This window comes from Sesamum indicum, linkage group LG5 (genome assembly GCF_000512975.1).
Source record: "Sesamum indicum cultivar Zhongzhi No. 13 linkage group LG5, S_indicum_v1.0, whole genome shotgun sequence".
In the NCBI taxonomy this organism is placed as follows: Eukaryota; Viridiplantae; Streptophyta; class Magnoliopsida; order Lamiales; family Pedaliaceae; genus Sesamum; species Sesamum indicum.
In genome coordinates, this window is record NC_026149.1 from 14,405,882 (window position 1) to 14,477,970 (window position 72,089).

Genomic DNA, 72,089 nt, shown 5'->3' on the forward strand with positions numbered 1-72,089 from the left:
GGATTAGAACCAATAAAACATCTATAGGTTACTAACAACACAAGACCAATATGGGATTCACAAGTCAAGGATCTTTGAAATTTTCAAGTTAACTAGAATTAAAGTGAACAACCAAACTGGTGGGAAAATTATAACCGTTCGATTGGATCGACATGATGTATTTTTTAAGTGGGAGTTCTTGAGTATCTAAATGAGAATTTAATTCTCATTTAGTGGAATTCTTTCTAGAAGGACCATGGTTGAACGGTCTCTGATAATGGAAAAATTTAACTTAATTGGACTTTGTTCGATTATTTTTTCACTAAACCAACTTTGCCTGAATTTCATTACAGACCTTTGCCCTCCAAAGTACTTAAATTCGTAAGATAATCCTGCATACGTCAAGGGACTAGTGGGAGCCTAATTTGTGCAAGATTAGTATAGGTTATTGCAAACATTGTCTGAAATTGTTAGCTTGTAGTCGTATGTGATTCGACATGGAGTGCAAGCTAGGTCTGGAACTTCATGAAATTAGAATATACATTATGATGAGCTCGTGCGGAGTATGACTAGGTCAGTAACGAGTTCAGGAATCAGTCGGAGTGAGGTTGTGTTCCACGTGTATAGTGTGCAACATCTTATTCATTTTGAATGAATTAAAGATGTTACAAAACACTAAAATACGAAATTTTAACAAAATTCTCCATGAAGGGAATTAGATTCCTATGTAGAAGGTTATGCTATTCAAACCCAGTCATGGTAGATTGATGAGAAAGCTTAGATATTTGGCATCCCCTACGTCATTATCGTAAGTTGCATGGGCGTGTTGCTCAGTGGATGGGACTCAATGTTGTGTATGGTTTAGGCTTAACAACGAAAATCGGTTATGTATTGAGAAAGCGGTACACAACTATTGAGAACAGTCTTTAATAATTTATTCAGGATTAAAGAACACTGCTTGATGCATGAGTTGTGGAGATTTAATTCCAGGAGGAGAAAGTAACACCAACTTCCAGATTCATGTGAATAATGTTTAGTTTCAATATATATGTATGTTTGGACTTAATGGTTAATTTGGTGGCTCAGAAATGTTCCTAGCGCAATACCACAGTGTTTCATCACGATAGTCGAATGTGTGATAACTTTGAAAGTTGTCTTTGAAAAATGATTTGAATTGAAAATCATCACTGATTGCTGAAATATGTAAGTATCACTAGCAAGTGCACTAGCTATCAAGTAGTATAATTAATATCATTGCCATCGTGATGTAAATGAAATAATTTCCAAAACTATGACTGATTTACATTTATTTGAACGACCGTGAATTAAGTGAAAGATTAACCCTACAAAAAAAAATTACTAAATAAAAAAAATTAAATGAACGTGTTGGAGAAGATTCAAAGATGAGGAAGATCCTAAGGCAATTGGTCCATCTAACTGATCCAATGAATGTAGAAATCACAAATTAATCTAGCAAGCAATGTTTTCATGCATTGAGTTTTTTCCCAAGTTAATTTTAATATACTCTCTTAAGCTATATCAAACCTATTATTATGAAGGAAATAGTGGGTTCTTCCAATCTAAAACTCATGATCATAATGCATTAAGATCTATGAAAAACATGTGTAACCAAATGAATCATGTCTATGTATGTCTACATATCGTTCAATTCACATCATGAATTATCTTTTCTACTATGTCAAATTCCCTTTCGGTTCATCAATATAATTAATTAAATTTAAGAGTTGATTAGACTCTCAAATTATAGAAACAAATACAATAACACATGGATATATAAAAAGCAAAGTTGTAGATTAATTTGATAAAGTGTTAAAACATTGTCTCAATTAGGTTTTCTGAAAGACCTAGCAAAAATTAAAGTAGTTCATACTAACTAGATAAAATACAAAGAAGAAAGATGATACAAAAACTCATGGAGTCGGAAATCGGGCATGAACAATTTGTCGCTCCTGTGCCGGATCTACTCATCCACTCATCTCCTTCTCTTCTCTTCGTGCTTTGATGTGAATCTTTGATTTTTACAGCCAAAAGAACTCCTCACTTTCTTCTCTTTCTCCAATTTATAATAATTCCCAAGAGTCCTAAGTTTAGTCTAATTCTCCTTTATTATCAATTCCTTATAAACTTCTCAACATAATTACAAAGAAATAAGTTGCTCAATATAATATTTTGACTTAGAAATTATGTTGGGGACTCCCTCAGCAATTAGTGTGATGTCTGTAGAATTTTACACATAATTGAGAGACTAATTAGTAACTATTGAGAAAATTTAGATTTTATTATAACAAATTATAATTCAAACTCGAATATATTAAAACTTGAATGGAGCAAATTAGAGTCCATTATAATATTTGAGAGAAAATTATATTAATTAAGAAATTGAGTATAAGGTAATGGGTATTCTGATAAGAGTTTAAATTAAATAAATGAAAATAAAAATAGGAAAATAAATAACTAAATAATAATATAATATAGGCAAAATTGCATTTTTAGTCCCATTAGATAAGGCCGTTATCACTTCTAGTCCCATGCTTTTCCTAGTCGACACTTATGGTCCCCTAGTTTTCAGATTTTAACAGTAATAGTCCTTTAATCAAATCCTTTTGCTATTATTAGATAATCTACCCCTTATGCTTAGAAATAGGTTCAACATGCTTTCGAAATAAATTAAGACCCCATAAATGCATACCTTTCTTTGACCGCTTCACTTCCAGGTATTTCAAGTTCTCGATTTTACCGACTTCCTCCAACAACACTACCGCAGCAGATGGTTCGCAGGCACTTAGCTCCTTCATCAACAACTAGCACAACCCCTATTTCATTTTCTATCTTAGGGCGAAAAAGGGACTCCAATATAGAGACTTAATAGAATTTTGGACAAACAAGTTGAACAGAAGCCTTACTTTTATTGAAGAAATATAGGAAATATTATATAGATATTATTCCTCTATTGGAGGAAACAACTGTTTAGCCTCTCATATTATAGACGGCTTGACTTGTTGGGGAAACCCCCATAAACTGAAAGATTAAAACACTACAAAAGATTGAAAAGACTCAAAATTCTAATACTTTGAAGAGTTGGAGAAGGTTTTCTGATAATCCCCATCTGCTTCATTGCATTCTTATTTATAGGCGTCCGCAGACTTCAAATTCGAACCCCAAATTTATTTTTTCATGATGTCATTGCATTTGTCATCCTCGTGTCTCTTTTGAATGACATCACTGCGTTCGTCATTCCCACGTCCTTTCCAACTGTTGCTCATAATGGCTTGCTGGCCATGTGATTTCCATGTGTCTACCTTACTTTGCTGACTGATGGCTTTTGTCGTCTTCTGCCGACAGTCTTATCCTTGATCATTTACATCCTTTAATTTTTACTTCTTTTTGTAAAAAAAAAAAATTCTCTTATCCTGGTCTGGTTCGGGTTTATTTTGTGTGACCTGAATTTTTGTCCCGAACAAGGGCTTTTCTTATTTTTCACAGCAAGGGCATAAATGGTTATACCATTACCCAACATGCAACATGTTGCACATTTTCATTCTTGTTGCTTCGGTCGCCGGCAGCTTATTCTCCCAAATTAGCATTCTCTTCTTTTCAAATAAGCTTTCTACGAACTCAATGCTTTTTCCCATCATGGAATTTAACAGGATTGATCCATTCACTTGGTTGGAGAAAATTTTGAACGAATACTTAACTTTGTCCATCTCCGTGAGACAGACCCATAATCCCCAAGCTCTTCTGGTAGAGATACTGTCTTCATTAATGGCTGATACAAGGGGAGCTTCTCATAAGGCAGCTTTGATTTTTTTGAAATCCACCATATCTGGCCTCTGCAGTTTCATAAAATGGAATGCTAAATGAGACCCCTTTCCTATAGTTTCTAGAGCAACTGATATGAATTTTATCTCCAGAACATCGCCTCTCTTTAGATGGGGGTTATTTTACCACGAATCAAAGACCGCCCCACTAATCCACTCCAGAAGTTTTGAGATTTTTGAAAAACTTGGTGACATAGTATGAATTGAAACAAGAGCTCCAAAATTATACCATTCTCGAACATCTTCTAGGTTTGACCCTTCTAACATCCAAACTCTATGATATTTTCTGGATTTTTTGGTAATGGTCTTGCCTTGATTCACTCTTTTGCGAGAAATTAATTTTTCCCACATGCACTGATAGTCCTGCCAAGCCGAAGAAGATATCAACTCGTTAATAGTAACCTTAGAAGTGTCCATCATTGGCCTAAGGCTAATCTCCCCCTCCTTTACCCCAGAGGTGCTGTGTTGACTTGAATCTACAGGAATTGACATTTCTTGTGACTCAATTGTTGCCATTTGACCAGAGTCTGGTGATGGCCTTGTGCAATCGGTACTCAAATCCGACACTACAAGTCTAGAGTCCTATACTCTAAAGGCATGTTTAGGGCCACGCTCCCTCAAGTTGTGAGTCATACCTGATGGTGATGCCTTCCGAATTAGTTCTCATAAGTCGTTCCATAGCGATATGGATGCTAATAAGGAACTCCTTATTGCAACCTAGACTGCATCTAGATCAACTCTTTGGATTTTTCAGTAACTTGGGCATTCGCCGCTAGTTGCCCGAACTTCCTGTCAATCTCCTCGAGGTTTTTCCGGAGGTGCTTGAGTCTCTGCATGATGGAGTTTGCTTTAGATGCCTCCATCTCTCGTCAGAAAATCTGCAAGAATATTTTCATGAGATTTTATAACGATAATATTATAATAATAATATTGGCATTCAGCTTGCCATCTGATAATACAAGCTTTCTCTATCTTTGATTCTAATTTATTTTTTTGGGAAAGCCCTAACATTAGTATTATCAACCTTTAAAGTAAATTCTTTAACAACTAAAAATAAAGCCATTTCTTAAAAGCCTTCCAAACCGCAAAGAATTCTTTCTCGTTAATGTGTCAAACTTTAGCTTGTTGTTATGAGAACAACCCTCGTGTATATTTATAAGGTTTTTCCCCTGTAGTTGTTTTCTTCATGAGGACTGCTGCCCATTTATAGTCATTGGTGTTTGTGTAGACTACCAATTCATCCCCGTCTTGTCGTATAGTAAGCTTTGGCATGTTACTGCAAACTTGCTTCAGCTCACGAATCCTTTCTGTGTGAATTTCTTTCCATTTTCACTTTGAACTTTCCGTTTCTTTCAAAAGTGGTCGAAATCCTTTCCGTATTTTGTAAGATCCTTAATGAAGATACCTACAAAATTAATAACTCCCAATAAGCTCTGCAAATGCTTATTGTCCTTGAGTACGTCTGGAAGATTGCAGATTTTCTACAGGATATGGTCCTGTAAATCAATTCCTGTTTCATCAATAAGAGCTCCTAAAAATACAATTTTATTGACAGCAATAGTAGCTTTCTTTTCAAAAAGTACTAAACTTTCTTTATTGCATGCATCAGAAAATATTTCAACATTTTTAATATGATCTTTCATATTTTTAGATGCAATCAGTATGTCGTCAATTTACACAAACATGAATTCAAAATAATCTTTAAAAAAAGATTATCCATTTTTCGTTTGAATATCTGGGGTGCATTTGCTAAACCCATTAGAGGCACATTCCAGATATATTGTCCCTGTGGTGTGGAGAATGCAGTAAAGTTTTTGGATTAACTCTCCCTCTTAATCTTAGATTTGCAATCGAATTTAGAAAACACTTTTGCTCCTTTAATGCAATCAATTAAGTGTTCTTTGCTAAAAATGTAATAACCATCAAATTCTAATATTTTATTTATACCTTGATAGTTTTTACCAACCTGGGTTTACCTCTCTTTATCTCACCATGGTTTCAAACCAGAAATCCAAGGCTGCTGTAGGTAGAGATTCTAGGCTAAATGAGTCCAAGACTGATATGCTCTTTGTTAATCATCTGCATATCTTTCTTGTCTTCCATGTTCATCTGGATAGTTTTGTATCGAATGTACTCGTACTTTCATTCTTACTTGACCTTCAGAGTAGCTTCAATTCCTATCCCACCATGCTAGAGGGTTTTCATTAAAGCTCCTCCGGATGAGCCTCTTGATATTTTCAAGAGAAAGCCTGCTTTCCTCGCTGATATCTAGCAATTTCATTTTCAGTAATGCTTCCTTAAGGTTCCTAATTTCCTCCTCGGATTTCTTATAGAAGCTATCGCTATCTATGAGTCCCTGTTGCCTGAAAAACAAAATAACCGCACCAAATTTTCTCTTATCCTGCATTTTTCATCAAAATCACCACGTTTGCTGCGAAAATTTATAGGCATTATCCTGTTAAATGCCTTTTCTCTTCGCAACACCTATATCTCACTACCACAGTTAATAATAAAGATTAATAGATTCCTTTGATTATCATGCATAGATCTTGCAAATGTTTGAATGAAATTCTTACCTAGCAAGATATCGGCACCTGTATCGTGAAAGTAAATAGGAGGTGTTTTTACCCTAAACCAGGGCAATCCAAATGATCCTACAATCATGATCTTGGCTTCTCGTATTCCCTTATTGAGTATTAGGATTTTTTGTGAAAAATCCCTTCCTACAATAACGGGTAAGATTTTCCTTGCTTCAGATTTTGCCGTGCAAATCCGTACAAATTCCTGATCCTGAATCAATATAAGTTGCAAAATGTTTTGTCTTATATTGATCGTACAACATACCAATAGATATATATATAGAAAAGGGACTCGTCATTCAATCCTTATGGTAACACCATCAAAACTGAATTTCATCCCATTACCTTTTCTTCTCTATGGTTTATGATCTTCGAGGAAACTTAACCCCAAAATCATACACCCATTTCTCGCTCTACAACACCTTCAACTAGAATTTTATGGCCTGCTATTTCTAACATGCCTTCATATTTCCCAACAACAAGCTGCTACAAATGATATAAGTCATCGCAAGGGAAAAAAAAAAATTTCTTAGTGATGTCAAATATAACTTGTATTTCTTTTCATCTTTCAGGGCATCTAAGTTTTACGTTATCTAACCTAATCTTTTGAGGAGTTAAAGCTTTTAATAACTCTTTCTCCTTTCTTTTGTAGCCTGTAATCCTATCTTCCGAAAAAGACATTCAACTACCAAAATCAGTTCTAGAGCTAAGTGTTCAATCTAAAACTGGGTGATCTTTTATGATGATACCAACATCATCTATTCTAGGTATCTAAATAGGATTTGGTGTCATTACCTTGGCGAATTCCTTGAAAATTCTAAGAATCTTAATATACTCTTTCCTAAGAAATAAATCTGAATTGATGCGTCTGTAAAAGGGAATAATCTATTCTATAAGTTATAGAATAAGGTCTGTTACCTTCTTTTATTAGATCTTTTCTCTTAAAATCTTGATGAAGGGTTAAAACTCTACTGAAATCTTGGTCTGCTAGGTTGTATGCAATCCTAGGATGAATGTCAAACATTAATTTTCCTGCATACAAATTGCCTATCATTGTTCCAAAACAACCATTTCTTAGGTTATTGATTCTTCTATCCATTATCGATAAATGTATTTTTGAATTTCCTTCCTTAAAAGTATCTTTTATTATTACTTCAATAGTTCCTATATGGATCCATTTCATAGTAATAGCTACTTCTTCTCTAAGCTACTTAATTCTTCAAGAATTTCTTCTTTAGGAAGCAGTTGCATTTGCATTACATTACCAGTAAGTTTCATAGGTATAGCAAACTCACCTGAACTTACTTTGTCGATTATGTGATGCATTCTTTGGTTTAGTCCTATCTAGTTCAGGACCTTCCCAATTCTCCAATCCTAAATCCATCGTATGGGCTGAGGTTGGAATCTTGTCGCATGATTCTTTCCATGGTTTTTTTTTACACCGTTATTTTAGAAAAGAATCCTGACAGACTTTTAGAAGTTTGAAGCCTATCTCCGTCATTGTAATTATTATGAATCAGTTGAAAATCCATCCAAATCAGACTCTATTTCCTCCTCATGGACACTCTCGTCTCATGGAAGATCTTCGAATTGGTAGATAGGTACCAAATCGACATAGTAGACTATGTCTAGAATATCATCCGTGGCTTCAAATTTTCTCACTTCACCACATTTCTGTGGGCAGTTGGGAAATATATGTCCTCTTGCTCCGCAAATCCAGAAATTGTAGTCTTTGAAACTTTCATTGGCTCGGGTATGAGCCTGTCTGAAAGTTCTTCTTGTAGTGGTTCTTTTGGTGGATCTTGCATCTGTTCGTCTAGATTCTTGGGATGAAGCCCTTGTTGGTCCTATTTTGTGTCCAGATTTGTACGTTCTAGCTTTCGACTTGGACCACCATGATCTCCGTCGGGAATTCTAGAACTCCTGGGGTAGGAGTCACTATTTCGCTTACTCCTATTCCTTGGCTCGCTTGATTCTCCTATAATAGTTGGAAAATCATTGCTATCACAACAGAGAGGAGTTCGTTTGATCTTACCTCTCAGTCTTTTCATATTTTTTGGATAGATGCTTGGTAACACCAATCTTTCAATTTGTCTTTCAGGAAAGACATTCTCCTTGCAACTAAATCTAGTTGTCTTTCAGGTACTTTGTATGAGTGGATCAACATTTCCCTCAATGAACTGCATATTTTTGCAAAGAACATTGGAGCTGCTACTTTCGTTGCTACTCCACTCTAGAAGAAATACTTGTGAAACCAAAAGATATATTCATCTACTGCGCAAATAGTTCTTAGTTAAAGGCTGAAGAGAGCCTGTGCAGATTCTCTAGCCTTTTCTGCTCTACTTCCTTCGAAGTATCCATCTCTGATGAAGCGTATCTTGATAAGCCTTCCTAGACGGTCCGCTATCGCGCCTTTCAAATCTCTGGCAAAGATGTTGGCTTTGATATCTTTTGGGGTGTTATCCCATCCAATCTTCACAGATCCCTCCAAGCTCAACTCAACAAGTTTAATGAAGTTTTCCTTGTCAAGCTCTAGGGTAGTGACTGCTATCTTGATAGTTGCAACCCATTCGTCTAAACTTCTCGGTATTTTAAAAATTAATAATATACAGGTTAAGTATAGTGCTGTATGGATGTACGGGCTGGAGCATGGTCCTTGCCCAAGGTGTATTTTCAGGCACTCTTTTTTTATTTCTTCTTGAATTTTGCTTTAGCCTGGTTCCCACAAACATTGGAGTGGCATTAGTGTGGAAATTCGTACTTTCTTTCATTGGATGATCCTGTGGAGGATCATTAGAACATGTACTTCCCTCCGGCGGTGGTAGTGCTGGAGTGATATCATTGGTTTGGATATTGACTAAGTCCGCAATCCTGAGTTGGGAGAAGGATTATACCAATTCTCGTAGATCTGATAGATCTGCTCCTGTTACCTCCATTATTTTATAGATTTTATAGATGCAATTATCAGATCTTGTCTGGACTTCTGCTTTGGAATCTCCATGGCCTTCCCCTTCTGATGTAGAAGAGGTACTATTCCAACGGCGTTCCTGATTCGCTCTTTTCTGGATTTTGACGTCTTAGGGCTCTCCTTTCAGTTTCTCTTCAGATTTGCAATTTCTGTCTTCAAATCTATAAGGTCCTTCTATGGTCAGGAAGGATCTTAAGAACCTCGTCCACCTTCTGGCTTAAAGATTCTATTTTCATAAGTATGTGAATTAACCTATATCTATAGTCTTGAACTACTTTTTGTATCCCTCTCAGATCTTGGGAGATTTTCGATGTATATCCGGCTCGAGTTCTTTACAGTCAGTTCCTTTAATCATAATTTTAGAACTATATTATGCAAGAATTTACCCTTTCTGCTTCTCTTGGCTGGGATTCTACCATGGAGTTTAGTGGAGTGTAGACACCTCACTGCATTTCCTAGTAGTACGTGTCGAACTTTAAAATTTCTCAGTCATTCTTGTTCTTCTTCTAGCGTGAGAAGTTTTGGACTAATCCTCTTGGGACTGTTGTAACACTTGTTAAGAATTTTTATGAGAAATTTGCTTCTTTGTATTTCCAGAATCTGGAAATATCCCCTATTTTCAATGTAACTCGAACTTTCGTTCGATGCTATTTTCTCTCAAAGAGTCTCCTCTATTAGTGGATAAATAATATCAAAATATAATGTAATAATATATTCCTTCAATGAACCTAGGCTCTAATACCATTTTTTGAGAGCAGGCTATTAGCAAGTAATTTAGAGATGAATCGGCACTAAATGTGTTAATTTTAAAAACCCGTGGGACTACAACTGTTGGCCTCGAAAAGTAAGGGACTGAAAGTGAGAACTACCCTATCCTACGAGATCAAATCTATCATTTTTCCTATAATATATATATATACACACACATATATATATATGAAACAAATGAAAGCCACTCACAAAACTCTCATACACATTCTACACACGAATTCACATATTTTTACACAAACAAAATTTGCGGAAACGATAACAAGTATTAAAATTTAGATTTTAATTTATATAATTATATTATTTAATTACTCTATATACTCAATGTAGTTTATATTGTCTGATGTAATATTTAATAAAAAAAATTATGAGTTTGACTATTGAAATTGGTGCTGAATTAAATATCCCATTTAACATAAAAATATAATAGTTGGTTAATTAAGTTACTAGATTCATTAGATTTAATCATTAATATAGTTAATTTACTAAACTTCATTGGGTCTATTGACCAAATGCATAATTATATCTATTGATGTTTAATTAAATTCTATAGTTAGAAAATTCATAATAAATATTCAAAAATAATATTTAAAAAATTTTAGAAATATTCATGTGTAAAATTTTTTTGGTTATTAAAAAGAAAAAGAGATTTTCGTGATAATCAAATTAGTGATATTATTAAGAATGATAGTTATAAAGATATAAGGGGTTTGATAAATGAATTCTTATGAGTTCACTATAAAAAATGCCGGAATTTGTAACGGTCGTATACACATGGCCTTCTAATGTTTTTATAACGGATTGAAAATGTTGATGTCATTTATGGGGTAGTAAAAATGTATTTACTTTTAACTGCCAGAACTGTTATAGTAGCCGTTACAAGTTTTCGGTGTGCCTAAAACCGTTACAGTTTATTGGTCGTTACTAATTAGCTATGATTTTTTAATGGCTCATTATTTTTGTAACGGCTTTTTGATAAAATAAGGAGCCACTACAATGCCAATGGAAAAAATAGCGGGAAAATATACAAAAAGGCGGTGTTACAAAAACCATGACATTAGAGACAGTTTTTTGTAATAACCTTTACAAAAGCCGTTACAAAATAATGGGTATATTTCCTAACGGTTAGTTTTCAAAGGCTACATTAAGAGCTCAAAAAGCCGTTACAGAAGCAACTACAAAAATACTTATATATATGTGCAAGTTGTTTTTATTTCATTTTATTTCATTTCATTTGTTGTAGAAATTCTTACTAAGACACTATTTGAATAGTTTGTATATTACTACTCGAATTTGAACCATCAACTAGTGCTGATCATAACTTAAGTTGGTTGATCAAGTAACAAAGACTAATTTAATACTTTATTATGTTTAATTAAATTAATTATAATTTACTTATTTTAATTTTATGATTTATTATTAATCTTATTTTATGTTAATTATATGTATTCTCCTAAACAGTGTAGCGTAATATTTATAAATTTGTAGATTGTCAAATTAGAAAATTAATTTTATATATATATATATATATATATATCCGTGTGAATACAGCGATATATATGTCATCATGTTACGGGAGTTGCGGAGATGGATGCATAATAAGAACTTTCCAAGGAGGGTAAGTCTTGCACCGGAGTTTGAAGATGAGCTTAAAACTTTCATAGAATGGGCGAAAGGTCAGCATGGACATATAGATGGAGACAAAGTTAGGTACCTTGCCGAGAATGATAAAACACAAAGTTTAAAACACCCAATGATGTCAGTTATCACTTGGGTATCCGAAGGTTTATGCCAAAATATTATAATTGGACTTCTGATGGTGCGTAAGGGTGTAGGAGTACTTTGAGGTTGTGATTGTTCCTCAAGTGCCATAGGAGCAAACACATATACTAGTATAATATAACCACATTAGATATTTATCCTACAGTATGATGAACAATTAACGAAAACTTTTATTGTGTATTATTAATAAGTGACTTCATGCTTATCTAAATGTGTCTTCGTGTTATAACGGGCAACTACTATTTATATGACAACAGTTATGCAAATGCTGACGGCTTCTTGAAACCATACAGTAATATTCGCTACCACCTATGCAAATGGGATTCTAGTGCAGGGAGGCCTCAAATCCGAGAAGATCTCTTTAAGTTGAAACAGTCCTCGGCACCTAACGTCATAGAGAGAGCTTTAGAATTTCTAAAAGTCCGATCGGGAATACTACTTAACCAGTCATTTTAGCCTATAAAAATCCAGAAATAGGATAATCCAAACATGTCGCCTTGTATATAACTTCTTACAAGATAAAATGCTTGATAATCCTTTAGAACTTGAGATGGGATGCAAGTGACGGCAGTGAGGAGACGCATGGGAACTACGCCTCAACTATTAAGACCAATACCGCTGGACTACTTGGCAGATGATTTGCTCTATGTATAATGAGTGGTCGAACCGGCCATGAGAAGAAATAGATTAACTATTATTATTTTTCCAATTACTAAGCTAGAGTTTTCCTGTGATGTCATATGTCTCTGCTTGTATGTTATGCTATCCCTAACGTAGTTTATATGTTTGTTCTTTGTTTTCAGTTTTGGTTTTCTTTGTTTGTAATGTAACATAAGGGCACACACACTATGACACGTTTTCTACACAATGACATGTTATGTACATATATGGTGTAATAATATATTTTAGCCATACATGTGTGCTCGTGGTGTTATTCACACAGTAAGTATCCATATTTTGTTATGGCCATAGTTGGGACAATAAGTGGGGCATATTTATCAGGTGTGCACAATAATATGGATCTCGTTTAACACCCACCAATCAAGAATATATGTTTCTTATCATTAAAATATCACTACAAAAAAAGGCAAGATTTGGGGCGGATTTTGGAACGATTTTTTTTGTGTTTGAATGGTTTCCAAGATACAGAACTTATTTAGAGCAAATTTATGAACGGTTCGAAATCCGTCCTGACAGACGACGTTACAAAAGATTAGGAACGGTTATGGCAAAATCATTCCTATTTGGGATGCGAATTGTAACAGTCATTGAAAACCCTTCCTAATTTTGAATTTGTCCAAATTATTTTATTTTTGGAATTGGAATGGTTTGGGGTGGGTTTTGGAATGGTTGAATTAATTTTGTTGGGGAGCTTTTGGAACGGACATTGTAATACTCGTGCCTAAATTTTAGAACTATTTTTATTTGTATTGATGATAAATCTAGGAATGGATTTTGAAACTGCACACTGCAACTGGTTTAGGAACGATTAGTCTTAATTAGGAACACGTTTGTAGAACAGTTTTAGTAATGGTATTACGAACGCTTTTCTTAGTTTGAAACACGTTTTAGAAATTAAAATGGCAATGGTATTTGTTAGCTACTAAATAGGAATACTAGTTTGAAATGGTTGAAGCAATGGTATTTGGAACAGTCCATCCAGTTTAGGAACACGCGTTTAGAACGATTTTAGAAACAGTATTTGGAATGGTTATGTATTTAAATTTGTAACATTTTCTGTACTATTACGAAACTTGTTCCTAATTTTGAATTTTATAATTTATTTATATTTAATAATTTATTAATATATTTAACAAAATTTGAATAAATAAATAAATTTATACATTTTTATAAATTTTCATACATAATTATATTAATTTAATGAATATTTCATTAATTGTATTTATAAATTTATTTAATTGAATAAATATGAAATAATGGAATGTAATAAATATTTTTTCTTAATTAAAGTACAAAAATGAAAAACAATTTAAAACCTAATCTAAACCCTCCTAGTCAGCGACGTCCATATCGTCCTGATTTGAGGCAGGGGGGGTCTGTTGGAGATGGTCGGGTTTGGTGATAGCGGTGGTGGTATCGGGATGGTGATGTGAATATGCGGCTGGAGATGTGGCCTCATAACCAAGATTGAATAGTCAGCCCTTGTTCTTGCCCTGACTGTAGCCAGCCACATTTGTTGTTCCGTCATCACCACCAAAACCTCCAATTCGGTAGGGGCATCATGGTCCTCGGTCATGGTACAAAGGTTGACAGTCATCCAGTGGCTTATGGAACGTCTTCTTCCAAATAAACAAAATTGTTAGTACTTTTAATGAAAAATTAATTGTTAAAAAAATGATATTGATAATTTAGGTACTTACCGCCACCTCCGCCGTCCTCTTTTTTCTTGTAGCGCCGCTCGAATAATTTCATCTACTTGAGCGGCTGATCGAGCTTTATCTCCTGTAGAAGAAAAAAATAGTTAGCATCGTATTTAAAAAATAATAATAAAGCATCGTATTTACTTACCAACTTTCTTTTGTGCATACCGACTGAGGAAGACTCCTCCTGATACACAGTTAAGGATGCCATGGGATTCGTTGCCCGGTTTGCCTTATTCTTCGAGGACTCCTGCTGGAAGTCCTCACTGGCCCAGTACGTTTGGATACACAGTTGCCCAATGCATGTGGCTATTATGGACCTTCAAGTTTATAGACTAAATAATGTATTATTGGAGTTGAAGAGTTCAAGTTATACCAATCATGTCATGGGATTTGATATGACAACTCCTTCCAAGTCAGTTTAGTCAGCTTGATAAACTTTTGTCAACCACCCATTAATAATGTATAGATGCCACACGTCTATCGTTAATGAACCAATACACCCATCATATGGATGCACAAATAACTGAAAATCTCAGTAAAGGCTTTTGATGCCTAGTCACGGGGTTCTCGATTTCCAGCGTTAAGATCATTCCTCGAATGTTAGTTCAATGCTCACTATCATCTGCGTGACCCAATTTTGTTGGTTTTGATGGTTTGTGGGCTTGGTTCCTGATATCCATACAAAGTCATTAGTAAATACACAGAAAAATGACCAAATGAATTTTACTTTATTCATTATATTAGCGCTATACTAAACAAGATTATTCTCTATCATAGATGACATGGGCTAACTTACTGATTTGTCGGTCACATATTACAAGTTAAAAAACAAATTGGGAAATAGATAGAGGACTTATTGTTCTCTGGAAGATGAAACATCTCTCAATCCACTCAAAGTTTTTGAAAGCTTGATGCCCTTGGAACCTGTGAAGAAGCCAAGTTTACAAAGCAACATTACTTACAACATCATAGTAAAATAAAAATAAAATAAATTATGCAACTTGCTATGAAAATAAATATTGCACAAATCTTCTATTTCCAAAGCTAGGATTTATGCACACTTTTCGTGCACTGCAAATATAGGTTGTTTGTGTAGCATAGAGGAAAAGCTATATTTTAATATATCTTAATTTCATTTTCTTGAAACATTAACTCCATTTGCTTAATAGTAATTACTTTATTCATTAATTAGTTTTTTAAACCTTGTTTCCATCTATAATCAACCTTTATATTCATCTCTGTTATATTACTTGTAGATTTGCTCGAGCTAGCTCTAAACCACGCCAGACAGTAGTAAGCTCTGAAACCACACTAGTGGTTGTGCCCAAAGCAAACTGGTATGCTAGATGCACTTGTCCAACTGCATCCCGAATAACGTCTGCCGCTGCTGCTGGCCCTGGGTTCCTGAACGAGGACCTATCGAAATTAAGCTTGAACCACCCCGGAGAGGGGGTACTCCAACGCACCACTCTGGGTGCCTGAGGCACCATCGGCCTGAAGCAGAAACCCATAGCCAACGCCCGGTGCAAGTCACCCTTCCACTGTATACTCGTCATGCTTTGTGCAGCATATAGTGTGTGAAGATGGCGCTGAACCTCCATTATGATGCCCGTGGCGTAAATTGTACCCCATGATAGTTTGAAGCATTCCGCTGCATCCAAGTAGACCAAAGGATCATAAATGGTACCAAAGTGCGGATATACAAATTTGAGTGAAACGGAGTGGAGTATCACCAGAAGTGCACCATACGAAGCAGGTCCCCCGTTTCATAAAGTCGAAGCCCAAAGACATTAGCAAAGTACTGCCACACATCCCAAACTACTGCACCTTCTACAAACAGATGAGAGATGCTCTCCTCTGCCTCTCAACATTGGCATTTTGATGGAAAACAAAAGCCCTTTCACTTCATGCATGTATCCACTAGGATCTAGTCCTGGAAAAGCCACCATAAAAAGACAGACACCGTTGGCCGCAAGGAAAGGTTCCATATATCTGTAAAATACTTTTGCCGAGGGGACGCTACTCGAATAGTCTCCCAAGCCGATGTGGTGGAAAACGTTCCATTACTCGCCGAGGTCTACACAATTTTGTCCCTCTATCCCGCTGCAATAGGAATTTGGCAAATAACCTATGCGATCTGTGGCGGGACTATCATGAAGATTCTGGGGACATTCCATTCTCCCTCATGCCAATAGCATGTCGGTTCCACAGTGTCGGGAGCCCCGCGAACGAACTGGGCTAAAGGCTTCTCACCGAACCAATTATCATGCTAGAAAGACCCTAACCCCTAGCCCAACGTCCAGAAGATGAGAGGTTCCGCCACATCCCTAATGCGAAACAGGCAATGCTAAAAAGAAAACTGGTTGCGCTTATATGGCACATGACTAGGGTGAAGGGTACTACAATAGCAGTCATGCAAGAAATCCGACCACAAGGATGATTTTAGTCGAAATCGCCACCAAAGCTTCATGGAAAAAGCCCGAACATACTCCGCCAAACTTCGAATACCCAAACCACCTTCTGCTACTGGGCTACACATCTTATCCCATGCAGACCAATGAATATACCGGCGGCCATTGTACGAGCCCGAAAAGAATCCATTGAATATGCACTCAATGGTTATCAAGACAGACTTAGATGGATGAATTACTTGAAGCAAATGTAAGGGCGTAGCCTGCAACACACTTAGAATCAAGGCCAGCCTCCCTCCGTGGAATAGATTCGTCATCGCCCACCCTTGTAGCATGTCACGTAATCTAGAGATGAACGAACCAAACAAACATGCCTTCCTATTGCCCTTGTATAGAGGGACTCCCAAGTATGTGATTGGGAGATATTTCAGCTGGTAACCCATAACGTGTTGTACCTCCTGCAACTGTGACGACGACACCTGCCGGCTCAGAATGAAAGAACTCTTTGCTCTATTTATCAACTATCCCAACACTCGCTCATATGCATGGAGAAAATCACGGAGTAACCCCATGTGTTGCCTGCAGAGGTTAGCAAAGATCATCATATCATCGGCATATGCTAGGTGGGATACTCGAACTCCACCTGATGATTGGTAATACATCGTCAAATGTGCTCACAAAAAGTCTATCCAGTCCCTGACATATGTAATCAGCAGCAAGCACAAATAACACCGGGGATCAAGGATCCCCTGCCATAAAGTGCGTGTTGAATGAAAGAATCCAGCATGCTCTCCATTTACTAGGACCGAGAACCAACAGTTTGAGACATCATTAACCACCAAGTCAATCTAGCGCCACGTGAAGCCCTTTAGTCGCAAGACTTGAAAAAGGAACTCCCAGTTGACTCGATCATATGCCTTGGCCATATCAAGTTTAAAGATTACATTCGCCTCCAACCGGCGAAACTCCAATGAGTGAACCAATTCTTGCGCCAAAGAACATTATCACTCAACAATCGTCTCAGGACAAACCCACTCTAGGATGGGGATAACACCTTCGGCAAGATATGCCCAAGCGTGATGGTAAATACTTCTTTATTTGATTGAATGGTAGTTCTTCTTTTCTTATATCAGTAGATCAAAAACCTTAGTCCTCAAACTAATGGCTAATTAAGATATCAGACAACAAACTACATAAATCCCATTCTCCTTTAACTATATTTTTTTATTTAGCTTTATTTCTCTATCTCTCATTTGTTCGTTCTTTTCTATTTTCTTTACTCAATCCTCTTTTCTATTAAATATGTGAATAAGTAAGTAAAATCTTTTTCACATGTTGTAGATTCTAGTTATTCTAAGATATAACATTGTAGGCATTCTCAAGGAAAGAGTTGCTAAAGAACAAATTGTTCTTATCTGTAAGTATCTGTTAATTTTTTTCTATTTGATAACTTATCCTATTCTTTTCTTTATTTATGCTTATATTGAATATTACATCAATTATTTGAGCATATTGAGTTTTGTAGATTGAATGGCTTAATCATGTTATTGATTGGATAATTTGCATTAGCTAGTATGATTTTTGATATGCTTAGGTTTACTGCCTCCTTTCATATTAACTATTCAATGATATGTTCTCCTTTGTTTTAGAGCATATCAATAAGTTGTCCAGTAAAATTTTGTAGCTTATATTTGGAACAACTTCCAAATTTAGTTCTTCCCTACCTAGTTAAATTATTTCTGTCAAGTAAATGTATATCAATCATAAATATTGACAGTAGTTGGATGTGGAGGCGCTTGAATGATAATGGATTTCTTTTAGATGAATTCGCAACAAGGGTTGATCAGGAGTTCTTAAACTTTGCCTTTGATATCCCATGATTTTTGAATAATGGACAAATCAAATGTCTATGCTCTAAATGCAGCAACAAAAAATTTTTTAATTGTAGTGATGCGCATTTACATAGAGTAAAAAATGGATTTACTTGAGGTTAACATCTGGTATGCGATGGTGAATCCTTGAACATAAGAGATGATATGGTGGGTTCTTCAACTGCTCCTCAGGTAGAAACGTCTCATTATAAAACAATGGTGATGGATGCAATAGGCCTTAAGTTTAGCTCAAACTTCACATGTGATGAACAACTGCCTAATCCAGAAGTATAAAAGTTTTTTAACTTATTAAGAGATGCTGACGAACCATTATGAGATGGCTGCAAAAATCACACAAAACTCTATATTATGGCCCAATTATTAAGTATCAAATTAGAGTACAATTTACCTGAAGCTTACTATGATCGACTTGTGTCAACAATCAAAAGCATGTTGCCTGAAGATGAAAAATCGCCAGAAGTTCTACATAACCAAAAATCACCTAGGTAAACTTGGTCTAGGTTACAAAAAAATTAATTCTTGTGTAAACAATTGCATATTGTATTACAAATAGAACAAGTACCGCCAAGAATGCCCTATATCTTATCATCCTTCATATACACCAATCAAGCCAAGGTTATGGAAAAAAGTACTTTACAAGGTGTTGCATTCTTTGCCTTTGATACCTAGGCGCAAAAGGCTATATGCATCTAACTACACCTGTGAGCACATGACATGGAATGCAAATAAACATTGCAGCAAGAAAAGTATGGCACTTCCATCTCATGGAGAGGCATGGAAACATTTCGATCGCACTCATCCATCATTTGCCTCGAATGCACGTAATGCACGTCTTAGGTTATGCACAGATGGTTTCAGTTCACTTAGGGATTCCAGTACTCCTTACAGTTGTTGGCCTATGATTAGTGATGTATATAATCTTCCCCCATGGATATGCATGCAAAATCCTTTCTTGTTCAGGAATATGGTTATACTAGGCCCAAAAAGTCCTGGAAAATAAATGTTGATGTATATTTATACCCATTAATAGACGAGTTGAAAATATTATGGACAATTGTGGTGCAAGCTTATGACGTGTGCAAAAAACAAAATTTTCAACATGAGAGCTGCTCTTTTATGAATGATCAATGATTTTCCTACAAATGTGATGTTATTTGGATGGAGCACTTATGGGTTGTTGGCATGTCCTTATTGTATGGAAAGGAGAAAATCTTTCAGAATTCATTATGGAAGGAAGGCATGTTGATTTGATTGTCATCGTCAAATTTGCCTCCTGACCATCCCTATAGAAGACAATGTTACAAGTTTTCGAAAGGAAAATATGAAAATGATTCTCCACCTATATGATTAACTAGAAAAGACATGTGACAAAACGTGGATGAGCTTCCTGACACCACCTTTGAAAAACCACCAGGTGGTACACCCAATTGACAGATTTGGCAAGACACATAATTAGGTTAAAAAGAGCATATTTTGGGAGTTATCACATTGGCACACAAATCTTATCCGACAAATCTGGATGTGATGCATATTGAAAACAACATCTTTGATAATATCTTTAACACCATTATAGATGTTAAAAATAAAACAAAAGATAATGTCAGATCTGTAAAAGATTTGAAGTTGTATTGTAGCCGTATTGAGATGCATTTATTTGATGGTGCAAATGAAAAAATCTACAAACCCAAGGCACCATATACTTTAAGTAAAGCATAGAAGAAAAAATTGTGCTCTTGGGTAAAATCATTAAAGTTATCTGATGGGTATTCCTCAAACATTGCTCGTTGTGTGAATGAAGAAGAATGCAAATTTTATGAAATGAAGAGTCATGACTGTCATGTGTTCATGCAAAAATTACTCCCAATTTTATTTAGAGATCTACTACCAAAACCTATTTGGGAAGCACTAATTAGAACTCAACAGTTTTTTTAGGAATCTATGTGCAACTGTATTGTGTGTGGAGCGCATGCAAAAACTTGAAAAGAACATTGTTGATATATTGTGTAAGCTTGAGAAGATTTTCCCCCCAAGATTCTTTGATTCATGGAACACCTACCAATTCCCCATACGTATGAAGCTAAGATTGGTGGACCTGTACAGTATTGAAGGATGTATCCATTTGGTAATTTTTCTAAGTTCAATTATCTTACATAATTAGAAAATATAAGTTATCTTGTGTACATTAAAAGTTTAACAAAATTTAGGTTTCCATACCATTTGAAGAAAAATGTTGGAAATCGAGCTCGAGTAGAAGCATCAATTGTTGAGGCGTATAGGATTGAACAAATCTTAAGATTTTGCTCTTCATATTTTGAACCACATGTAGTATGCCAATTGAATCAGTTGCCATGGAATGATGATGCATGAATGGTAGATTCTTGCGAAAGTCTATTTTCTAAACATCCTAGACGACCACTTAGTTTTAGAATTGCAGTTAGATATCTCGATGACAATGAGATGAAGGCTGCACACAGATATGTCTTGATGAATTATGATAAGATCGATCCAGTCCTGCAGTGAGTGATGTAACTCGTGCATTATGTCCTCACAAATATTTTGATTGACTTGTGTTTATAATTGACATATGATCATCACAACTTTTGCAGGAAATTTGATAAAGGAAATAGGAAAAACAATTTCCAAGAATAACTGACATAGAACTTGAAACATTGCGGGACATAGATTTTTCTCAGTGACTACTTGCTCATGTAAGTAATAGATTACTTTCAACTATGTAAATATTAGCAAATCAAAATTATGTTATCTTATCAAGTATTATTTTTTTCATAGATTCGAGATACCTGTAACGAAGTTGACGACTTCATAAGAAAGTTGGCTCATGGCCCCAGTCGACATGTGTCTTGCTATAAAGGGTACTTTATGGATGGATGCAAATTCCACACTTTGGAGTATGGGCATTCTAAAGCAACATCAAACTATAGTGTATGTGTTTTGGGGAGTACCTACAATGAATATGAAGTGGATTATTATGGAATTCTAAAAGAAGTTATAGAGTTGGATTATTACGGGATAAGATGTGGGGTTGTCTTGTTCAAGTGTCATTGGTACGATACTTCTAATAAAGGGCTTAAATGGCACACATGAAGTCTTGTGGTAATTAACCTTAAATTGAAACTAAAATCAAATGACTCTTTTATATTGGCTTCCCAAGCTCAATAAGTCTACTTCATAAACTTTCCGAGCACCAGAAGAGAGAGGAGTGATTGATGGGCAGTATGCAAAGTAAAAACTACAGATAAATTTGACGCCCGTCAGCTGAAGGACAAGAAGAGAATATTTAGCAAAGAGTTCATATTGCTTTTCAAGATGATGATGCATCTGATCCACATCATATTTTGATTGAAACTGATCGAGATGAGATCAATATTATTTTGAATGGTGTGGTAGAAGAAGTAGATGCAAATGAATTTGAGGGCTTTCAACATGGCGTAGATTTCAATAAAGTCATAATAGAGGATGAAGATCATTGGGAAGGAGAAGAAGAATTCTAGCCAGAAGATGATGAGCAAGAAGAAGAATATGATTCAAATGAAACTGATGAGGATATGGACACTAATAATTGAATAGTTCTAATATTGAATATTAAAACTCCATTTATTGTAATCCATGAAAAATGATTTGGACATATTTTACATTTAACTAATTAAAATGTTATTATTCGTGTAATTTTATTTATTTAATTATTTTATTCTATTGTTTTTTACATGCATTTCATATTAGCCTTGTTCATCATAGTTCTCTCATTCTAAGTACTTAATAGTTTTTTATTTCTCTTTGACACGGGGTGGTGGCTAGAGGACGAACCGGTGGATATGGGCGAGGGTGGGGCGGGGTACAAGTTTGCGCCTTCGAGATCAGAACGAGGAGTTAGTGGGAGATCACTTACCATAACTTGAGGATAATCCAAGTTCTAATCCTAGTGAAGTGGTGCGTGGACAAAGTATTTCATCTCGTATTCTTCCAAGGGGTTCGAATAGTGAAATGCAAGTAAGACAATTTTTCACATTTATCGTTTTTATATTCTTTCTTATGCATTAGACAATTTCTATTATTATTTTTTACTATTGTTATAAGTTAGTGAAACAACACCTTCAAGATCTTAAAATGAACAAAATACCGGACAAAGTGAAGATATTGTATAGCATGGACGTCAAGGGGGACCCAATAATAGAGCTCAAATCCCAGACCATCCAAGTAAAAGGATAAAAGTGATAGTAGTCAATGATCGGTAGTTTCAAAGCTTCTAAAAAATGAGCTTAATATATTCATAAATGATGTTAGCTCTATTTCTTAGTTTTATATATTTTTTAAATTTATTCTATCAAAATAGATTTATTTGAAAGTGGTTTTACACGAAACCTCACAAATGATATTAATGACATTTTCACTGAGGCATGGTCAAGATGGCTCGCAGTGCCAAAAGCATCTAAAGATTTCCTATGCGAGAACTTCAAGGTAATATATACTATTTATACTTAATCTAATTTATTAATTGCTAAATTACGTAGACATAATTTTGTAATTATTTAATGTGATTGATTATTTTGAAATGTGATAGCTGATGTACTGTTGGGATAATCTAACTAACAAGGAAATGAGGAAGGTGTGGAATGAAAAATGCAAATGATCGATTTAAAGAGATGATGTACAAAGTTAAGCAAAAGGCATTGAATGATGCTCAGAAACAGTTAGGTAGAAAACCAGAGATGAGTGACATGATTGACAGAAGTCCTTATTGGTTGAATAATCAATTATGAAATGAGTTAGTTTAGAAGTATTGGGCCTCAGAAGATTATGTAGGAAAATATCGAACTGCCCGAAAAATTGTTTGACTGAAAAAGATGGTTCGATCACAAAACACACTGGTGGTTCTATTCTTGTAAGGGCACATAGGCATAAAATTATAAGTTTTAAATATAAAGTTTTTAGATATCTTTTATACAATTTTTTGACATTTGAACTAATATTGCTTTGTAAACTATAGAAAAAAGAACTTGGTAGCGAAGTAACTAATCTTGAGGTATTTCAAAGATGCCATCGAAAAAACAAAGGAGTTAGGGAGTTCATTGACAACAAATCCAAAAGAATTAGTGTAAGTATAATTTGTCATTTGGTATTTAAATATTGGTTAGTATATATATTGAGAAATTTTATTAGACTTTTTTTGCATAAATGTTCATTTGTGTCTAATGCATTTGCACAGGAAGAAAACCTTGCAAAAATGGGTTGTATTGATGTTTCTTCCCAATCTTCATTCGATCTCTCAACTTGGTATGATATAACTAGAGGTCCTTCTAAAGGACGTTTATATGGATTTGGAAGTAGCTTGTCATCTACAAGTGCAAGTTCAGTTAGTTCTACTCTTAGAGCATCTGAGGAGAAGTTTAGAGAGTTAACAAAGGTTGTGGAGGATATGCGCTCTAATGCTACAAAGATGGAAGAAAAATTTTCAAAACGAGAAGAAGAAAATAGAAAATTGCTTGAAACTGCTCTTGAAGAAGCTCGAAAGAGGGAGGAAGAGGCTCGAAACAGGGATGCAGACCTACAAGAATTGGTTCGTAAATTACTTCAAGATGTGGGCCACACTAACCATCAATTTGCTGGTGGGTCTGGATAGTACGAACAATAACATTCTAGGGAAGATCATTAGTTTCTTTTTTCTGTTGGTTGTTTATGACTTAGTTTATGTTGATTTGGGTTGCATCTTGGCTTACTTTTGTTGGTTTGAGAGTGCAGACATTGATATTATTTGGTAGTGTTTGGACGATACAATGACATCAATTATATTATTGTTTGTTGTATTATGAGTATCTTTTTTGTTATTATTTATTGTTGTTGGTTTGGAAAATTCAGATTTTCTTATTGATTGAATGTATTTGATAGTATAACGAACAAAATATTAATTTAGGTATAGAAATTAGAAAACCTGTCAAAAAAAGCAAAAAAAAAATAGAGACAGAAAATTTTGCGACTTTAGATACAGAATCAGAGACAGAAGTTTGTAAGGATTTACAGACGGAATAGAGACGGGACATTTTTGGATTTAGAGATAGAATTAACAAACAAAAACTTTACCTTGATAGACAAATTAGAGACGGAATTAGGGACTTTTTCTATACGAAAAGTAGAGACAGATTACTCTAAAACTTTGTTGTTGTTTTTCGACAGAATCAGAGACGGAAATGTTCGGTCTCGGAATTTAAGACGGAATATTTTTTTCTATAATATTTAGCCACTGGGCTTCAGCTAAAGAGTGTGGCGACGGATTTTTTCGTCTCTATTTATTTTAATAGATGAAAATCATAGTTTCATAGACGGAATTTTTCATCTCTAATACCCTGTTTTCTTGTAGTGAAGTGAGTAAGGTGCAAATCTAGAATTTTAGATGGGGTGTAATTGTAATTTCAAAACTTCTCTGAGGAAGAAGTGTCATTTAGCATTTTTAAAGGGGATGTGGGTGTAATTAACCCAAAAAAAAGTACACAAACTTCTAATTTTTTGTCTTATTCAACATTTTATATAAATTATTAACAAGAATGTATTCAGCAAACATTATTCTCTATCATTCGCAATCAACTTGTACCTCTAATTTCAGTTAAAATACTTTCATGAAATTAGGGGTATTTCATTACTGATTGGTTCTTTGAAGATACTTGTTGTCCTATCTAAGTTTTTTCTGTACAGTTTATTTGATTGTACCTGTATGGATTCCTTGGAGGTTACTCATTCATATGGTTGACGTTGTGGCCAATGTTTGTCTAGATACCTTCTGGTTTTGTCACTTCTGCTCGTTTATCTGGTTGTTTGCTGTTGTATCTTTTGCAGGTTTTATGAACCCCTTTCACAGGTTCAACGGTTACCACCCATACAAACATGATATCCGCGCTAATACTAATGTTCATTTATTTATCCTTTTGGAACATTATACATTCTGGCTTGGTTCTTTTGTACAGATTTATTTGCTGGTGCTGTGCGATCCACGATGTGGTGGGATAACAAAAAGCTTTTTGACTCGCTATAATTTTTCTATACACTTGTTCATGTCTTTTGTCGTAAGAGAGTAGTACTTCTTGTTTAACGTTGCTCGGTTTGTAAGGGAGTAGTACTCTTTGTTTATGGCTTTTCTAAAAATCTAGGGACGTAGCTCTCCCCGCTGTAACTATTTTATGTATTTTACTATAAAAGGATTGGGGATTCTAAAAAGCTCCCCCACCTCTAGGTGGTTTTTGTTAAAAAAAAACTTGATAACAATGTGTGAGTTTTTAAAAAATGTATTAAATTTTGTATTATGATAGCAATTCATATTTTTTTAGTATAATTTGTACCAATTTATAGATACAGCTATTATAATTTTCTTTCAGTTTCATAATTGAGAGTTTTTCTATATTATTCTTCTCTTATTTGAGTATGTTTTAATGGCTTATTTGTCACTCGTTAATCCTCATTTTTATGCCAACATATATTTTTGTGTAGGTTATTTATAAACTTCTCTATTTTTATATATTAAACTCCCAATTATTTTAAATGATCTTCAATAATGTGGTAATTTGAACTCAACGTATAAGTATAATTTTTCGATCAGATCAAACTTTCACTTTTCGATCTAACCTTGCACAAAAGTGTAAAAAAATCTTAATAATGATGTACTAAAAAAGACGTACAACTCTTTTAAATTCACTATAGTCTAAAATTTAACGTATAAGTTGTATACCTTAGAAGGGACATGGCAATTTTATATACAGGTCTACTAAATTCGATATTTTTGTAGTGTAAGTTTTACTCAGTCATATAATTGATTATTTCTTATTGAAAAAAAATATACCTACAGAAGTCGAATTTCACCCCGCCACCTTCACTCTTAAACTACAAAATTATACTTTTACCCCGTAAACTAAGAAAATATAACCTATTTTCCAATTTTATCAATTTCTTTTTAAAAAAAACTTAAAGTAAGAATACTGAGCTTTAAGTATTTTATTTGAACTTAACAATAGAAAGAAATTAATTTAAATTGAAGCAGCTGTTAGATGACAAAGTTGAGTTTGAAAAATATAGCAATAATTTTTATTTTATTATAATAAAAGGTTTACATTAATTTTGAAAGGTAATATAAAATGTTAAATTCAATTACTAAGGTTATTGTTCATTTATTTTAAGTTAGTCATTTTTTATTTATTGAGTTCAAATCACAAATTCAAAGTTTTAGTATTTTTTCAATGGGTGAATAGCAATTTACCCCCAAATGATGTTAAAAATGAGCACATTACCCTCCCTATGAAAAAAAATATAGCAATTTACCCTCCTGTATTTTTTAAAATGAAGTAATTTACCTCCTTAAGGGAGGTAAATTGCTTTATTTTAAAAATCATAGGGGAGTAAATTGCTGTATTTTAAAAAGTATAGGGATGTAAATCGCTATTTATTTTTTTATAAGGGGGTAATTTGCTCATTTACGATATCACAAAGGGTTGCTTGCGTCTTTCTTTTTTCCAAATACTTCTTTAGATGAAAATTTTTCTTTTAAAAAAAATTATATGCTTTGTTTATTTTAGCTTCCCATTATTAGAAAATAAACGAAAAGATACTTTTGAATGTTTGTCTATATATTACAAAACACATAGTTAAATGTGTTTTGACACATTTAATTTATCTTATACTAATATAAAGCACAAAATCAAATATACTAAAAGTTCTAGAAAATACGCGAACACACATATCCATCTATTTATCTATACTATTTATTAAGGGGAGACTCGTAAGAATAATACCATGATCGATAAAATATGAATTACCTAAAATACCCCTAATAATATTTATTTATTCTAGAAATAATAATTTTTTTGTTAATTAACTGTACTAATTCTTTTACTCATATACATTTAAAGTTAATTCATTTTATTAGTTTCGATCAATTATTTATTTTATCTTTATTCTTTTTCAGTTTGGTTAAATAAATATATTAAAATTTTAATTATACACACGTATCAAGTGGGCTTAAATCACTAATACCATTTATCGAGACTCAACCTCCTGAATTAACTACTTTTGGTTGTCATAATAAAGATTAACTAAAATACTCTCTAATATATTTATTTATTTAATAAGATAAATGTATCTTTAATCAATTTGTTCCACCAATTATTTTTTACTCATGTATATTTAAAATTATTACATTATTTTTTATTTTTTATTCTTTTATTTAATTAAATAAATTTTAAATTACCCAATACACATGGTTTTTTCACTAGTGTATTTTTATTTTTCCATCTCTTTCTTTCAAAAACACATTAAAAATGGAACCTAACAAAGGGATAGTTTCTTGGGTAAAGTTTAATTTTGTCCCTTTTTTTTTTTTTGGCAAAAAATCAATTTACTTGAAAATTTTCGTTCGATTATTTTATTCGAACTTTTTTCTCCAAATTATTTATTCAAATATTTTTTATTTGTAAATTTAAATAATTTCATTAATTTCACAATCATTACATTAGTATGTCATTAATTAAGTTATTATCTGAGTATTTGATCTATGATAAATTATTTCAATTAAAATGATTATATTTTCTTAAGTTTATAAATAGAAGAACCAAATTATAATTAAAAAATAAATGACAAAATGATTTTCTGAAAAATAAAAAAGAAAAAAACGAAAAAGAGTTTTATAAGGGCAATATGGGAAAGTCATCCATTGGAGGGACTAATCTGAAGTGAGATGAAAAGATATGGACTATTTTAAAGTTAAAACAAAAATTTGGGGACTAAAATAAATTTCCCATAACTTAAGGGGGCAAAGTGCTAATGCGTATAATTAAGGGGGATTTGGTTAAAAGGCAAAATCAAGTCGCATCTACTCAAGCAGGTGGAGTTTTTTTGGTTGTGTATTTGGACAGTCACAGGGAACAAACTCCGAGTACACATGTATGCATATATACACATATATATATATATAGAAACGGAATTTTTCATCTTTCCCCTTCTGTTTACCTCTCTTCTTTATCTGTCTCCTCGATCCGCTAATCGTTTTCGCACCTTAATTGAACTTTTCTGCAGCAAATGCAAGAGCCCAGAGCTTGAATTTTAGTGTCGACAAAAGGGGTCTCGATCGGTTTTGTTCGATTGGTACAGATAAAGCAGAAAGATTTTTTTGTAAAACTCAGATGGCTGATAATTCCAAGGAAGACTTTCTGCAGTTGGTCAAGCGTGTCGGAGCTTTTCTCACCCTCAAGTTTTCCAATCTCTTCCGCAACCTGGTTCGTTCTGATTCTCTCTGTTTGTTCTTTTCTGTTTTTTTACTTTTTTAATTTAGAGTTTGGCTGATGGCCGTGCATGTTCCCTTTTGGGTGATTTTTGTGCTATTAGCAATCTTTTATCTTCTGCGATTTTCTCTTTGTGGTCGGACGAATTGTTACTCTAATTCTTGTTTCTTGAAAAACGGGGCGCAGGGTTTAGCTGTGCATTTGAGTTTTCTAGGATTCTTGTCTAATTTTCTGATCCGGGTTGTAGATTATTCGTGTTCCATTTAAATTCTAACAACCCTTCTTTCATTATGAGAATTAGAGACTCTTTGATGTGTGGAAGAAAAAGGCACGACAAAATAGCTCTTGGATACTTTTTTGATGTGATACTTCAGAAAATGAGATCACGTCTTGGTAAATATAGATACTTGCAGAGTGTTTTCCTTTTTCTCTTTCTCTTTGCCTTTCTTGGTCAGTGAAAAGAATTGCCAAGAAAAAAAGATATGCTAGCTGTAGTTTTGTGCAATGAGCAACAGAAAATTAAGATGCTAACTGCCAAAGGAGAAGTTCTGAACTTTTAGGATTATTGGATCATTAACAATTATCTTAGGACTAAAGAGACTTAGAGATGGAGATAAAGTAGTCACCAGTGCTGACAATTGATTGTTGCCAGTGTAAATGTTTGCTGTCTGGATACATATGCTTCTCTATATCTTAAAAGGTCAAATCTTGTCAAAGAAGCGGTATGAGCAGTTAGGCAAGGCAGCAACAGAATCCTTTTTCTTTGGGCAGACAAGTTTGCAGATTAACAGGAGACAATTTAAGAAGCAGGAGAAAATGTTTGTATAAGTCAGTGCTACATGCACCAAAATATGAACCATCTAATTTCACAGAGAAGGGCATGTTGCCTTTCGGCTAGCATTTGGCTTGCGAGTTATGTTGTAGGCCATGCTTGGATCTTAGAGAACTTTTTCCGTTGTTGAAATAGGTGGTCAGTCAAGACCTTCAGGACGATGATTCCTTTTTTATGGCCCTCAAAGTTGTCTCTATTTTTGAAACTCCTGACAAGTTTGCTAATATGGATTATGCAAAGAGGTCATTAGTTTTTCTCTTCTTAATTCGGAAAAGACATTCCAGGATTTCCAACCTCAAGAAGTGGAATATGAAAGATCTTTGTTCCTTACTCTGTGACACTTTCAAACTCAAAGCTGTGGGATCTGAAATATGTGAACACAATGATGCATGAATCCTTTCACAATAGTCAAATAACCGATACTAGCCCAAGACATGTCCTTGTTGGCTTATCAGTAAAGTAGCTTCAAATGCTACCACCAAAATAAAATTGTATGATTTGGTTATGTCTTCAAAATGATTTTCCAAAACCATCTGCGGTAGGAGCAGCAATTTTACTATTATAAGATGCTCGATGGACATGTGATTTTGCAGATGATATCTGTAGAATCCTGAGTTTTGACCACGTTCAATAGGGCATGCTTGCCCATACTTGCAGTACATTATTTATTATCACTACAGAAGATTGATGTTATTAAGAGTGATTCGTTTTTTGGTATGTCTAACATTGAAATTTAAGATGAAGCCTTCTGAGGAAGTGATTTCTCTAGCGATCTTTTGTAGGATACCTCACAGGCTCCACAAAACTGAAAACTATGAGCTGTACACTAATTATTAACTTTTAACCAATGATATTGTGTCGGTACTTACTTATGCAATCATTCCTTCACGAACAAAAGGATGAAAATGCTCTACCAAATGATGTAACAAGTTACATTGAACGCACTGCAGGATTCACGATCTGTTGGGGCCATAGCTGGGCTAGCATTTGCAGTAGTTTTTACTTGGAGAATATTGAGAACACCAAGTGGGCCTCAAAGAAGGCAACCAAAAAGGCAAGCTCCAACGAGTAGTAATTCTGGTGGCAGTAGTCATGAAAGTGTTAATGCTTCATCCTCTGGGGTTAGCGATCCTTCAGAAGATTCTAGAACCCAGAATGTGATCGATGAGTTCTTTCAGCCTGTGAAGGTAGATGTTTTCCTCCATTTTTATTATTATGCGCAATGTTTGAAGCAACATAGATTAATATTCTTTTTATCCAACTGCAGCCAACTCTTGGCCAAATTGTTAGGCAAAGGTTGAGCGAAGGAAGGAAGGTAATATTTTAAATACTTGTTGATCTGTCTTCAAGCGTTTCTTTGTGAAATAGATCAACTTCCATGAATTCATGTTGGTCATTGTTTGGTTCTTCAAATAATTGTAAAAGCACAAAAAAATCACAACAATATATGATTTGATTTTGGGTGACTTCTTCGATTTCCACTATTTAGCTCTTTGAATAATTTAGCTCTTTAGACATTTGTCTCTTGGACATAGACGATATAGCCTAGCCACGTGAATCCTCTTTTTGTGATTCTCTCTTTACTTATCTACAATTTTGACACAAACTAAGGCATTGCTGAGGCAAGTTTCTATAGTAAGAGTAGTTATGAACCTTGTATAGCCCATCCCAATAGACGAGAACCTATAGCCTTTTATGGTAAGCTGCACTAAGAAAAACTAGAGAAAAGAATGAAGATAATTAATTCTGGTTAGGTTACTAAAATGAATAGGTGAAGAAAAGGAGATTCTTTCATTGCGATCATAAAGAATAAAAATAATATAAAATTGTGAGATAGCTTGATATCCAAGTATATAATTCTAGTTTATATTCTTCGGAGGAAATGTGCAAAAATTGGAGAATTCTCAATTAGATCTCTAAATGAATCAACAGTTCATTCCATACCGGACCGGGCCGGAATAGGATTATATACATTCTCAAGGGGTCATTCGAGCGTATCTAAATAGGTACTATGTTTACATATGGATCCCTACGTCGTTCCATTCCATTTAGGATTAGGAATAGGTGTAATTGGACATGCTTTTCCATATCTCTCGTTATTTTTGGGACCCTATTCACCTCTTTGAGCTTCTATTGAATCGAGAAATAAAATAGGTTTGATTGGCCATCTTTTTGTATCTATTATATATCTTCTTTATAAAGGACCAGAAATACCTTGTTTACGTATCATTGGAAAGTGCATTAACATAAATACAGCAGTAGTGTGTAAACTATAAAAACGAGTCAAGGTGGATTGTCCCACACTAGCACCTCCACGCAATGATTCTACCAAAGGTGATCTTATTACAGGAATAGCCTCAGGTACACCTGTTACAATTTTCACCGCCCAATAACCAATTTGGTCCCCAGGTAAGGAATAACCAGTTTCAGCCCCTAAGTACACCAGTCCTAATAGGAAAACACATAATAAGCTTTTTGACACATACATATGCCAAATTATTTCACATCGCTTCATAGTGTTTTGGGCTATGATGCAGTTAAGAGTGAACTATTAACCTATTAGTAACTAAAAGTGGCTCATTCCTGGAGTCTGAAACATTGGATGTGGAGTATCTATGTGCTGAATTTCCCCGTTCTGCAGAGATATACTGAATAAAGAGGTGGTTGTGCGTAGCGGCTCTCGTACTTTATGTTCTTTGATGTTAATGAGCTTTATGCCTCTTTCTGATGCACTTTGCACCAACCCTACCGGGTAAGGTCTAAAATGTTCATAACTATAGTTGCCACCAGAAAATGTGGAAGGTAAAAAGTAAAAAATGCCTTTGGCTCATCCATTACATATGTAAAACTACAATGTATATCTTTGTTTTGTTTTCTCGTCCAGTTTTCTACATCATGAGTTTGTCCTCAAGATTTGCAACCTAATACTTTTGATTTTGATGTTTGTTGCTGCGGAAAATTCATACCGCTTGCCTCAATGTGGTGTTGAAGGTTTGATGTGTTGCAGGTAACATGTCGGTTGCTTGGTGTCATCCTTGAGGAGAGCAGTGCAGAGGAGCTGCAGGTTGTTACCTTCATTTTCCATTACTTGATATATGAACGATTAGAAAAATCACTGATATTCGTGGTTTAATGACTTTATGCCAGAAGCAAGCAACTGTCAGGTCATCTGTTCTAGAGGTGCTGCTTGAGATCACAAAGTTCTGTGATCTTTATCTGATGGAAAGGGTGCTGGATGATGAAAGCGAAGTAGAGCACTGACTTTTGCCTATCCTAGTTTGATGTCCATTTACTTTTTCCTATGATGGAATTCCTCTTTGTTATCTACTTTCCTTATATATGCTTGATATATAGCTTAAGAATTCTGCAAGTGAATATGTTGGTTATTTTGGCTTTTAATTCTTTCACCTACTTCCAATTGTCTGGTATAAAGCCATCTTTTTGGTTTGTCATGATTATTAACCAATACATCTTTATTCATCTATCTTGGATTTGTTTTAGTCTTTGCAACAGTACTAAGGTCTCAGGGTAGAGAATGTGAACAACCATATATAGAAAACTTTTTTGTCTCTAGATAATGCTCTTTAGCGATATCTTATGGTGAAGTATTAGTGTTCTGGTCTTGGATTGAGGATAAGATGCACCTGATTGCTTGTCAGAAGGATTGGTTGTGTTCTACAGGACAGAGGGCATTTTGTGAATTCTAACTTTAACATTTTTTCTATAATAAGTCATAAGTTAATTTAGAATTTCAATAGATTTGTGAAGTTATGTTGAACTTCGTGGTGGTTCAGAGTAAATGCTATGTTATAAATCTTGGTGGTTTATTTCCAAATCTGTAGTTCTACATTTACTCTTTAATTAATGGGTTATTTGAATATTGGGTTTTGCCAAATTTTGAAACTCTTAAGGATATGTATTGAAGTCTATGTTTTAGGCATATATTTGTTATTCACCTTGTCTGTCAGTTCTAGTGTATGGCTTCCACAAATATTCCTCTTACTCATTTTCAACTCATCAACTAGACAACAGAAAGAAAATTTATATAGAACCTTCATAGACTTCAATATGGTTTCCCAAACTGATATATCTCTTACAAAAAGACTTCTCTGTGTGGTTCTTTAAGCTAGTAAAGATGATCTGCCAATATGTATGACATATCTTGAATGTATAAAACACACTGTTGTCCACGTTATGAATATAGGTAGCAGTGAGTAGCCCATTCTGCCAAATATCCATTTGCAGGTACCTCCGTGCATGCGAACACAATGATGTAGCATGATACCTGTGTCCAGTATCCAGTATTGTCTTTCTGGTTTGGACCTTATATCTTCCACCCTTATCAATGAGATGAACAACGTCATATCAGCTGCAGCAAAGTTAGACTTCATATCTCAATATATATATCATAGTACTTTCCTACATTGCCCATGGGGAAAGATCAAAACAAAGGCATTTATTATAACATGTTTGAAACTTTATGTTCAATCTATAGGAAAATTGATAAACTAAAATCCAAATGAGAGTGGCCATAAAATTCAATTAATATTACAATTACTAAATGATGCATATTGGGAGGGAGTAGTTGACGAGGGTGCTGTTAGCTGCCAACACTTTTGGAAGTGTATATTTACTCACATGTGCCATTCTTTTTGACACTAATACTATTTGTTGAACCTGTGCATACGCATAAGATCCTTAACCCGGATTTAGTCTTGCTTGAGCTACTTTGTTACATAATCTTGATCTTCTTATAGTTTCATTTCTAGGATTCACTTGCTAAATGAAAGTTACGCTGCCAGTTGTTACTAAAACCTTTTAAGTATCCTGTCATTTGGATGTCCAATGTTGCTGCAGCAGATATACAGGACGTCCTTCTAACAATCGTGAAAACAGAAAAGAAGAAAATATCTAAAGTGAAGGCAATCTTTATCTTCTCAATATTCAAATATTTAAACTGAAACAATATCGGAATAGGTATACTGCAACCTAGACCTTGCGTCAGGAACATATTATCAGAACTTAGTTTTTACTAAGTCATGTATTCTTATTTGGAGGAGAGGTAAGTTAAGGAATTGTAAGCTCCCAAAAGTTAAAGATGCTTCTACTTTTGCGTATGCCCTGTTTTGTTATTATTTGACACCTAATCCTACTTGGCATATGCATAGCAATCCCCAGATTTAGGTGTATTCTTCTGCCTGTCACAAAATTTAGCAACATTAAGAGTTCTATTTCTAGGTTTCACTTAGGGATGTTTAACCAGTTTCCTTTATCGTGTACATCAATTAATTTCTTCACATGTATGACTATGTAGTCAATTTTGTGGAGTGAAACCGGAATAGTAAAGTTTGTAAATGGAAATGCTTATAGTCGCCCATGAAATATTTTTTCTTCCTTTTCCGATTGAGGAGGATTAATCTGCATGATGGGAAAAGCTTTTATGTGACGTGTAACATTATTTAACTCGAGAGATCAAATATTGTTGGTTGCCTATTGTCCCTTTCAAAAGATATTTTATCTTCTATTATGATCTTTCCAAAACAGTCCTTGATATGTTTGTTGCTAATTTACGGTATTGATAACATGTCAAATATAGTTGATGTTGATATCTTTCTTTTTATTAAATGTCTCTGTTAACTTTGCCAAAGGAACACGCCTAGCTAATAAACTTTTGCTTGAAGTAATTTATGCATTAGTACTGTTAATAGCTGTCAGTTGGTTGATGCAGTGAGTCATCTTAATCACATTGCGAATATTCTCCTTTCTTGTGCTTTCTGGTGCTTTATTTCTATTCTTACGATAAATGTAAAAGACTATGATACTTCCTCCTTCCTACAAATTCTCGTCCAATTGAACTGGCCCGGAGTTCTATGAAGATTAAAAAGTGTAAATTTTATGAACGTACTTTATTGTTGCTTAAGTAGTAATTGAGAGTAGTATGGTGTCACATTATTATTTAATTGAAACTGTAGTTTTTGTAAAAGGACTTTCATCTCCAGAGATGGACTCTTATTATGGGACATCCAAAAATGAAACAACAGCAATCTATTTTAGACAGAGGAGCATGCGATGCATATAGAGGTATATGCATTCGTGCTGAACAATTCTCATGCTTGACTTACAAATCTTCCAAATAGTGTATTATAACATGCCAACCTATGGAATTGAACTGGTGGGAGTAGACTATGTTGACAAGATTAAGGGATATTGGTGTAATAAAAGACCTATCTTGTGGTTTTATCTGCAAAGATGAACATGAGTGGACTATGGACCATTTTCTAAGGTTAAAATTTTAAATTGGGGAATTTTATGCACTCAAAAGTTATAATGCTTATGTAGCTCCTTATCAGCAGGTTTGCTTCAAGGTATGTTGGTTGGTGTGTAATTACATTCACAAGGCTAGGAATCTAACCTAATTATTTACATATACCCTTTAAATCAATTAGCACTTGCAAACGAGTATGTAAATGGGTGGGCAAGAACATCTTAGGACTCAAGACTTTGGAGTATGTCATGCATTTGTTGTACTGAGGCCTTTATGATTTCTAGTAGTTAATAGAACTTTGTTATTTCCGTATGTGCCATTGCTTCAAGATCACTAATAGGCTTGATGAATTCATGCAGAAGAAAGTTCTTACAGCTTTGGAAGATGCTGGTGTTTTTACATCTGGTGGCTTAGTCAAAGATAAGGTAATTCTCAACTCTAAGTATTTTATTTAATAAATTTTCTGGATACTCTATCTCGGGAGATGCGAACTTGAATTTCTTTGTTCAAGTACAATTAGGAGTACTGGTTCATTTGTTAATTATCACTTTCAATGATAATTGAATCTGTTCTTTTCTTTCTCTCCGTAAACCTAAATACATGTACGCGATCCTTGTTTTTCCTTCTCTGGTTGTGAACTTTTTCATGATATTAGCCTTTGGCACCAAAAGCCCAAGCGATAGCCTCCACAATCTATATGTTAGGTTCAGTACCATTTTGAGTAAGTGATGTTTTCTCATTTCAATTGGTCGCTTCTTTGTTTCTGCAATCTATCTTAGGAAAATTGTGAGCTCATGTCTGATTAATTGAATTAAGGAAATAGCTCTCAATATTAAGGCTTCTATTTCATTCTTTTTACATGCTTTTATTGCCATGATAATGATTAATGACCTAACATTCTATATTGGTTGGATCAGGGATTACCTTTAAGAAACCTCTGGTGTTAAATGGTGTTATGTGTGGCCATTATACTTGAGGAAAAATAACATGCTGCATGTGACTGTCTCAATTGCTGTTAAAAAAATTGCAATATATATCTTGGGGAAGTTTATCTAAGAATCGGCCACCTTTTGACCTTTTTTCAACTGCTTACCCTTGACTAAATGAGCCTGCAGGTTCTTTTCTGCAGCACGGAGAATGGACGGACATCTTTTGTGAGACAACTCGAACCAGATTGGCACATAGACTCCAATCCTGAAATTATTACCCAGTTAGCCGTACGTACCAACTATTTTCGATCAATATCCTAGCACTGTTTCACTAAGTTGAATTTGGTATTTGTTTGCTCACATAATGAAATTGGTGGGGGAAATCCATGAAGTGCATTCATGCATGTCTAGGATTTAGGAGATACTTTCTCATGGTACATTATGTTAGCTAAACCTTTACAGTCACTTGTCAAATTGTGAAAAATAACTTAAAATTTACTTTTGGAAATTATCTATTGATGATTCAAACCATCTACTTGAATCTGCCAGTTTAGTATATGAGGTCGAAATAACTTACTTCAGTAATGACTTGTAACATGACTTGTGTATGTTTTTGCTATTCTTGTATCTCGCTTATGTTTGAATCTCAAGGCTCCTTTCGACTTAAAAAAAATGCCTGTAAAAGAAGTGCACTTAGCTCCCAAGATAAATGGAGATGCTTCTAACCAACATGGTAAAATATCATCCGATGCATGTATATGTTGTCATCAATAGTGGATTTTCAAATATTTGTCTAAGGCAGCTTTCCATCACTTATTTGAATTTTATACCAGAGTACGTTTTAGGTTTCTGCAGTCTACTATAGTACTATATTTCACCTGCTTCTAGCAAGAAAGTACTTGTATGCATTTATAATATGCATATTAAATGTGCTCTCTATTTTGCAATATGTTTTTGGATCTGTGTTGTTAAAATGATCATGTGATACAAAGCTATAGGTGATCAACTTGTCAATCTAACCTAAGTGTTTGTATTCGTCAAAAAAATGTTTTCCATGATTGATATCTTGTTATTGCAACTTGCTGCTGACAATTATCTACTAGAAACACGTTCTGATTTTCTCAAAAGACTTGCTAGTTTCACATTATCTGCACCAATTATGGTTTTAGGCTTCAGTTTGGTGTATTCTATTTCCAATGCCATTCTTAGGAATTGATTATTTAAAATATGTCTTGTAAGTTGTTTCCAAAGGAGGGTTTTGCGTAAGAAAATAGCATAGTTAACAAAATGCACTTTTTTTGAAAGCATGATATACTTATATCAGAGAGTTTGGGGCAGCTTGTAGCTTCCTAGCTCTAGATGTTGTCATTCTTTGACCTCTTCGTTTGGAATATTGGTCTATAATGATTCGTTTGAATTGATCATCTTCTTTATCTTTCTCTAGAGATTCATCAAATATCAGCTTCACATCTCACCCGTCAAGCTTGAACGACCTGCCTCCAATGTTTTCACAGCGACATCCTTGGAACAATTCTTCGGATGCGGCTGATGTGCGCTAGTAAGGGGAACATGCTTTCTTTTCTTTCTTTTTTCCTTACTTTTTTCTTTTTTAAAAAAAAATGTTTCTTCTTTCTTTGAGCTCAATGAGAGTAATTTGTGGTTCCTTGATCACCTGCAGTTGCTGCTTTTCAGATGAGTAACATTTACTTCAGTCTTAGAAGCGTAAAAAGGGTCTACCGATACAAGTATTAAACTTCAGCTAAACTGATTACTTTTATCCTTTGAAGTCATCGAAAATTTCGTCATTGTACTTTAATAGTGTATTATAGTTCAGAATAGAACCTTGCTCCTTGCAATTGAACCCATTCTCTGAGTTGATACCTGTTGTTTTTTATCTCAACTTCCATTTTTACCATATTTTTTCATCTTAGTTGTCCTTCAAGATAGCCAAATATCATTTAGTGTGATATGTGGCTGATTCGTTGCTTGTTGAGCATTTCCACAGCCAATTATCATTTACACGATATGTGGTTGATTCCTTGCTTGTTGAACATTTTTCATAGCCAATTATCATTTATGCGATTGGATTGAGCCGTTGGGTGAGTTTATACTCACGGAATGAAATATGAACTCGACTGGAACTCAATTGAGGTGTTTGTTGTGTTAATACAATACCTTTCACTGCAGTTGTGTGGGATTACTCTTATTTACTTCAGGGACTTGTTAAAGTTTTAGGAGCACACCCTTTGATGCACCATTGCAGATGTGTAGATTTCTCAGTGAATCTCAGGATATGAGACCCTTTCATTCATGTGGATTTATGTACGAATTTCATATGTGAAGATTGGTTATCATCTCGGAATTCTGAGTCTCAAGACTCTTTGAGAATTTCTTGGCTCTTTAAGATTTGAAACAGTCTTTAGGAATGCAACGTTCCAAGGAAACGTCTAATGATTGGGCACTACCTCCTTTGCTTTATGGGTGATTATATAGTCCTCGTCTCTTATTTTCATAATTACAAATACCCACCCGTTGCCCATAAGAATTTCGTGTATTTTTTATGATGTTATCGGGATAAAATTGAGATGAAATCAGTATTTTCCTTGCTCAACCTTAGGTTAATCTGATCTGGCAAAAGGGATGAAAAGTGTCTGAAGTTCAAAAAGTTTTGGTGTTGAGTTCATGAAATGCCAGAAACTAACCATTGGAAGTGGATTGTTGTTTGTCAAGGATAAGTGGACTCCAGTGGAATACTAATGTTGAATACATATGTTCAATTGGAAAGTAAGCTTATAATAGGTTTTGAGGTTTTAAATTAAAGGGTTACTTTTTATTCGAATGAACACATCATCTTGCTCCAAAAAATGAAGTAGAAGAATCTAAGTTCCGAATGAACAAATTCAAACTTGAAGAATGAGGGGGTTCTTCATCTTATTATAGGATTGTGTTCAGATTCGCATATGTTTGATAATTCTCTTTTGAGAAAATAAAAAATGTAAAGTGTTCAATTAGAACATGAAAACGTGACTAAATCAGAGCTAATTACTCCTCTAGACGGAGTGGAAGAAGGGAGGAGATTCTCAGATATGGAAAAGAATTCAATGAATCCCAAAAAATTGAACGAGGAGTCATATGAGATGAAAATCTTACGGTGTAGAGTTGGCAGTAAGGTGACTTATTAGTCAATCTTTCCGCTATCACCTCCAAAAAAATAAAGCTCAACTTTATGTAAAGTTGCCATTTATGATTAGCTCCGAATTTACGTACCACTTTACCAAAAATCAAAGTAAACACGTTATTTTCACTCAAATAAGACACAATTTCAGTGATTGACACATATTCGATTGACTCTATAGACTAAATGATGACCGAACGTTATTGAAAATCACCACATATTATGAATTCATCATATACTGTATATTATAACTCATCACATTTTATAGTTTTATTTAAACAAAAATAAATTTATTAATCAAATTTTATCCTTGTAACTTTTCATGATTTACAACAATAATCTGCTCGAACTCGATATCAGGAAAGTATATGAAATGGATGGAAAGGAATTTGGGGAAGATTTTAGTAGATACCAATTTTTTTTTTTTTTTTTTTTTGAATTTGAGATATGTTATGGCCTTATGACAATTGATTGCTTTTATAATATTTTGAATTGTTACAAATTTACTGAATTTCTATTTTTGGATAAAAAGTTCCTTTTTGTTATGCTCTATTCCAACTTTGGCTTTTCTAAATCCTTAATTTTAGTAGTATATTATTAATTATCAAATATTTCCATATCATATTTAACTAATTAGAAAATGAGACTTGAAGTGAAGACCTCTTGTCAATATGGTCAAAATTCAAAATTTTTATTTTTGATCTTTGATTTTCTAAAATTTTGAATAAATTGTACAATAATTCATTTATTATAATTAAATAACAAAAATTGTTTTGCAAAAAATTGATTTCAAAATTTAATGCAACAATGACTGACAAAAGAATTTTGTTTTGGAATGATAAATATAAGGTAAAGAACCTCTAATTTATTTGGGCTTATTTATTTTTTTTAAAATCTTAATTATAAATTTATTATTAGTAATATATTATAAGCTACCGGATAAAAAATAATATTTTATATTTTATAATTTTAAAAAAATATTATTTTATAAGATTTAATGGGCGTTTGCACTGGCTTGTACTTTGTGGTGGGAATAAGTTGTAGAAAAAAAATATTAAGTTAAGTAGCAGTAAAAGTCAAAATTGATAGGGGGGGAGCTCAATATGTACAATTTTATAATAAAATAATTAAGTTGAATGAATTGTTTATAACTTTTTATTGAAATAAATTTTATTAGGTCAAATCGCATAAATCGCCCATGTGTTTTACAAGTAAACTAAAAACTCCTATTTTTTTAAACATAACTCACTCATCCATCTGCTTTAGTCATTAAATACACTTAATGGAGTTAGTTTTTCTTGTATAAAATAATTGTTATACCCTTAACTCTTATATATTAAGTCTTATTTTAATAACCATTGGATTTTTTTTTTAAATAAATGAGTTTTAGAATCTAATAAGTTCATCTCAATCATTAGATTTTAAATTTATAAAATTTCAATGGCCTAGGTTCAACAAATTTGAAATTTTATTATATGAATAATTATAAATTATAAAATAAATATATTACCTGTACTAATATAAAAAGAGAAATCCCTCCATACTCACAAAAGGCGGTTTAATGACACCGTCGCACCAATTTTTCTTCATGATAAAATAACTAATTTATTTAATTTTTTAAATTTTACATTAAGTGATAAATTATTTTTTTCTTAATTTTATAATGTAATGTATTGATTTATATATTTTACTTTTATTTATAATATATTTTAAAATGTGAAAGATTATTTATTATAGGGTTAAAAACAGTTACCACCCCTAAAGTATCCAACCCTATATCAATTACCCCAAAAGTGTTAAAACCTTCAACCCTCCCCCGCCTCATTTAATTTTTAAGTTTCAAAGGTCCATTTTACCCATACAAAAATTAATTTCTGTGAAAAAAAATTAAAGAGAATTCTAAAATAGAAAAATCACCCTTTGTTGAAACTTTTTTGTTATTGTACTTTCATTTTTTTTTCAAGCACTTCTTATTTTCGTAATCCTAAAGTACTTGGAGATCATTTTATTTTAATTTTAATTGTTTGTCAAACCAAATTAAAATTAAATTTTATACATGCATATATATTTATATATTTACTTAAAAAAATATACAATAAATAAAATCAAAGAGTTGATAAACTAAAGTATACAATTAATATATATTTATACATATGGTAATTATAAGTATGTATAAATTTATTTTTTTTTTACGTAGTTTGACAAAAGTAAAACTAAAATAAAACGGGCCAATTTAAAAATTAAAGATTTTGATTCTTTTTGAAGGTTTTAATACTTTAGGGGTAATTAATGTGGGATAAATACTTTAAGCGTGATAACTGTATTTAACTCGTTATTATGCATGTAGGAACGACGTGCCACAACGCCTCATTTAAAAAAAAATAAAAAATTAAACCCCTCCCCCCACCCCATCTGCAATTGCTGCCTGCTCCCACCACCCTCGTGTAACCACTGCCTACCTCTCTTTCCCCATCCCTCGATCGCCCTATCCGCACGACCTTTGTCTCACCGGTCACCACCGCCTACCTCCCCTCCCAACCCCCTGCTACGTCAGCAAAGGTGGTGTTGTCCAAATTTGGTTTAGAACACTGAGCGCCCAAACCAAAATGGGGGGCGACATTAAATTTTTAAAGAAATTATTAAATTTTTATTTTAAATACATATAAAAAAATAATTTAAATTAAATATTATTTATATATATATTGGTAGTTGATATTTAAATAGATATTGATGCGTGCAAAAATAGCAGGGGTCCAATAAGTTTTGGACTTCAGTGTTGGACTTAGGTCAACAGAGAAAAGAACTTGATAAACGAAACCTGCAAAACAACACATTAGCACTTCGACGCTCAAGTTAATATCGAATTTAAGAGAAAATAATCATAAAACATAAATAGTAATTAAAAATCAAAGTATTCTGAACGAATTGGTAAAAGAAAATTGTGTCCAGAGTGCAAAGAGAATGCAAAGTAAAAATTTACAGCAAGAGTTCAGATCTAGAAGGTATCCCCTGCTTGGAGATCAAACCTGTAGTTATAGGGAGGTATCCCCTGCTTGGGGATCAAACCTGTAGTTATAGGGAGGTGTCCCCTTTGGTAGGAATCTGTACGTGCGATCTATTCTAGGATGAAACAGATAAAAGTTGTTTGGATAAGTCACAATCTGTTCTTTCCTTTGTCAATGTTGTTGGTGCAAGTCAATCTCCACGTTGAGGGAATCCTTCGCTGACGAGGACTCCTAATTCGCAGGGATTCCTCCCTAACCAGGAGTTTGAGGCCTTGAGGGAACATTCCTTGCCACATGCTTTCCATTTGACTGGGATGTATACTTTGGCGGTACGGGCGTATGCTAAGTGGGGACATTTAAACTTGGGTCTTGGCCAGTCATCACCAGTTGTGTTACGTTCTTGGGCTGGATCCATGAACATCTTGGGTAGTTACCCCCCATGGGCTGTTGGATTGACTATGAGGGGCCCTCGGCTTGTTTACTCTTACTTGAACTCTTGCTGTAAATTTATTATAGGGTCAAAAACAGTTACCATCCCTGAAGTATCCACCCCATATCAATTACCCCTAAAGTATTAAAACCTTCAACCCTCTCTTCCCCCTCCCCCCTTCCCCCATTTAATTTTTAAGTTTCAAAGGTTCATTTTACCCATACAAAAATTAATTTCTGTGAAAAAAAATTAAAGAGAATTCTAAAATAGAAAAATCACCCTTTGTTGAAATTTTTTTTTTATTGTAGTTTCATTTTTTTTTAAGCACTTCGTATTTTCGTAATCCTAAAGTACTTGGCGATTATTTTATTTTAATTTTAATTGTTTGTCAAATCAAATTAAAATTAAATTTTATACATTCATCTATATTTATATATTTACTTAAAAAATATAGAATTAATAAAATCAAAGAGTTGATGAACTAAAGTATACAATTAATATATATTTATACATATGGTAATTATAAGTATGTATAAATTTATTTTTTTTTACGTGGTTTGACAAAAGTAAAACTAAAATAAAACGGGCCAATTTAAAAATTAAAGATCTTGATTCTTTTTGAAGGTTTTAATACTTTTGGAATAATTAATGTGGGATTAATACTTTAAGCGTGATAACTGTATTTAACTCGTTATTATACATGTAGAAACGATGTGCCACAACGCGTTATTTAAAAAAAAATAAAAAATTAAACCCCTCCCCCCACCCCAATTGTTGCTTGCTCCCACCACCCTCGTGTAACCACTGCCTACCTCTCTTTCCCCATCCCTCGATTGCCCTATCCGCACGACCTTTGTCTCACCGTCACCACCGCCTACCTCCCCTCCCGACCCCCTGCTACCTCAGCAAAGGTGGTGTTGTCCAAATTTGGTTTAGAACACTGAGAGCCCAAACCAAAATGGGGGGCGACATTAAATTTTTAAAGAAAATATTAAATTATAAAAAAATAATTAAAATTAAATATTAATTATATATATTGGTAGTTGATATTTAAATAGATATTGATGCGTGCATAAATAGCAGGGGTTCAATAAGTTTTGGACTTCAGTGTTGGACTTAGGTCAACAGATAAAAGAACTTGAGAAATGAAACCTGCAAAACAACACATTAGCACTTCGACGCTCAAGTTAATACCGAATTTAAGAGAAAATAATCATAAAAAATAATTCGTAACTAAAAATCAAAGTATTCTGGACGAATTCGTAAAAGAAAATTGTGTTCAGAGTGCAAAGATAATGCAAAGTAAAAATTTACAGCAAGAGTTCAGATCTAGAAGGTATCCCCTGCTTGGAGATCAAACCTGTAGTTATAGGGAGGTATCCCCTGCTTGGGGATCAAACCTGTAGTTATAGGGAGGTGTCCCCTTTGGTAGGAATCTGCACGTGCGATCTATTCTAGGATGAAACAGATAATAGTTTTTTGGATAAGCCACAATCTGTTTTTTCCTTTGTCAATGTTGTTGGTGCAAGTCAATCTCCACGTGGAGGGAATCCTTCACTGACGAGGACTCCTAATTCGCAGGGAGTCCTCCCTAACTAGGAGTTTGAGGCCTTGAGGGAACTTTCCTTGCCACGTGCCTTCCATTTGGCTAGGATGTATACTTTGGCGGTACGGGCGTATGCTAAGTGGGGACATTTAAACATGGGTCTTGGGCCAGTCATCACCAGTTGGGTTACGTTCTTGGGCTAGATCCATGAACATCTTGGGTAGTTACCCCCCATGGGCTGTTGGATTGACTATGAGGGGCCCTCGGCTTGTTTACTCTTACTTGAACTCTTGCTGTAAATTTATTATAGGGTCAAAAACAGTTACCATCCCTGAAGTATCCACCCCATATCAATTACCCCTAAAGTATTAAAACCTTCAACCCTCTCTTCCCCCTCCCCCCTTCCCCCATTTAATTTTTAAGTTTCAAAGGTTCATTTTACCTATATTTACTAAATATACAATTAATAAAATCAAAGAGTTGATGAACTAAAGTATACAATTAATATATATTTATACATATGGTAATTATAAGTATGTATAAATTTATTTTTTTTACGTAGTTTAACAAAAGTAAAACTAAAATAAAACGGGCCAATTTAAAAATTAAAGATCTTGATTCTTTTTGAAGGTTTTAATACTTTAGGGGTAATTAATGTGGGATTAATACTTTAAGCTTGATAACTGTATTTAACTCGTTATTATACATGTAGAAACGACGTGCCACAACGCCTCATTTAAAAAAAAATAAAAAATTAAACCCCTCCCCCCACCCCATCCGCAAATGCTGCCTGCTCCCACCACCCTCGTGTAACCACTGCCTACCTCTCTTTCCCCATCCCTCGATCGCCCTATCCGCACGACCTTTGTCTCACCGTCACCAACGCCTACCTCCCCTCCTGACCCCCTGCTACGTCAGCAAAGGTGGTGTTGTCGAAATTTGGTTTAGAACACTGAGCGCCCAAACCAAAATGGGGGGCGACATTAAATTTTTAAAGAAAATATTAAATTATAAAAAAAGAATTTAAATTAAATATTAATTAAATATATATATATTGGTAGTTGATATTTAAATAGATATTGATGCGTGCAAAAATAGCAGGGGTCCAATAAGTTTTGGACTTCAGTGTTGGACTTAGGTCAACAGATAAAAGAACTTGAGAAATGAAACCTGCAAAACAACACATTAGCACTTCGACGCTCAAGTTAATATCAAATTTAAGAGAAAATAATCATAAAAAGTAAATTGTAATTAAAAATCAAAGTATTCTCAACGAATTCGTAAAAGAAAATTGTGTTCAGAGTGCAAAGAGAATGCAAAATAAAAATTTACAGCAAGAGTCCAGATCTAGAAGGTATCCCCTGCTTGGAGATCAAACCTGTAGTTATAGGGAGGTATCCCCTGCTTGGGGATCAAACCTGTAGTTATAGGGAGGTGTCCCCTTTAGTAGGAATCTGCAAGTGCGATCTATTCTAGGATGAAACAAATAAAAGTTGTTTGGATAAGCCACAATCTGTTCTTTCCTTTGTCAATGTTGTTGGTGCAAGTCAATCTCCACGTCGAGAGAATCCTTCGCTGACGAGGACTCCTAATTCGCAGGGATTCCTCCCTAACCAGGAGTTTGAGGCCTTGAGGGAACTTTCCTTGCCACGTGCCTTCCATTTGGCTAGGATGTATACTTTGGCGGTACGGGCGTATGCTAAGTGGGGACATTTAAACATGGGTCTTGGGCCAGTCATCACCAGTTGGGTTACGTTCTTGGGCTAGATCCATGAACATCTTGGGTAGTTACCCCGCATGGGCTGTTGGATTGACTATGAGGGGCCTTCGGCTTGTTTACTCTTCCTTGAACTCTTGCTGTAAATTTATTATAGGGTCAAAAACAGTTACCACCCCTGAAGTATCCACCCCATATCAATTACCCCTAAAGTATTAAATCCTTCAACCCTCTCTTCCCCCTCCCCCCTTCCCCCATTTAATTTTTAAGTTTCAAAGGTTCATTTTACCCATACAAAAATTAATTTCTGTGAAAAAAAATTAAAGAGAATTCTAAAATAGAAAAATCACCCTTTGTTGAAACTTTTTTTTATTGTACTTTTATTTTTTTTTCAAGCACTTCTTATTTTCATTTTATTTTAATTTTATTTTTTTGTCAAATCAAATTAAAATTAAATTTTATACATGCATATATATTTACTTAAAAAATATACAATTAATAAAATCAAAGAGTTGATGAACTAAAGTATACAATTAATATATATTTATACATATGGTAATTATAAGTATGTATAAATTTATTTTTTTTTTACGTGGTTTGACAAATGTATTATTAAAATAAAACGGGCCAATTTAAAAATTAAAGATCTTGATTCTTTTTGAAGGTTTTAATACTTTTGGGGTAATTAATGTGGGATTAATACTTTAAGCGTGATAACTGTATTTAACTCGTTATTATGCATGTAGGAACGACGTGCCACAACGCCTCATTTAAAAAAATAAAAAATTAAACCCCTCCCCCCACCCCATCCCTGCCTACCTCTCTTTCCCCATCCCTCGATCGCCCTATCCGCACCACCTTTATCTCACAGGTCACCACCGCCTACCTCCCCTCCCGACCTCCTGCTACCTCAGCAAAGGTGGTGTTGTCCAAATTTGGTTTAGAACACTGAGCGCCCAAACCAAAATGGGGGGCGACATTAAATTTTTAAAGAAAATATTAAATTTTTATTTCAAATACATATAAAAAATAATTTAAATTAAATATTAATTATATATATTGGTAGTTGATATTTAAATAGATATTGATGCGTTCAAAAATAGCATGGGTCCAATAAATTTTGGACTTCAGTGTTGGACTTAGGTCAACAGATAAAAGAACTTGAGAAATGAAACCTGCAAAACAACACATTAGCATTTGGACGCTCAAGTTAGTATCGAATTTAAGAGAAAATATTAAAAAAAAATAAATCGTAATTGAAAATCAAAGTATTCTGAACGAATTCGTAAAAGAAAATTGTGTTCAGAGTGCAAAGAGAATGCAAAGTAAAAATTTACAGCAAGAGTTCAGATCTAGAAGGTATCCTCTGCTTGGAGATCAAACCTGTAGTTATAGGGAGGTGTCCCCTTTGGTAAGAATCTGCACGTGCGATCTATTCTAGGATGAAACAGATAAAAGTTGTTTGGATAAGCCACAATCTGTTCTTATCCTTTGTCGATCTTGTTGATGCAAGTCAATCTCCACATTGAGGGAATCATTCGCTGACGAGGACTCCTAATTCGTAGGGAGTCCTCTCTATGAAGGAGTTTGAGGCTTTGAGGGAACTTTCCTTGCCACGTGCCTTCCATTTGGCTAGGATGTATACTTTGGCGATACGGGCGTATGCCAAGTGGGGACGTTTAAACATGGATCTTGGGCCAGTCATCACCAGTTGGGTTACGTTCTTGGGCTAGATCCACGAACATCTTGGGTAGTTACCCCCCATGAGCTGTTGGATTGACTATGAGGGGCCCTCGGCTTGTTTACTCTTCCTTGAGCCGGATTTCCTTGGGGCATATACATCAAATATATCAAAGAACAAAATTAATTATTTCTTAGGATGGAGAAAAATATAAATAAAACTACTAAAAATAAATTAATTTGACTAAGTCTTATATATATACAATAAGGGGCATTTTAGTCAAAAATAACAAAAAAGGGTTAAAACTAAAAAAATCAAGCTGAAACTCACCAAGGGCGCGTGCCTCCACTTTTCGTTAATTTCTAACAGAATGGAGTTTTACGCTGAATTTATCAAAATAAAAGTAGTTTTTAGCCTATTGCTAAAATACAAAGGTACTTTTACCTGTTTTGCAAAAATGAGGAATAAAATAAATTTTAGCATTTAATTTAATCAATTTAAATGATAACAAAAATATTATTTTTAACTTTGGGTAGATACTCGTGCAAATAACCCCCGTTGAGACTCCCGAGTTCTTACAAATAAAGTTAGTCAAACGTTGGCTTATTTATTTTAATATTACAAAAGAAATAACAAATATATAATATTTTTAAAAGTCATAACATAAATATTGCAAGTTTTGGATCTTGTTCACGACTTCAGATTTTTTTAAAAAAAATAAATGCAGAGTAGTGCATCACATCCACGATTCCGACATTTTCTTTGTTTTTTTTCTTTTCTAGATATATCTATTATTATACATATAATTATTTAATTATAAATTTAAATATTTTTTTAAATTATAAACAATAATAAAGTGAAAATATATCAATTAAAAAAATAATTATTGCAAAAATTATTTGTGGTCAACTACTCCACCCTGACACATTTGAAAAATCTTGACATTCTTGGTATTCTTGTCTTTGATGCATTTGTGGTCTGGCTTCAACCAGGCCGCTTAGAAATACAAAGAGTGTATCTTGGACCAACTCAAAGTTTGGGATATCTCAATAATCTTACGTCATCAAATGTTGGAAGGACTTAGAATATGTCCTTCTATTAGCGGTCAAATCATAATAATCCTTAACCATTGATAAGACGCTAATCATATATGCAACACATAATTGTTCAGTGTGAGAGCAAGAGATCCCAAATTGACTTCATTTGTCACATGAACCTTTTCGGTTAGCAATTCTGACAATGTGGGTATTTAATCCATGTCCATGGTGGCACTTTGTAACAATAAAGACGGACTGTTTAAATTGATGGTATTCGTGATCGCATGCTCAAGACTTTCTCCGGACCAACATTTGAAAAACTTGTATGCGTAGTCCGTCCATAGTTGGTTGTTGTTTACCATTACACTACTCCAAACAATCCTCTAATGAAAATAATGGATAAAATGGGCAAATGTTAATCACAGTCAGGTGACGAACCCCTTTTAGAACTCTATTAACGCATTTTGATATGTTGGTTGTTAGATTACACATTGCTGCCCGCCATCATGAGAAGCAACCCACTGTTCATTTTTGATCTGGTCTAAGTATACAAGACCTTCTAGCCTGTAACCCTTTTTCTTCTCTATAGTTTGATTGAACTTTCTAATTAGATATTTAGAGCTAGCTCTCCAACAAAAATCTTTCAACTGGACATTCTTTTAATGATTGTTGAAATTAGATTACACGTGCCGTAAGCAATATCGGCGACTCCATGAGTTGATACAAAGATGAAAATTTCGGCTACTGCTCTAACGAGACCGAGATGATGTTCAGAAATAAGGCATGTCTCGGACCATCCTCTTATAATATGTTTGCTTAGTATTTGAAGAAATAATTTCCAAGATAAATAGGATTCTTCATCACAAATACAAATGCAAGAAGGAATACCTTGTTGATTCCCATCCATGGTAGTTGCAATGAGTATTTGGCTTGTACTTTGTGTATAAATGAGTTTTATCTACACTAAAGACTTTGCAACAGAATTTTGAACCCCTCAATACATAATTTGAATGTCCAGAAAGCATATTTGATCACATATGCACCACTTGACCGCTGGAAGGTTTTGTGCTCTCATTCAACAATCGTTTTTTTATTTGCAACGGAAGAGATACAGAACGTGGGTATGAGAACGGCACAACAATATAACACATCATCTCGTATCATCATCTACTGACAAGTGTGTGGAAAGTGGGTATCAACTTGGAGATACACCCGTGTTGCAAACTATGGTATGTATATAATACAAAACATACTTTATGTTAAACACGTTTTCTTTTTGCATTAAAATTCATTATATTCTATATTTTTCAAGCTGAACAACTGCAATCCCTTCAATTAAGTTGTCGTCGTAGACCATAGGATATGAAAGGGTACAATCAATTGTTAGACCAATTCGAGAACACCTTTCAAGATCTTGTTGAGTTCATCACACAACCACAACAAAATGCAACGTCATCCAAGAATGCCCCAACCACATCCTATAGGCGAAGAATTGAACGTGATAATGCTGGGGATGATATAGCTGGTCCTGCTATGTGTATATACTTTAAAATCACTTGTGCCTCAACCTCCACAATAAGATAATTGATTTCAATAAGCTCCATACATACCATGTCAACAAAAGTTTATCCTTCACATATTGATCTTGGCCTTAAATTTGACATTAATCAACCATATGTGCCAGGATATAACATTTCCCTAATTCCATTTCCATCATGTAGTCCATATCATGATTGTGAACAGTTAAGTTTCTGCAACATAATTAAGTCGGTTGCACGTTAATGTCACCGACGCAATTGTGGGATCGACCCTTTGTAATGATTATAACATTTATAACTTTATTATTGATAACAATTAGTAAAATATTTTAAATTTATAATTATTAATTAATAGCTAATAATAATAATTTTTTTAAAATAATATAAATAAATAAATTAACCGGATTCGTGAATGCAATCTACTATTTAAATAATTGAAGTCATGGATTGCATCCACAACATGGAATCGTTGGATATGAACACGACTTCCCATTAATTTAATTTTTTTAAAGTCGTGGACAAGGTCTATGAGTTACCTTATTTTTGTTAATCAATTAATTTTTAATTTCTATTATTCTTATTATTATTATTATTATAAAAATAAAAAAGTAAATGAGCCGCCAAACGCCCCCTAAATCCGCAAATGGATTTTTGTTTACTTGCTCATCCTAAAATCCAAAACCACCACACATGCACCGACTGAGCCGTCTCAACTCGGCACAGCACTGCCTGGTTCTCTTAACCGCTAGCCCCAAAATCACCAACCCGAAACGCTTCCTCCGCCTCAGTCCGCCGTTCGGATCTCCTGCTTCTGTACACTCTCGTCGCCGCCGCGTGATGGACCCCTCGTCTCCCGCGGCGACCACCGGAATCGATGATTTTGTGCACGTACCGGAAGGAGATCAGATCTCCGGCGAAAATTCTGAGAATTTTTCTGAAAATGAGGGTGGAAATGAAGGAAATGATGGTAACAGTTTTCATGAGAGGAAAGTTTTGCCTCCGGAGTTTTCAAGAAGTACGGTGAAGCTCACCTGCGACTCGGCTGCCGAGGGGGGCGAGTGTGATGTCTACTTGGTCGGGACCGCTCACGTTTCTACGGTAATTTGATTATTGTTTGTATATTTTTGTTTTCAATTGCTCATGTTTTGTTGGTTTTTATTGGACTGCGTTACCGTGAGGTTCTTAATAATGGAAATTAGTAGGCGTTGGGATTAATATATGAGTGCTTATTTTATTTGTTTTTCGATTTGTAGGAGTCTTGCAGAGAAGTACAAGCAGTTATTGATTTCTTGAAACCGCAGGTGCTTCTCTTTTGAAAATTGGAATACTTGCTCGATAGATTGAAGTATGATATGCTAGTACTCTTTTTACTGTACTGTAGGTGATTTCTTTGGGCCATCATCTATCCATTTATCTCTTTTTCATTCAAATGCTGCAAATATTATAGCATCTTTTCACCGCAGGTTGTTTTCTTGGAATTATGCTCCGGTCGTATTGCTGTTCTTACGCCCCAAAATTTGAAGGTATACTCAGAATATTCTTTACATTTGTTTCCTTTTGGATGGAACTTCTGATATCAAGTTAATTTTAGCAATGAGTAGAGGCAAACGGCGGAATTGTAGCCATAGGGCCACTAATTCTTCTCGTTTCTTGGTTGCTTCTAGATGTAAAAGTTCAACATCTGTAGAACTTTGGTTGTAGGATATCAATTTGACAAGAGCATCGATGCTTCCTGTTCTTGTAAACTTTTTGGTTCTAAGTAAAAGTGATACTTCATAAAATCAGTTTAGAATCCAGGATACTGGATGTGAATGCTAGCTTTGGTGGTTTTTTGAGGGCCAGTGGTTGGGGAAAAAATTGAAACCACCTACATGATATCTGTTAATTTGTAAATGTAGAATTCTTAAATCTTATATATGGAAATTAAAGGCGTTTAATTGATGGTTAGAAAGTGCAATATCAATCACAAGACAGGGAGGTCCTTCCAAGATTTGCTCCATAACCGTGGAATTTAAAACACCACTCTTGATTAATAGCAAATGTCTGCCATAGTTGCTGTTAGCTTACAACCATTCTGCTTGCTCGACTTTCCTTCTTTTACCCCCGCCAATTTTGCTCATATTACTTGCCTCAGGGAAACTAGTGTTCCAAGTGTATTCCATGAAATCCTTTGGCTAGTTGTCATGCTGGGGTTTGGAGCTTCCTATCCATTATATGACAACCTTGTCTTCATCATTATCCACAATTGCCCAAAAGGGTGAAAGCGAAAGAAAAGCAAAATATTCCAGTATCATAACTCCACAAGTTTACATGGAGATGTGTTGCTGCATGAATCCTGTCATTTATTGTGTGTCTAATTGCATTCTAGTTGTTTAAATTTAAAAGTATATTCCAACATCAGATGCTCATAATTGAAGATTGTGAATCATACAATATGTTTCGTACTCTTTATATGACAGCCTCATCTTCATCATGATGCACCATGTACGGAAGGGTTAAAAGCAAAAGAAGGGCAATGTATTACCTGGAGATGTCTTGCTACATGAATCCTGTCATTTGTTATGATATTAATGTACTTAAGTTGTTTAAAGTTTAAAAGTATTTTCTGACATCAGATGATTCATAGTGGAAGATTTGCTATAGCTTTTTCTTTCTAAGGGGATTTAAAAATTTTCGTGTTTCCTCCCGTCAAGTTCTAATAAAGTGTTCACAGTCTATCATAGGATTACATGCGCTTCACTGATTTTAAATCTCACTAGTTATTCGTTGCTTTTGTACTTCTAATCAAGTTATTACCCATATGACAATAGTACACCTTGATTAGAATTCTGAGTGCTCTAACTAAACCTTATAACTTTTGTACAAGCTATAAGACTCAGCATGTTACAACTGGAGCATTGTTCCTCAAGTGCATTCTATCTTTGCGCTTGTGTAAGAAGTAATTTCTTGTGTACTCCATGGTAGAAGGTACTAGCTTCTTAGCATCCCATATGCTTCCGTGCTTTCTAGTTTCCCTTAAGCTGAATTAAAAATTTAAAGTCTTGAAGTATGTGAGATTTTGTCCAGGTGGGGATTGGGAAGTGGGAGGTGGCAACAAAAGGAATCAACTAATTTCAATATCTAGGTTGTTTTTTGGGAAATCATTTATGGTTTGGAAATTACATTGATTGACTCAGATATGAGACCATTGACATCTATTTTGCTCTTTAGATCATAGGGTAACCGTAGATGGTTTTTTCATCGTAACCATATATGCTTAAGGACCTTCAGCTTCTTCCTTATAAACCTTAAAACGGTTAAAGCAACAGGCAAAAAGCTTTTCTATTCTTGCTACACATTGTGTAAGGGTATTTATTCAGAAAGTATGTTATCGCTAACCATTTCATGCTCTGAAAACTGTGTGCTGATGTTCCTTACACAAGATTTTGTTTCACTCTCACTTATGTAACTTCAACATGTTCTTGAGTTGGAATTTGGAGATTGAACTGATGAGTAAGCTTGGTTGAGCAGGTGCCAACCATTGGAGAAATGGTGGAGATGTGGAAGAAAAATCACAATCCTTTTGGGATACTTTACAGCTGGTTTCTTGCGAAGGTATGACTGTTTTGGCAGCTTTGCTGGTTGTCTTACAATCTAAGCTTTCTTGGGGCTTCTTGAATAAATATTTCAAACGAATTTTACAACTGGATTGTCTCATTTGCAATCTGGCTTTCACTAGGTTGCTAGTAAGCTTGAAGTTCTGCCTGGGGCAGAGTTTCGTGTGGCATATGAAGAAGCAACGAAATATGGGGCTAAAGTTATACTTGGTGATCGACCTGTCCAAGTAAGCTAGTTCAGTTGGTGTTTATTCACCTAACCATATAACAGAAATCCTTGGTTACTTGTGATGATCTTTGGAATAAATACGTTGCTGCTTAGCTTCCCTTTTCCTGGAAGACGGATTGATGTGACTATTTTACTTCTTTTCCATATTGCAAATGCATTTGATGCCCATGTTAACCATATTATGTTTTTTCAATCTTTTATTACCAAATTAGCTTTGTCATCTGTCTTTGTGATGCATCTAGCTTCAATGTCCATACTTTAATTATTTTTTCACTTAATTAAGCACTGAAAAATTGCATCATTCCTTTCTCTTGCCCTTAGGAGAGAATCTCTTTAAAGTTTAAATTTTGAGAAGTTAAGAGAATCTCTGTTAAGTTTAAATTTTGAAGAAGTTTTCATTTGTATTCTTATACTACCTTCATTCTTCCCTTGTCTGCATTCCAATTTAGTATCACATGAATAAGTTATATAGCGATTTACTGTGCTGCCTTTCTAACTTGAGTTTTTGGTCAACTTTGCAGATTACATTGCGTAGAACATGGGCTAAAATGCCTCTTTGGCACAAAACAAAATTATTGTATTCCTTAATGTTTCAAGCAGTTTTCTTGCCAAGTCCTGAAGCCCTCACTAAAACGGTATACTTCCTTACCTTGTCAGAGAGATCTTATCTGCTTTATCTTCGACGCACTCAGGTCTTTTGATGTTACTGGAGCAATAATAGGTTTTTTGGGCCTTTGTGCAGCTGAAGGAAATGGATGACATTGACATGTTGACTCTTGTAATTCAGGAGATGAGCAAGCAGTTTCCGACTCTTATGGAAACCCTTGTGCATGAGCGTGATCAGTTAGTGTTCTTATATTGAGTTTATTCTTCACTTATCATTTTAGCTTATTTTGTTTGAGTGCTTGAAGCAAGGCAAGTTATTTAGCTCCACTCTTCAGTCACATGCACTTAGATGAATTACTCTCATGGTGACTGCTGTTGGAATGTTTACTATGTCATTGTTGAACTTGGGTAACTTCTTACTTCTTGGATAAGCTTATGCATGATGTAAGAATAGTGAGGATATTACAGGCAACACCTGAAACTTATATATGTATTTGATATTTCTAAATAGATGACTGGAAAAATTAGTGCAGTGAGCTGAAGCCAACCATGCATCTATATAGCTTCTTTTGCCGTTGGATCTCACAATCAAGTTTGTCGTAGCACTCATAAAAGCTTATAGCATTGGCCCATGCATGTCGAAAGATAGGTGTGTCCTTCGGCTTGAGCAGGCTTACTTCTCTCGATGCAGAGATGAAGTAAATGAAGAGAACTTCTGAGATGGTCATCTTATTTTCATCCTAGACTTCTCCATAGGTGGCAAGTGTATTCTTGAAGCATGATTCATGAAACCTCTCTTATTTATAATGGTCCGAAGACCTGGTTAGTATTGGAATAATTGATCCAATCATTCCTGTTCTTTCAGCTGCTCTAGTGACACGTACTTTCATGAGGTTATTTTTCTTTGTTTCTTAGTGTGTCCAAAATTCATTATGTTTTTCCAGGATAAGATTCTCTTTCTTCCTGTCTTTTACGCGTGCATAAACACATTCTCCTTAGTAACATCAGTGGAACTCACTAAGATGGCCATCTCATTTTCATCCTAGGCTTCTCCATAGGTGGCAAGAGCATTCTTGAAGCATGATGTGATGAAATCTCTCCTATTTATAATGGTCCCAAGACATGGTTAGTAGTAGAATGAGATCACATCATTCCTGTTCTTTCAGCTGCTTCTTGAGACATGTCTTTCATGAGGTTATTTTTCTTCGTTTCTTACTCTGTCCAAATTCATTATGCTTCTCCAGGATAACATCTCTCGTTCTCCCTTTCTTTTATGCGCGCACACTCACATTCTCCTTAGTGACATCAATGGAAGTTCAGTCTTGTGGAGGGTAATATGCATGGGAGCAGGGGATGGGTAGGGGATCATTCTAAACTCGCCTTGGTGATACATCTTTTAGCCCCTCTTATTCTTGTTTGTTTCTTTGGCAGATTATAGCACCCAGGAATTGCTGAATCTACTCTCAACATGTTTATATGTGTTTGCTTTCAAATTCTGCTCATCTTTTCCATTGTATCCCTCTCTTTCTTGATATGGTCCTTTGTTCCATCTCTTTCCATCTGCAAGCCCATGGTCATCTTCTCCAACTCATATATTGAAGTTCCTTGGTTGACACGATATGACATTTACTAATTTTGATTTCTTTCTAATATTCAGTGACCCCCGTGTACAAAAGGTTTATAGTTGTGCAGTTGTCATGGTGCATCTGTTTGAAGTTTACTCCTGTTATTTATTTAGCAGCTTTAGCTTCAGTTATGATTAATTCTTTAAACTTTTTTGTCTTTTATTCTAGACTTCTCATCCTTATTGTATTTAGTTGCTTATTTTAAATTCGTTTTGTTTAGATATATGTCGGCCACATTGTTAAGGACTGCCAGAGAGTATAATTCAGTGGTAGCTGTTGTGGGGAAGGGGCACCTACCAGGAATCCAAAAGTACTGGAAACAGCCTGTTGAGGTAAGGATTTTATGTTATTCCTCACGAAGATTTGGTTATTTTGAAGTATCATGGTCAAGTTTTAAACGAAGCTGATAGCGTCACTTTCTTGAATTACACGATAGCGTCACTCTCAGGACTCGAGAATGGGGAGTTGAAATGCATTTAGTCCAAATAAACTTGGTTAACATATGCGCTGTATATTTTAAGACCAGCAAACCCGTAATCGAATCATAATTGCTTTTTCAAGCAGCGGTTGTCTATTCTTAAAATACTCGCAGCCATTGCATCCATATTGCAAGTTTCATGTGTTGATGTTTATATACTCTTACAGGTGAAGCAACTTCTTACCATACCATCCCAAAAGGATACTGTTCCAGTGCGCAAGATTCTTGCTACTATTGGAGTTACAGTTGCAGGGGTTGCCATCATATCTGGTCTTTATCTCTCCAGCAGGAAATAATGTCTTGTGCCTTTCAAAAACAAAATCTTATCGATTGATCATTGAATTCCCAAGTCTATCATAGAAAAGCCTGGTTATCCACAATCGAAGAATATCAGAGAACTGAAGAGATGATTTCTTTTAGCAATGCAGGATAATGTCCTCCTGTCAATGTTGGCTTCTCTTCTTTTTTCCCAAACAACTTTTTTTACAAGGTAATGACAAGGTGAGGCAAAATAACGGTACATAAAGCTACTTAGCTGGAAATGTTAGTAAGGAATTCATAGGACTGGTGGATACGATGGTTTGGAAGTGAACCTATGAATCTCTGTTCTTTAGCTGCACAGAGATATTTTGAGGTGCATATATTGGTCGTTTTTATTTTTTTTTTTCAGTGTTGAAATTAATTAGAGGCTATATAGATTATTTTGCTATGTGGGGGCATCAGGATTTTCATGTTCACACCCCCTTTTGCTTGTCATCAAAATCGATCCACATAGATTTAAAATGCAAAATTTAATTCTTTGATCATTTTATATGACCGACTGAGTTACTATGATCAAATTCGCCAGGCATATAGCATTTGTAAATTATGTATGGTAAGTTGTGATGAGGGCGTTTCAAGTTCTTCAGAAACATGTACGATTAACAGTCAAGGATAAAACAGCAGAATGCATTCTGTGCTATACTTCTTGAAAAATGAAACTCGATCTTACAGAATTCGTTACCTTAGGACATCATCGTTCATAGTGAAATTCCGTCTCCAGTGAAATCTTTCCAATAAATATTTAGCTAGAGAAACACCATTAGGCAGAATGCTACAATGTAAAATCGAGGAAACATAGCCCAAACACATATCCTAATTGGCGAAGGTCTCGTTAGTGCCATTCGCCCTCTTCAAGATGGGACATGCAACTGAACACTCCCTCCCATCTCTTCTCCTCGCGACGATTTTCCAAGTATGTTTTGGTTTTCCATTCCCATCTCTTTCTGTATAACTTGCATAGAGCTAGACAGATTATTCGGGTAAAAACATTTATTCTCAAGTAAATTTCGTTCGACTGTATTTTTTAAAATATAGAAAGATAAAAAAGTGTAGCACTCTACCATGAAGGGGGTGGCAGGGCAAATGTAGCACTCTACCACATGAATTATTCAGTTATTGGATTACACATGATCATGCTCTCACTTGTTGCCTGACATCCAATTTTCAATCCAAAATATAATGAAAAATATTGACGCCGCCCATATAAACTCAAACCCATGTGGCTTATGCAAGAATTTTGATGTTCTTCCATCAATTTTATCCACATGAGTTATCAGCCATTATATTATACACAAATTTTCATCAATTAGAAAAGGAAAAATCGATGCCACCTGTATGAATTTATAGCCACATGGTCTACCAGCTACGGTGAATTTAAAAGAAAGTTTGGCAAAGATGCATGCAATCACTGTGATATTGCAAATTACTATTCTATAAAAAATAAAATAGCAAAATAATTTTCTGCATTTTTTAAAATAATATAATTATCTACTTAAATAGGAAGATAAATTGCTCTATTTTAAAAAAAAAATATACAAACAATTTAGTATTCTTTTTATTTTCTATAAAAAAGAATTTACTCATTTAAAATATCAAATTGTTTAAATTACATTAAACCCAAGAAAATTTTCATGCGGCCCATGTGGATTCATGTCCACATGAGACTATTGGTGATTGAAGCACATATAAATCATTTAATTTTTTAAAACGGTAATTGACTAATTCTTTATTTATAGGGGATATTTGCTCATTTTATATATCACAAGGTAAATTGCATTTAACCCTATAATACTATGATGTAGATACAAAATTTATATGAGAGGCATCGCCAACCCCTATTAAATGTAAGGATAGGGGTTGTGGAATGTTGCATCAGAAAGGTAGAACGATGCAATAAAGTCGACAGCACGCTGTCTAAAACTGACATGTTAAATATATGCTTAGGAGCATGAACAATCCCTCACCCATTAATAGAGGGAGTTCACAACCAAGAAGCAACATATTTCACTTGAAACCATCCAAGAAAGACAGGATCAAAGAAGCACAAGACCTTAACCCACTACCCTGAAATCTCCCAGTGGTGCCTCATCTCATCATTGCATACAAAAATAACAAAACACAGAAATAACATTCAAGTTTAATCAAATAAAATGAAGTGGGCTTCAGTGTGTGTAACAATCAGATCATTGATATAGTTATCTCACTGAAATCCGCTAAGATAATTTTCTTCTCATCACAAGCCCAATACGATTCGAAAAAGCATAACCCAAAACATAACGAGTAACTTGAAAATAACATTGCATCAAAGTGATCAAGTAAAGGAAATCTGAAAAGGGCTGCTTCTTAGGTAGAAGAAAGGACAGGAAGTAGGGGTAAGTGGTGTGTGCTCAGACAGCCAAGGGTTAGTCTTCAACTACTAGATCAGAAACTCTAGTCCACATAATTTGCATCATCACTGCACACATTCATATATATATTAAGTAAAACAACCTTCAGCAAACAAGCTACCAAAAGACATACCCACAACGGAAAACCCCAAGAAAGTATAGAAAAGAGAAACCAAGAGAAATATAACAAGAAACTGTGAGCGTGGGCATTTCATCAAACACTACATAAGCATCCACCACAGAGTGTTGAATGCAGAATGTGTTCTCGTATATATATATATATATATATAGAGAGAGAGAGAGAGAGAGAGAGAGAGTCACAGATATATATGTACACGTACACGCACAGGCACATATACAGACGGGTTTCTACTTCTGATTCACGAGCTAGGCTTTCTCCATCTTATGCTAGGGTTTTAGGGGCAATGGGCTGGTATGATTATGACTAAGGGTTCAAGATTAGGACAATCAGGCTTGGGCTCAGTCTGTTCCTTGGTTGGATTTGGATTGAATTTTAATACATAATGGGTCTACTTAAGATCCTATCAATTGACACTCCAAAATTGACCATTAATTGATAATTACAAAATGAATATTATTCCAATCTTTTAGTATTATTATAGAACAAGAATTTATATGTTTGTCCGAATACCAACCTTTAAAATTTTAATAAAATTTATCATTTATTAATAATTAATGAAAAAAATATAGTGTATAAAATTCTTACAGTGGGGAATGAATGATGACAATTAGAATTGTGAGTGTATATATGTTGTTGTTGATTGTCATTTTACATACTTCACTAATTATTAATAATTATTAATTTAGATATATTTGTTATCATCATCTAATGTTTAAACTTGTATTTAACAAAAAGAAAATTAAGGAAAAATAATATTTTTCGTCCTGTAACTTATAGCTTTCCACTTTTGATCACATTACTTACAAAATTCTCACTTTTGGTCCCATAACTTTAAAAAAGTAGCACTTTTGGTCCCATGACACCTTTTCGCTAGATGTTTAACGGAATAGGTTGCGTGGCCATTAAGTATATCGAACCAAAAAGAAAGTTATAGGACCAAAAGTGCAAATCTAAAAATATATGGGACCAAAAGTGTAGAGGCTCTATACGCCACGTGCTATTTTTCATTAAAATATTTAATGAAAATGTGTCATGGGACCAAAAATGCTATTCTTTTAGAAGTTATGGGACTAAAAGTGAGAATTTGGAACCAATTGGACTAAAAGTGAAAAGGCCTTAAATTATAGGACGAGAAATGTTGTTTTCCCAAAAATTAATATCAATTTATATATATATTATTAGTAATAACTTTCAATAATATCATATATATTTATTACTGTTATTATTGTTTTTATTATAGTGCATTGACATTTGTCATTCAATAGTACTGAATTCTTATTATTTTAACCGAATCTTGCTCCTTTTAAAAAGCCAAAAACTTTAGGAAAATGACTATTTGAAATCATTGGCGTAACCATATAACTAAAATGATCATTTTTAAGGTAGATTTATAAAAATACTCAAAATAATTTCTAGTGTGATTAGGAGAAATAACATTTTTTTTTTGTTATAATTAATTATTATTGTTAAAATAACAAAATCGTGGTTGTCTTTGATAGAATAGCAATATATAGTAATTTATTTTCGTGATATTGAAAATAAGCACATTATCATTAATGAAAAAAATATAATAATTTATTTTCGAGGTAAATTGCTTCATTTTAAAAATCATAGGGGAGTAAACTGTTGTATTTTAAAAAATATAGGGAGATAAATCACTATTTCTTTTTTCATAAGGGGTAATTTACTCATTTGCAATATCACAAGGGGTTGCTTACATTTTTTCCTTTCTATTATATTCAAACATAAATAAAAATTAATATTTTATTATGCTATGTGTTCGCTAATTTTACACAACTTCAATTGCCTTCCATTGAGAATGCAAACACGATTTAGAGCAAGAGATGTTGGGGAGAATGAGGATGCCGGACAAGAAGGACAACAACGTCGTGAGGGAGGGACTCTCCCCATTGGAAACATCAATTACGATCTATACCAGGAGTAGAGGCAGAGGCAGGAGTTAGGGACGGATCCACCCCAGGAGTGGAGAAAACGGTAGGAGTTGGGGGCGGAAGCAAGTGATTTACCACCTCCAGCATTCAATCCCCCATGGTCCAAATGCCCTAAGAGGCACTTCAAAAGATAATACAGATGCCTCCTCTTGTGATGCTGAAAGAGTCAGTATAGTTCAAGTCTTGGCCATTCTCCTTGCTGAGGAGGAGGTATCCCCTTGGTACATGAGGATAATGAATAGATAGAGGACAACCCCCAAGACATATTAGTGGAAAAATGAGGGGGTAGTAGCCAGGCTTCACGCACAGCAATACGTCGCCGCAATAAGATGAGAGCTAGGGAAGAGCAAATAAATGAAACAAGTGAAGTGCGTAAGGAGCTGGCCCCACAAAATCAAAGAGAAAGCCCTTTGCGCCAGTGTTTTAAAATTTGAACCGATTATCAAATTGAAATATTTAGTGGGCCACGGGTCACTAGTTCAACTATTGGTCCAATTGGTCGAACCAATGACGTTATATATATATATTATATATATATATGTTAAAATAATTATAAAATATATAAAAATTAACTTTAAATATTAAATAATATAAATATACTTAAAAATCTTATCTTTTAAGTATTTTTCTCTTTGCAATTAATATTTTCAATAACATATATGCATATAATTAAATAACACAAAATAGAGATGTAATAGTCTAATACAACAAATGTAGCACAAAAATTACAGAAAATTCAAATAATAAAAGTCAAGCCACACCCAAAATACAAGTTTGAAAACATAAAGTCAAGCCAAACCCGAAATACAAGTTTCAAAACATCAAAAAGTTGATAAGCGTCCAACACTAATTGAACTTAGCAAACTAATTATTCTAATATCCAAATCATAAAAAGATAACCATGCACAATACATTTTCTTTAGTTGCTTCTTAACCATGCACAATTTTAAAGAAAACCGCCATAAGAATTGCTACTACCCTCTCGAACTCTAACGGAAACATCGTGCAAGTTGTTCCCCAGGTTAAATTTCTCAAATGCTGAAAAGTCTATATCATCATTGCTGGGAATTTATCCCTTCAGGAGAAGCCCAAGAAAAAATCCTATTTCAACTATTATAGATTTTTGTGGGTTTTTCAAACACTTAATAATACAGACCACTTTACAAAAGAATTATACAATAATGAAATAATATTACAATAAAAGTAAAGAAAGCAGTAGAACAACTCAGAGAGCCGAGATCCGGAGAGGCAAGACGCGGCCACAAAAGGCTGGCAACCACTCTCACGGTTGCTCCAAAATTTTCACCAAGAAAATCCCTAGGATCATTCACAAAGAATCAACCACTTAGGAATATCGACCAACCACTTAGTAATATCACAAAAATCTCAAGAAAACACTTGGTTATTTTTGCTTCAAAGATTTTTATGTATTTTTAGATCAAAAGGGGGAATTTATACGGTAGATATACAGTAGAAGGAGGAGGATTTGGGTGGTGGAGTCCATTTCAGGGTAGGTTTAGGGGTTTTTAAGGGACCAGGTCGGGTTAGGTTGGTGAGCTGGGTTGGGTAGGGTCCTTAGGTTGGGTTAGTTTAAATGGGTCTAGCAGATTTGGTAATAAAGAAGCCATCTAAGTGAGATAGGATGATGGGCCTGGGGCCTACCTTAAATTTGGTGATGGGCCACAAAAATTTTTAACAATTATCAATCTCCAGATTCTCTACATCCTCAATATCTTTAATACAATCAGCTCCATCTGTATTTATATAACAAATGAGTGTAACGTGTCAATTTTAAAATATTTCTTATACTTTAACACTCATTTTCTCATAAATAATGTATGCAAACCTTCTCGACAATGATGATGTTGCCTTTCCATTCCTAGAGGATCTAATTGTACATAAAACTTTTTGTCAATGTCTTCATAATTGAGAAATGGCTCTTCCTCATCATCACCAATCCAAAAATCTACTTTATCAATACTTTCATAATCGATAGGATCATAACTTTCAGCTTTCATAAACCACCTAAAATTTTTATAAAGTTAGAATATCAAACTTGGCAATTACATAATGAAAAAAGAAGCATCATAAAAATTTAATGATCTAATATTGTTACCTATTTTTCAACTTCAAGTTATAGTGAATATAAACCAAATCATTTAGCCTTTGATACTCCAATTAGATCCTCTTTTTTGTGTGTATGCATTAAAAAACACTCCAGTTTCTCTCACATCCTCATAAGGTACTTGTTTGGCCAAGAATTCGAATTGTCAATTGTTGAAGATTTGGTGCACTTCCACCAAACAATTTCCACCATTCGTCTATGTGAAAAAATAATGTATAAATAATCAATCAAAAATAAAAGAAAAAAATAATTAACTTAGATAGAGCGAAAAAAAAAGAGAGATTACCAGGTTCAGTATTCTTGCTAGTCTGAAGAGCAAGTTTTTGTCCAAAATTCTCTAATCTATCTCGAAACAATCTAGCTAGTCTCATGTAACAACTTTGACTTGCTACCTATTCATTTGGTGGTGATTTCTTGTAAAGGCCATTCATGACCTCTGATTTTGGCAAAATAATGTTTGATCATATTGAAAAGCTGGATTAAACCAATAAGTTGCAGCATGTATGGAATTCCTTAACTACCGTTGCTTGGTCGATATATCCCTTCATACACATCCTATTGAAGGCTTTTTTTAAAAGGCGCACCAAAGACTTATAGATTCTAACAATTATCCAACACAATTGCAATAACTTCTTTTGTCTTCTTCTCTCTTGCGCGTTTTGAATATCAACAAACTTTTTACAAGTAATTAAAGCCTTCAAATCATGCATGTGATGATAAACATTATACAGCACAGTAAAAGTATTACCAACCCCTGTCTCACGTGGACAAAGTATTTATGTCCAATCCTTTCTTTTTCTCAACTAAGGCAACCAATATATAATTATGTACAAATCTAGTAACTTGAGATGCTTTACTCACAACTTCAACAACATGATCTAATTTTGCTATATCTTTAATAATCAAATTCAAGCAATGAGCAACACAAGGAGACCAACTAATAGATTTATAATGATCTTGTATCTTTTGTCCCGCTGTGACATAGTTAACTCCATGATCGATGAACATATGTACCACATTAGTTGGACCAACCCACTCAATAACTTCTTGACATAAGTTAAAAAAGTGCTCGTGCGTCTTTCACAATATCAGAAGCATCAACAGATTTTCAGAAATTTTTTTCATGAGGACAATATATAAGAAAATTAATCAATATTCGATCACTATTATCGGTCCAACCATCACAATAATTGTTCATCCACATTGTGCCCAAATACTCCTAATGTTATCAACAATTGAACTTCCTTCTTGGCATCTTCAAGAGAGAAAGCCGAAGTTCATAGTAAGTGGGAACTTTATACCCTGGCTCTATTGCAAGTGCACCATCATACATACGTTGAAAGTATCTAGAATTGCAATCATTAATAAAATGCATGTATCATAGAAGAATTTGGCTATTTTCATATGAGTTTTTTTAACTGCTTCCTGACTTACAAGGACACTTTTTATAGTAGGTTGAGATCCTAGGGTAGTTCTTGGAGCAAAAACGGTCACCAACTTTGCTTGATTGCTTGTAGCTAATATGTGTTTTTCCTTTTCCTACACCAGGTTGTGCACTTTCTCTCCTGATTTCTTGTCTTTCTATTTTTTTCATATCATCATATTTGGCAATGTTATCCCTTTCTATGGCATGAGAACGATAGGGATTATTAGTAACATAGTTTTCTTATCTTTCTTTTTTCTTTTCAACAATCTCCTTAAAGATAGCACCATCTTAAATCTCACGTCCGAAGGCACTTTAGTATATACTCTAATCTTTCCTTACTTCCTTACAAATGTTGTTCTATTCTATTTATGCCACCACCTATTGACACCTTTCCACAATACACGAAACAAATTGCTTTCTTTCCATCAATTAGTCTTTCAACAACGTTATTCCACATTATATTTGTCTTGCCCTTTATGATGGAGTAGAGATAGGAGTGGAATTACTTGTATCCATATTTTGTCTTATCAAAGACATTTTGGTTCTAAGAAAGAGCTCTCAGTAGTAGTGAGGTTAAGAGATTTCTCTCTCTAGAAAGTTCTCTCTCTAGAGTGCCTCACCTTGGATCGCTCTTTTTCGACTTTCCTTCATGTTTCTGCGAGGTTTGCTCCGACCAAAATCCTCCCCTTGTGGTGCTCGTCGTTTCTACCGATTGTTTTTGAGGTTTTGAGGTCGTTTTGCCGCCTGGTAAGCCTCTCCCATTCGCTTGAAGCTAAACCAGCCGTGTTTTCCCTCTCCAAGCAGTTGCATCACGTTCCTTGCTGTTTGGAGAGTGTTCTGCTGAAAAAAACTTTCTGTTTCGCCGTCATTTTACTGCATCAACATCTACCTGTTGTTGCTGGCCGTTCTTCTCCATCTTTTCCGGCCAAGAGCAGCCTACAGGAGGTAGGTGAGGGATTTCTGTATTTGGGTGTTGCAGAATCTGCAAACAAGCTGTGCAGACTGCAGCTTCCCTACCTGTTGCCTGTTGCCTGCTGCCTGCCTGCACAACTTTCCATTTTTGGGCCTGCAGCAGACTGCCACTGCTGCTACCACTGCTACTCATTCCATTTTTTTTTTGGAAATTCTGTAATGGCTAAGTCAAAGAAGGCAAAGCAACATGCTGAAACTTCCACTGCCGGCCAGCCACCGACGGCCGACGAGCCCGTGCAAACTGCTGCCATCAAACCGGCCACCAAACAGAGCACCACCACCGCTGCCGGCAAGGTCAGTTTTTTGGCTTTCAATAAATTCATTTCTGACATGGAAGCCACTCCCTCCCACGCCACAAAAAATGTTGCAGCAAGCGCAACCAACAACCGACCGGAGGAAAAACTACCGGTGACTGAGAATGCCGGAAAGAAATCGGTCTCTTTTGCGGGTCTTTTCAGCGCCAACCGCAAGCTAACCGATAAACATAAGCTCATAAAATTTGCGGTGGATGATGGCTCCCTCACGTTGGGGTCCGATGACCTACTTGATGTCCGGGCTAAATTGGGATTCTGCCTCGTCGGCTACGTTCCCCGGACTGAAAGTAATCCGAACGCTTTCTCACTCTTGGGGAGCAAGCTTCCAGCAGCATGAGAGTGGGTGGTTAATCTTTCGTTTTGCCCGTGAGGAAGATAGGCAGCGAGTACTAGCCGGTGGTCCCTATTTCGTGTATGGACGGCCCCTACTTTTGAAGCACATGCCGGATTGCTTTGAATTTAAAGAAGATGATATCAGCCTTATGCCGGTTTGGGCCACACTTCCATCGCTGCCCCTTGAGTGTTGGCATCCGAATGCTCTAGGGAAGATTGGCTCCAGGATTGGCACCCCCATTGTCATGGATTCCCTCACGATGAAAATGGAACGAGTCTCGTACGCCAGAATCCTGGTTGAAGTGGATGCATCAAAAAAGCTAATCGAGCAAGTGGAGTTTGTTATGCCAAATGGCATAACTCAGAAACAGCCGGTGGTTTACGAATTCACCCCCAAGTTTTGTACAGCCTGCAACAGATTTGGGCACTTGCAAGAGACTTGCCAAGGTCTATCGGCCGTTCCCCCCGCAGCCGTCCCGGCCGCTGCCACCCCCGTTGCTGCACCTGTTAAGCCTGCAGAGGCAGCAAAGACCAAGCCTGGTGAATGGACGGTCGTGAATAAGATGAACAAGGGCAAAGCCACAGCTACTGTAGCTAAGCCGACAATGGAGGCACAGCGACCGACTTCTCCACCGGCCGGCAAGGTGGAATAGGGACGGCTAAACATGAAGGCACCACAACCACTCAAGCTTAAAGATAAAGTGGTTCCTTCACCAACTTATTCAGGAAGCTCATCCACCGACTCCCCGACGGCCACTCAATATGATATGCCGAGGATAAAAACTGATGGGATTGTAGGGACTTATAGCCATCCGGAAAAGCAGGCAGGAGGGGAATCTCCCCCTCTATCACCATGAAGATCGGTTTTTGGAATGTGAGGGGCTTTAACCGACCTCTCAAACACAATGGGGTCGCCCACCTCATTAAGAATAATCGGCTTTGCCTCTTGGGCATTTTGGAGACAAAGCTTGCAGCGTCATCCATCCAGAAGATTCTCAACCGCTCATTCCCGGGGTGGTGCCAAGCCAACAATTTTGACACCATCGCCGGCAGACTCATCCTTCTGGTTTGGGACCCGGCAATCATTAACATACATCCGGTGGACATATCGCCCCAAGTGATTCACTGCCGAGCCACGAATAAGCTCTCTCAACTCTCCTTCTATATTTTATTTACATATGGTCTTTATTCTGTTGTTAATAGAAGGAGCATGTGGGAGAAACTTTCTGATTTGGGTCAATCACTGAGTATGGGCCATGGCTTATTATGGGTGATTTCAACTGTATTAAATCTCCCGACGAGAAGCAGCTTGGAGTGGCCCCAACTTGGTATGAGCTTAAGGATTTTGTGGACTGCTGTACAACACTTGGATTACTCGACATTCCCACTACGGGCTGCTACTACACATGGTATTCCAACAATGAAAGCAACCCCGTATGGTGCAAGCTCGACCGGGTCCTTTAGAACAATGAATGGCTCGAGGCCAGTTTGCATTGCAGTGCCCATTTCAATCCACCGGGATGCCTTTCTGACCACTCTCCGGGTATTGTTTCTATTTTTGATCCTGCACCAACTAAGCCAAAACCATTTCGCTTTTTCAATATGTGGGCAGATCATCTGGATTTCTTAGCTACTGTCGAAGCTAGATGGAATTTGAGCATGGAGGGAACGCCGCAATTCAGCCTTTGTAGGAGACTGAAAGCACTTAAAGGCGCGCTTAAGGCATTCAACATACAACACTACAACCACATCTCCGCCAGGGCCAAAGAGGCTGAACTTACCCTGCAAGTTGCTCAGAATCAACTTGAATCCAATCCGGGAGATGTGGCGCTACGGGACTCTTTAGGTGATCTTAGGAAGAAGGCCGTTTTTCTTGCCGAGGCCGAACGGCACTTCTTCTACCAGAAGGCCAAGATCCATTATCTTAAAGAGGGGGACCGCAACACCAAGTTCTTCCACGACATGGTGAAGAGGAATACCACTAGGAATTCCATCGGGGCAGTCACTAGGGCGGATGGGACTGTTATCACTGCTTCCGAGGACATTGCCCAAGAGTTCGTTGATTACTACATCACTGTTGGGCACCGAGGCTCACACCCTCCCTGTCGATGATGGTGTGTTTGAATGGGGCCCCATAATCTCCCCCGAGCATACCGCGGACCTTTGTCGGGCAGTCACGCCGTTGGAGGTCAAGGAGGCCATCTTCCATATTAGTGACAACAAGGCTCCCGGTCCAGATGGATATTCCTCGTGCTTTTTCAAGAAAGCATGGAACATTGTGGGTGATCAAGTTTGCAGGGCCGTCTTGGATTTCTTTAGGAGTGGGCGAATGCTACGGCAACTCAACCACACCATCATTACCCTTGTGCCGAAATCAAATCATTCCACCTCTGTTGCGGATTACCGGTCGATTTCGTGCTGCAATGTCATCTATAAGGCCATCACGAAAATCATCTCGGACCGGCTCGCGCCCGCTTTGGAGCACTTGATTGACCGATACCAAGCTGCGTTTGTTGGAGGCCGTAATATCATAGACAATATCTTCTTGGCCCAAGAAATGGTGCAACAGTACTCGAGGAAGCGGATTTCACCTCGATGTACTATCAACGTGGATCTACGCAAGGCGTTCGATTCGGTCTCATGAACAATTCTCGCTCGAGTGCTTCACGGGTATGGTTTTCCCCCACTGTTTATAGTTTGGACTATGGAATGCGTTTGCAATTCTTCTTTTTCAGTGGCTTTGAACGGCTCCCTTCACGGGTTTTTTTCGGGGAAGAAAGGCCTAAGGCAAGGTGACCCGATATCGCCGACCCTCTTCCTTCTTAGCATGGAATATTTCTCCCGACTGGTCAAGAGGAAAACATCTACTTTGGACTTCAACTTTCACCCCAAGTGCGAGAAGTTGAAAATGACGCACCTCCTCTTTGCCGACGACCTCATGCTTTTCTCCTGTGGCGACCTTCCATCTATCCACATCTTGATGGAATGTCTCCAAGAGTTCAGGGACACATCCGGCCTCACCGTCAATACCTCTAAGTCAAGCATTTTCACAGCAGGCATTCAAAATGAGGAGCTTGACGGGATTCTCGCTCGGACGAAATTTGCGAGAGGTGAGATGCCGGTCAGATACCTTGGCATTCCACTAGCGACACAGCGGCTTTCGGTCACCAACTACTCACCGCTTGTGGATCAAATTGCCAACTGCATTTCGAAGTGGACGGGCAAATTCTTATCTTATGCAGGCCGATTGGAACTTATTCGCTCAGTTATTCAGGGGGTGGAGTGCTACTGGCTCCAAGTTTTCCCACTTCCAGCGGCGGTCATCGAGAAAATCTACCGACTTTGCAGGAGTTTTCTATGGAACTCTAGGAGAGCACCGGTCGCTTGGGAGGAAATCTGCCATCCCAAGGAAGAAGGTGGAGTCTGTATTCGGCACATACAGTTTTGGAACGTGGCTCTACTTGCTCGTGTATTATGGAACATCCATCGCAAGGCAGACACGTTGTGGGTGTAGTGGGTCAACGGTGTCTACCTTAGAGATGCATCAATCTGGGACTGGCAACCGAAGAAGGGGGATTCTCCACTCCTTCAACGGCTTGCCGAAATCCGCAACAGGGTGGTCACTGAATTTGGATCTTCAGAGGCAGCGATTGAACAAATGACGAGATGGTCTAGCGTAAATGGTCTCCAAACGTTGAAAGCTTATGGGTACTTCAGGCCGAAACTTGCAAGGCAGCCTTGGAAAGCGGCTATTTGGAAGGCTTTTATCCCGTCGAAGTACTCATTTATCTTGTGGCTTGGCTTGCGCGGTAGACTAGCTACGAGGGACATACTTGGGTTCCTCCAAGAGGAGGATTTGTGCTCACTATGCATCAACACCAAGGAATCGGCCAAGCACCTTTTCTTTGAGTGCTCGTTCAGCAACTTCGTTTGGTCACGCATCCGATAGTGGCTTGGCATTAACCGAACTATGTCAACCCTTCAAAGTGCGGTCAAGTGGCATAAGAAGGAGAAAATAGGTTCCTCCGTGCAGAACAAAGCGCGTCACCTCGCTTTGGCATGCACGGTGTACACATTTTGGAGGCAGCGCAACGACGTCATCTTCGAGGGCTCAACGGCCTGTCCCGATAGGCTTATTAATTTAGTCAAGGTTACATTGTATAGGATCCTTTGGACGCTTTTCCCACACGATTTGATTGTTTCTTAATCTTTAGCGTGGGCTTTTGTATCTCTCCGGGTATGCCTGGAGTACACTGTAAATATTCTTGAGTGAATGAAACTTCCATTTCACCCAAAAAAAAAAAAGAAGACATTTTGTTTCTGTAGTAAAAAAGAACTATTAAATTTAACTAATAATACTATAATAAGACTAATATATTAATTTGCTAAGTTAGGCAAAAGAAATAAAAATTAAGAAAGAGATTTTTAAATCACAAATCGAATAAACAATTCAGAAATAGTGTGTTGTGTCTGTGTGTAATTGTGCATACTGTATATACATGATAATTCATAGAATTACTAGTAAGGAATCTGCATATAATCCTCAACCTCT

At 35.4% G+C, this 72,089-nt stretch overlaps 3 protein-coding genes across 3 annotated transcripts; all 3 read left to right on the forward strand.

Annotated features, from left to right (window-relative positions):
- On the forward strand, positions 28,477–38,832 carry LOC105162640 (peroxisome biogenesis protein 22). Its single transcript, XM_011080722.2, has 10 exons — positions 28,477–28,538; positions 28,671–28,870; positions 30,659–30,895; positions 30,976–31,023; positions 32,716–32,772; positions 32,856–32,957; positions 36,333–36,398; positions 37,089–37,190; positions 38,347–38,460; positions 38,581–38,832. Exons 2-9 carry the CDS (start codon positions 28,778–28,780, stop codon positions 38,449–38,451), a joined length of 810 nt encoding a protein of 269 aa, XP_011079024.1. The 5' UTR covers positions 28,477–28,538; positions 28,671–28,777; the 3' UTR covers positions 38,452–38,460; positions 38,581–38,832.
- On the forward strand, positions 51,672–58,228 carry LOC105162641 (traB domain-containing protein). The gene is made up of 9 exons (XM_011080723.2): positions 51,672–52,129; positions 52,285–52,332; positions 52,495–52,554; positions 54,542–54,625; positions 54,750–54,854; positions 55,378–55,491; positions 55,599–55,699; positions 57,308–57,419; positions 57,733–58,228. Exons 1-9 carry the CDS (start codon positions 51,722–51,724, stop codon positions 57,859–57,861), a joined length of 1,161 nt encoding a protein of 386 aa, XP_011079025.1. The 5' UTR covers positions 51,672–51,721; the 3' UTR covers positions 57,862–58,228.
- On the forward strand, positions 68,804–71,199 carry LOC105162756. Its single transcript, XM_011080877.1, has 5 exons — positions 68,804–68,946; positions 69,037–69,502; positions 69,591–70,134; positions 70,273–70,658; positions 70,780–71,199. The coding sequence occupies exons 1-5, from the start codon at positions 68,804–68,806 to the stop codon at positions 71,197–71,199; spliced, it is 1,959 nt and encodes a 652-aa protein (XP_011079179.1).

Coding starts and splice junctions, on each gene's coding strand:
- LOC105162641 (XM_011080723.2), top strand. CDS start 51,722: ATGCACCGACTGAGCCGTCTCAACTCGGCACAGCACTGCCTGGTTCTC. Junction 52,555..54,541: donor TTACGCCCCAAAATTTGAAG/GTATACTCAGAA, acceptor TTGGTTGAGCAG/GTGCCAACCATTGGAGAAAT. Junction 55,492..55,598: donor CTGAAGCCCTCACTAAAACG/GTATACTTCCTT, acceptor GCCTTTGTGCAG/CTGAAGGAAATGGATGACAT.
- LOC105162756 (XM_011080877.1), top strand. CDS start 68,804: ATGGGTGATTTCAACTGTATTAAATCTCCCGACGAGAAGCAGCTTGGA. Junction 69,503..69,590: donor CCAAGTTCTTCCACGACATG/GTGAAGAGGAAT, acceptor ACATTGCCCAAG/AGTTCGTTGATTACTACATC. Junction 70,659..70,779: donor TTGCGAGAGGTGAGATGCCG/GTCAGATACCTT, acceptor TATCTTATGCAG/GCCGATTGGAACTTATTCGC.
- LOC105162640 (XM_011080722.2), top strand. CDS start 28,778: ATGGCTGATAATTCCAAGGAAGACTTTCTGCAGTTGGTCAAGCGTGTC. Junction 28,871..30,658: donor CCAATCTCTTCCGCAACCTG/GTTCGTTCTGAT, acceptor AACGCACTGCAG/GATTCACGATCTGTTGGGGC. Junction 30,896..30,975: donor AGTTCTTTCAGCCTGTGAAG/GTAGATGTTTTC, acceptor ATCCAACTGCAG/CCAACTCTTGGCCAAATTGT.